Here is a 69682-nt window from a genome sequence, read left to right as displayed (position 1 = left end):
GGAACTTCTCACCATGCAGGTGAAAGGTCAAAATGGATTGATTATTCCAGTGAGGAAAACAAACAGGGGAGAATAGGCACAGTTAATAAAAACTTAGTCACTCAACGGTTGTGTCCCAAATGGCACCCTATTCCCTACATAGGGCACTACTTTTGACCTTTTGGACCCTGGTCAAAAGTAGTGCACTATATAGGGAATAGGGTGCCATTTGGAACGCAGACAATGTCATTGTGAGAGTTGACGAAGCCACGCTCTGTACGGGTTCTTTCAGTTTCCATTTATTTTCATAATCTACTACAGGTATTATTTGAATATGTCCCTGTAATTCTTAAACAAATGTAAAAAAAAAAAGCAAACAAATTCACTTTATAGGCTTTGTGGAATATCATCTTGGCTTTAAATAAGACCACTAACAGAGCCCAGTAAGACCAGTGAGCACATGTTTTCCTTCCCAGTCAGAACCAGTAGTAGTGACTTAGGGATCCATTTGGTGTGACATCATTATAAATGCTCTCATTATTTTGAGTTAATTTGACCTATGCATGACTAAACAGTTGTTGTCTGTGAGTACAGTACCTTACAAATATATACATATAAGTAAACACATATAAAAAAAAAAAAATGTTCTTGAATTTGAGATTTTTTCACTCCTTATGAGAAGACTTTTAAACATTGATTGAGACCTTTTATATTCCAGGTTGTTATTTCATTATATTTTAGGAGTGCAACAGTTAATTGAGACCCCTTTCTGAAAACCCTTGTAGTTTAGTTCCAGTTGTTGAAGAATTGCTTGAAGATGATCGTCTCCCTCCCCTGTGGTAGAATCTCCACCTGTAAGACAATGCAGAGATTTGACTACCCGGCCATAACTGTTTATCTAGTGCATCATATACACATAAACCACCCTACAATATACACACAAAGCATTTATGACACTGGGTTCATGACCTGGTGGTTACACAACACACTGCGCAGTGCAATGTTATAATGGAGGAAGACTTACATGGAATTTGACTTACTGGACTTAAATATGCAAATTCTACTGTTTTCAGGTATAATAAAATCATGACGCTATCACTTGCTGACGTTATGCTGCTGGGTAGACTTAATGGGTGGACAATAAGAAAATAATGTCTGGGTTTTTGTCATTTGTGAGATCATGCTTGACTCACCTGTGTTTTCATCCTGGGGTAGTTCATCTGTTGGATGAAGTCATCTGCCATTTTCAAGGCCTCCCTTTTCTCCTCTGCATTGGCTCCCATACCTGTCAATCATAACAAGTGGGATAACGTCTCACCTCAGTCTAACCCATAGAGGTCTCAGTAAGGTCTCACCATGATAATGTCAATTCACTTTATTCAATACAAACACTGATTAAATTTGTTTTTAATGAGACACTGGATATCTAGTTGGATATCGAAAAACTTATTCTAGGGATACATTTCATGGAGCAGAAATATGTTAGTTGAGGTTCACATGTTTTCCTCACCTTTCCAGACGAAGATCTTTCCATTGGCCCCGTTGTCTAGAATAAAGCAGTCTTCACGCATCAGAAGGTCCTTGGCAAATGGGCATTTTTCAGAGACATTGGTCAGCTTCATCTTACCTGTCGCATCGGACACCTGTGGAGGACAACAACACCAGCCATGACTTTTAGTTCATTTGTGAACTAGTTCACCTTGTTTGCTCTTGGGGAAAAAAGAGACCCAAAGTATAGCTAGCTGTGCTGTTCCAAAATACCTCAAATGGGGTGAGCTATCCATTTACAATAGTACTGTTGTAATGCAATAGAACATTTCATGAGACACACCACTGTTTAATAATAGAATTGTAATGTCCAGCCACCTTGTAGAGGGAGGCGGAGTTGGAGACGTCTGCTTGACTGTCCTCTTCTGGAGTGCTCTCTGCCAGCTCTACCATTGGTCCCAGCACCTGTCAATCACATGGCAGAGTGGAACATGGATTGTGGTGAGGTTTATTTTTTATTTTTTAAGTCAGTTAGATCCTCAACATCATGTCAGCAACCTCAGTCCACAAAACAAAAGTGTTTGTGAGTAGACTAGTTTGTGACAGAATGGAAGAAATTGTAACATGTCTGACTAACTACAGACCCATTACCTTCCTATACCTTAATATCAAAGTCTCTAAATATGCTTAGACATTAGAGGATTGACAAGTCTCTAGGTCTGTGACTTTGTTTTAATTTGCTTTGGGAGGAAAGGACTATGTCGGCCATTTTACCTTGAGCATCTCCGGCGTCTCCTCTCCCTCACTGATGTCAGTGATGCGTGCTTTACCGTGCCTCTCAGTGTCGCGGATCAGGCTAGCGATCTCACGCGACTTCTGCTTCTCAAACATGTTTGCCTGCGAGCCGATCCACGAAAATATGGTCTAAAGACATAAACAGACATGTTTTTTTATTTCATTAGGCCTACTTTATTGATCACTAAATGAGGGGAAATTGGACATTTGGATTTGGCAAGGCAACAATGTCATGTTCTCCCCACCCTTGCTCTCACCCCTCCCCCTCCCCCTCCACCTCCCTGTCACCTCTCCCCCTCTCTCCCCTGCCCCTTCTCTCCCCTTTTACCTCTCCCCCTCTCTCTCTCCCTCTAGCTCACCTCTCCCAGGTCCAGGATGAAGCAGTCTCCCTTGTTGAAGCTCTCCCAGCTCAGCACCACCTCCTTGGCACGGATGTTGCGCTTCCCTTTGATCTGGTACAGCCTGTGGACCGGCCCTGACCCACCCTGGGGCCGCCTGAAACCCGACTCCACACCACCGTCCTACACGTGTGAGTGTGCGTGCGTACGTATGTGTGTTTTTGAGAGAAAGTGAGTAAAAGTAATAGAAGAGAGGAAAAGAAAGAAGAAAAGAGAACGGTAACAATCTGAAAATGTTGTTTATGGTCGATTCTTCTTATCTGTATCTAACCAGGAAGTATTTGGGGTTTTACTGGCTAACGCTTCAAAGAGAGAGATATGGAATGATATGGTAAGAAATCAGCAGCATATGATGAAATTATGCAAAGTAGTGCTTCTACCGGAAAAACACTACATTTACTGGCAATATAGGACTCACTCCTAACACGTTAGGATAAACATGCATTACTCATAGTGGGCCCAAATCTAATGTGGGAAACACACGGATTACAAAGTTCCAGATACAGTAAATCACACATTGATGTCCATGGGAAAGTTTGCACATAAAATCCCATACACATGCATTTCTCAAGATAGGATTGGGACCTTGTGTTGTCAGTAAACATGAACTAGGAGTATCCTCCCTCCTCCTGCCCACCTTGTAGCTGACCCCCCTGGGGAAGAGGTTCATGAACTCTGGGGCCTCGTAGCCCTGGACCTGGCGATGCTGGATGGGGTCACCACCCAGGAAGTTGTCCAGCTGGGTAGCCAGCATGGCACACGCCACCTGCTCGTCACGAGATGACTTCTCACCTGGGAGGAAGAGAGAGAGAGGGGGGGGTTGTGAAGGTAGGGAAAGGGAGAAAAGGGGGAGAGTTACAAAAAAGAGAATGGTCAGGCGGTAAAGGGAGAGAGAGGTTGGGTGAAATGGGGTGCATAGACTAAACAAGTGAGCGAGTGAGTGAGTGAGTGAGTGAGTGAGTGAGTGAGTGAGTGAGTGAGTGAGTGAGTGAGTGAGTGAGTGAGTGAGTGAGTGAGTGAGTGAGTGAGTGAGTGACAGGTAAATAAAGACAAAATAGGGAGGGGTCATGTAAGAGGTGGAGGGAGGGGTCACGAGCGACAGAGAGGCCAGGGAGAGAGGGGAGGGGGTGCTTTTTGAGGGGAGCCCTCTTCCATGCAATGACAATTGGCTTAGTGTCACCTAAGCACCGGATACATGCTGGAAACAACAGCCACATTTGAGTACTATAACAGCCCTACTGCATTTTTTATGAACACACACACAGAACCCAGCCCTTTCCCCTGGGGAGCTCTTCTCCTCTTTTATTCCCCCCCATTCTCTCATCATCCTTCCATCCATCAGTCTTAGTCTCCGTCCTCACATAATCAGTCGTTGGGTCAGCGTCGTGGCGTGTGTGTCATCACTAAACGCATGCGGGTTATTAGCTTTTCAACCGCAAGGAGGTTAATTAGGCGTGTACACAATGGGTTGGCTAGTAGTTTGGATACACAGAGCAGTACTGGATACGAGCTTACGAGGCCCCATCCATGGAAGATAATAGAGGGCTCTTATGCCAAGAGACTGAGGCATCCTTTTCCATCCCACTCTTACATGTATCTACTTTCTAATGTACACAGATAGTCCTCGTCCTCCTTATGGCCTATGATGACTGCAACTCACCCATTCCATAACAGTTAGTTGAGTAGCACACTCAAATGCTCCTACACCTTTTCTATTGAAGTTCTGGCAAATATCCATATAGATCAAAGCATTGTACTTCAATTAAGGGTATGTGTTGGAGTATTTTACTACATTGTTCTGCAGGTTTTTATGCCCAGTACCTTATTAGTGGGGCCTCATGAGTTTCTCATGAACATGTGACTTGACCAGCAAAATCTCCAGACCCTCTCAGAGTAGGAGTGTTGACCTTGTATCAGTTTAGCCTTTTAGATCATAATGAATAAGACAGGGGAACCTGATCCTAGATCAGCACTCCTACTCTGACACGCTATGTGAATACAGATCCTGGTCAGTAGAAACTCTGGACACTACTTATTTGACATATACAGTGCATTCGGAAAGTATTCAGATCCCTTGACTTTTCCCACATTTTGTGACATTACAGCCTTATTCAATAATTTATTAAATAGCTGTTTTCCGTCATCAACACCCTATAATGACAAAGCAAAACCAGGTTTTAATACATTTTTGCTAATTTATTTAAAAATATAAAACTGAAATATCAGATTTACATAAGTATTCAGACCCTTTACTCAGTACTTTGTTGAAGGACCTTTGGCAGCGATTACAGCCTTGAGTCTTCTTGGGTATGACGCTACAAGCTTGGCACACCTATATTTGGGGAGTTTCTCCCATTTTTCTCTGCAGATCCTCTCAAGCTCTGTCAGGATGGATGGGGAGCGTTGCTGCACAGCTATTTTCAGATCTCTCCATAGATGTTCGATCAGGTGCATGTCCGGGCTCTGGCTGGGCCACTCAAGGACATTCAGAGACTTGTCCCGAAGCCACTCCTCCGTTATCTTGGATGTGTGCTTAGGGTCGTTGTCCTGTTGGAAGATGAACCTGATTGGTGGAGTGCTGCAGATATGGTTGTCCTTCTGGAAGGTTCTCCCATCTCCACAGAGGAACTCTGGAGTTCTGTCAGAGTGACCATCGGGTTGTGGTCACCTCCCTGAACAAGGCCCTTCTCCCCCAATTGCTCAGTTTGGCTGAGCGGACAGCTCTAGGAAGAGTCTTGGTGGTTCCAAATTTCTTCCATTTAAGAATTATGGAGGCCACTGTTCTCTTGGGGACCTTCAATGTGGGACCTTATAGACAGGTGTGTGCCTTTCCAAATCCTGACCAATCAATTGAATCTACCACAGGTGCAAAAAATTCTAAAAACCTGTTTTCACGTAGTCATTATGGGATTCTGTGTGTAGATTGCTGAGGATGTTTTTTTATTTCATCAATTTTAGAATAAGGCTGTAATGTAACAAAATGTGGAAAAAGTCAAGGGGTCTGAATACTTTCCGAAGGCACTGTTAACACGCACCCATTTTACGTAACCTCACCTATCCACATGTGCAGGTCTGCCCCCTGGTCCCCCCTGTGCTCCAGCACCAGGTAGGAGTCTCCGTTGAAGAAGGCCCCCACCTCAGCCGGCTCCAGCAGCACCGCCTTCATCTTCTCCACCCGCCACACCTTCAGCCCCGGCTCCCGTGTCTCTGGTCCAAACTGGCCCGGCGCTGCCTGGCAGGGGAACATTCTGCATTGGGAAGAAGCAGAGGAGAGAGTGGGTCAGTGGATGTGATGGTGGTGGGGGATGGATGGATGGTAGGTAGGATGTAGGATTATGGGGGAGGGTGGTTGTCTGGAAAGGGAGCATTCTGCACTGGGTCAGGGGAGGTAAGGGTGGAGGATACATGAATGGTAGAGTTGGGGAAGGGAGAGTTGGAAGAGAAAGGGTGTAAGTGGAGTCTGTTGTATTTTCCGGGCTGTGAGAAAGGGTGTATTTCTTTGCTATGAAATGAAACAAATGGAGATAGGGAGTTGTTGCCGCTGGAGGTGGCAGAAACAGTCAACTAAGGGAAATTGCTTTCACTTGGCAAGAACACCGATTTCCATATTGGAAAACAGACAGAGAATGGAGTGGATGGGTGACAACTCATTTAACCACAGCATGATAACAATCACTATTTCTGCCGGAAGACAGAAACAGGGAGAAAGAGGTGGAAATGAGTAGAAGAGAGGACGCAAAATGAGGGGTCAAGTTGCTTGATGAAGGCCATAGGGGCAGATGGGTTACATCATTGTTGTGTAATACGACAACATAGCAGGCAAACCGACCCATACAACACTTGTGGTTGTACAAAAGAGGGTGTGTCTAGAGGGCGAGTCGTATCAAGTCTCACATGCACACACTGAACTAAATATCTCTCCCTCTCTCGTAGCTCTCTCGGGCTCTCTTCTCTGTCTCTCTCTAGCCACAGTTTCCAAAGCTATAATATACACAGCTTTATCGATTCATAGTACTTCTGCCGTTGCCATTTCCCTGTAGCAATCCGATTCAGTAAGTGATAGAGTCATACTCCAGGGTAAATGAAGGTTGGATGTTGTACAGGCTACACTCAAGTCAACTGGCCTTAGACAGTTGTTCTGACTACACTAAACGTGGCCAATGTCCTTTGGCAGACCTTTGTTTGTGTATAAAATGGAAGGCAGGTGGAATATCACTGGAGACAGGTAGCATCGATGTTTATCGTTTAGAACCTATTCACCCTGAAACAGAGCTCTATGTTGATTGTTTTGTATGGTCTATCCTCATTCAACTGGATGTCCTGTTGTTTGTCTTAAAGGGGCTGCTTCACTGTCAATCCAGTAACGTTACACCTAAAACAAATCAATCAAAGGGCTCTATGGGTAATAAGCAGGTTCGATGGTGTATTATAGTTGTGGTAAGTACACTACGTTACAATAACACTACTCACCAAAGAGTTCACCCAACTCTCACAGAACATGTGTAGTTGCACTATAATTACACTGTAGGTAACTACCAGGTGAAGTGGGAGCCAGACTGGCAAAGACTTGTCATGGTTTCCACTCTATATTTTTAATATTAGCATGAAGGGAAATGGCCTGGGTTTTGAGTAACCTTGAAAGAAACCAGTCCTTAATGGCAATGACACATTTAGGAAAAATATGTCCCAAAGAAACGAAAACGCTCTCTCACAATCCAGTGCATGCACAAAACACGTCTTCATAAAAAAAAATATAAAAAAATATGTTGCTTTTACTAAAGCTGTAAAAACTCTTGGCATGGCATTGAGTTGACATTTTTCAGTTATACAGGCGCCACTGAAAAAACTCAGTACTGATAAAGTGGGATTGAATTGGGTTGGCACGACCATTGCCCATCGTAAAAGGTTACATGACGATGAGAGGTCATGGATCGAGTCAGTGGCTTCGAGCACTCACAAACGTCTTGAGTCTGCAACTTTTTTGAAGTTAAAGCCCCACCCCTGAGACAAAGAACATGGCTGTTTTGATCAGCATCTATGGACACTGCAACTATGACTCACTCTCTCCCTCCAAACAACCACACAGAGCTTACCGTGGTTAACAATCGACTGAGTGTTCTTACTGAGAGAGAGAAAGAGAGAGAGAGAGAGGGAAAAAAAAGAAAGTGGCGCAAACACGCTAAGTACTCGCCGGTCGCCATCCTTGATTCGTCTTTAGATAAAATACATATACACTGATATGGCAACAGCAGCCTTTCGCTCTTTCATAACTTGGTGTGAGCACATAGGTCAACAGGTTCATAATTGCTTCCTCAATTGAGAACGATTTCACATGTGGTTAGACAGTGTTTGAGTGTTTGTGGGCCACAAAGCAGAAGAGGTACACAACACATGCCTAAAGCCTGTTAAAGGATCAGCTAAACCCTTTCCTGATGCTACTAGAGCTGAGTCACTTAATACTGTTGAGACTGTGTCACAAACACAAAATACATGTGAAACTAAACCTGAATCAATAACTTTCTATACATCACAGGTAATGATTTAGGTATAAGGAAGTGCCGGCAAGGAAGTTCATGCACGTCCCTGCTGAAAACAGCAGCATAGACCAGCATAGGGGGGTGCCCTGTTGTGTTTTTGCTGGTGCCTTGGCTGTGTTTTTGCTGGTGACCAGCAAAACCATCAAGTGCTTCATTATTCAAGACAGTGCATTACATAGATCATAAGGCCTTACTTTAAGGGCCTAGTTTTTCCCCAATACAGTGGCCACATCAGGCCTGCAAGTCACATCATGCTGGCTTGCAAAGTGATGTATAATTCCTATTGGAATCCAGCCAGAGTGGGGATATCCAACAATTGTAACTTGTATTCACCCACAAGCTAAATGTAGAATGACTACCAGGGTTAGAAAGTGGAATGAGAGAGACTACCTAAACCATCTAAACTGGAACAACCATTTCAGTAACGGGTGCAATAAATCCAACTAACAGATTGGATTAGTTTAGAAACATGTATGTTATGTATCTTTGTGTAGCATACGACTCATTAATGAATGAATCAATGTACATGCAAAAACACAACAAACAAAACATATATTGAAATAGAGCATGCTGGGAAATATGGAAATCATGGGCATGGTTTTGCCATACCAGTTTGACCATTCTGAACCAGCATAGACCAGCATGGACCAGCTTTTTTTTCAGCAGGGATTGCAGGATCCCAGTGAGGAGGATAGAAGCTAAACTCTCATGCTATCTAGCAGCAAGGCTATTAGGCCCTTGTGAAAACAGAACTGACTGATTAAATCCAGTTAGCAAAGCAGATGAAAAACTAAACCAGAGAATCAAGTCAACAAAACAAAACAAGCTACTAAAAGTAACCTGTCAGAAAAAGAGTAATGGGTAAAAAGAGAGAGAGCGAGAGTAAATATAACACACATGCTAGCCTAGGTAGGACACATACTGCCAAATAGCCACCACCAACCCCCACACACAAGGGCTGCGGGCGGGCGACGGAAGGCGTCAGGGTTACAATGCTTAGACAGAGTCGTGAAGAGGAAAAATCCCCGGTCCACTTAACTGCATGATCCCCTCGGCTAGCTCCGGCACCGCACCTGACTCCAGCTCCATTCTGCCTGATGGCCGCTCGTGACTGTGTGTGTGAGTGGACTCAGGGGGCCTGGGTGAGGAGGAGTGTGTTGGTGCTCCTCACCTGGTTAGCTTATATGAGGAAGGTAATGTGAGCCTGGGGAGTGATCTGAGCGGCCATGGCGAGGGCGCTCTGTGGGGGAAGAGTCGGGTTCCTGACAAACGCTAAACACCACGGTGATAATCGTGACTGCTGGGCCTGCCTACTGTGGCATTCCTCCCCACTCTCTCCCTCTACTGCCTCCCCCATCTCCCCTCTCAACTGCCTAGACACTTTCCGTGGGCCAGGGGAGGAAGGAGGGAGGGAGAGACGAAGGGAGAGGGAAGAGATGTGTCCTAACGCTGACAGATAGCTAATTCTGACGCGACAGGCAATTTGTAGATTGCCCCTGACCATGAACAAATTAACACCCTCCTTTCCTCGTCTCGTCTCTCATGAGCATTGATTAGAATGAACTGGACAAGACAGGACAATTGGTCCCCATTGCATCTCCCATTCAGTCTCTTCCATCCAGATCAGTGATCAAGGAAAGGAAACTAGGGTGCAAGGAAAGGAGGCAATATAAGAGAACTGGGACGTAGCCCAAGAGACAGGGAACCTGTAAGTTGCTCTGGATAAGAGCGTCTGCTAAATGGCGTAAATGTAAATGTTAATGTAGGCCTTTGGCCCTGAGCAGCAGAGCGGCCTATGGCCTCAAGTCAGATGGAGATTGATAGGGATGGCGGGAGAGATAGAGAGAGAAATGGGCGTCAGAGATAGGATACTGGGGTCATTAAGCTAATCAGATCATTCATGCGCTTTTAATCAGAGGTAGAAATATGAGCGGGGACAAAATACAGGCAGACAGAGGGAGTGTCGGAGGGAGATATGAGAGCAATTTGCCACGTGTGTGTGTGTGCGTGATGCTCGTGCGTGCGCGTGTGGGAGAAAGAAATGAGGTGAGAGGAGAGGAGCAGGGAAGTAGAGAGGGATGAAATACAAGGGGAATAATTACATTGAGACAGGTGATAAAGGACTACGTGCAGAGCAGAGTCCATAAACAATCTCGAAACAGAAAGAGAGAAATAGGGAGGAGAATAAAGAGATAGCTAAACATGTTATGATTGATAGAGATATTGAGAGAGGATGGAGGGAAGGAGAGTTAGAGGGAGGGATGGAAAGAGTGAGGCAAGCGAAGTGTGACTAGTTTTATTGTTCCGTCTCAGATTCCTAGTACCTAGGAAAAATTGTGGAGAAAAGAAAGACAATGAAAATAAGGGAAATGGGGAAAAAGTAGTTAAAAGTTAAAGTTATTTTGTAGAGCACTTACCTTGCAACTTTAGGTGAGGAGGAAATGGATCAGGACACCGTCGGTGCAGACAGAGAGAGGAAATGCACTCATGCAAAAAACACATCCATATATATACACACACACACACACACACACACACACACACACACACACACACACACACTCACACATTCATACAGAAACAGACTCTCAGACACAAGCTCTTCCTGTCTCTGTCTCATGCAATCATAGCCCAGCCCTGTGGTTTACAGAACAATGAAACTGCAGAAAAAGTTTTTTTCTAAAAGTAAAGAGAGAGAAACTAGGGAAACAGATAGACCATGAGAGTAGAGATGAACAGAGTATGAATACGTTTTGTGAGAGTGCGAGGGTATGGCATGGAGACAATATTTGCAGAAAAGATTAAGAAAGAGTTGTGAATGACTTTGTGGCATGAGTATGTTTGACCTGAGTCGTTTGTTTATTTTAATGCTACACTATTCAACCATAGGAATTAAACATTGCTTTGCAAGACAGCATAATGTGACTTGCAGGCCTGATGTGGCCACTCTATTAGGGAAAAACTAGGCCCTCAAAGTAAGGCCTTATGATATATATTTTTAGTGCACTTAAATAATAAAGTACTTTGAGGTTGGTTTTGCTGTTCACCAGCAAAAACACAGCGAAGGCACCAGCAAAAACACAGCGAAGGCACCAGCAAAAACACAGTGAAGGCACCAGCAAAAACACAGTGAAGGCACCAGCAAAAACACAGTGAAGGCACCAGCAAAAACACAGTGAAGGCACCAGCAAAAACACAGTGAAGGCACCAGCAAAAACACAGTGAAGGCACCAGCAAAAACACAGTGAAGGCACCAGCAAAAACACAGTGAAGGCACCAGCAAAAACACAGTGAAGGCACCAGCAAAAACACAGTGAAGGCACCAGCAAAAACACAGCGAAGGCACCAGCAAAAACACAGCAGGTCACCAGCAAAAACACAGCGAAGGCACCAGCAAAAACACAGTGAAGGCACCAGCAAAAACACAGTGAAGGCACCAGCAAAAACACAGTGAAGGCACCAGCAAAAACACAGTGAAGGCACCAGCAAAAACACAGTGAAGGCACCAGCAAAAACACAGTGAAGGCACCAGCAAAAACACAGCAGGTCACCAGCAAAAACACAGCGAAGGCACCAGCAAAAACACAGTGAAGGCACCAGCAAAAGCACACTAGGGCACCAGCAAAAACACAGCAGGGCACCAGCAAAAACACGGCAGGGCACCAGCAAAAACACAGCAGGGCAACCGAATCATAGCAACATAACCAAACCAACCAGGGGATTCCCTAAGAGGGTAGGCTGGACCAATGCAAATAATTCTTGAAACTCATGTTTCTATTTTTTATTTGGGGAACTGATTTACAGGAGCAGTGTCCAGCAAACCCCATCATTTAAACCTTCTTTCCCATATTATGTTTGCTTGTAGTCAGTCTGGACAATGGTGTCTCGTCTTTAATGGCCTTATCAGAATACCCATACTTGCGTCCTAAATTGTTGGCCGTTTGAGTATGCGAAAAAATTAAGTTTAATAGTACGTGACATTTCGAAAGTCAAGTATTAAATTCCTGGATGTCATACTATTTTCGGCTTCGACAACAGCTGATGAATTAGATATGGGGATGCGCTACCGAAATCAACGAATAGCGGGAAACAACGCAATCACGCATTATGCATTATCAGTATACGAAAATATAATGTTAATAGTATGCAACGTTTCAAAAATCGAGTATGGTTTAAATGCCAGGATGTTATAGGCCTACTCATTTCGGCTCTTCATCTACTAGAATATGATGCACACTTTTCCACAATGCATTGGAAGAGGTGAGCTGCGAGTGATAGGCCCTAGCTCTTTTCAAGTAGCCAAACAACAAAACTAGGCTACTTGACTGGGAAGATATCCGAAGCTTCTGCGGCGTTCAAATGTATTCTAAGTAGTTTTTGTTATCCTTAAAATGATGACGAGTAAGCCTATTGCATCGTAGGCAACATCTATGAAAACAAAAGCCTTTATTTATATTTTACCCAAAGCGGATTGCTGTATTCTCACAGAAAAGTCTTTATTGTTCTCCTGACCTTCCCCTGAGATTTTAAACCAAATACTAAACCATCTTTTGATTTCAGAATGTGTCCGCACTGGGGTCTCCAGCCTGGTCTCATAGACTAGACATAACATAGTAAACATCAATCCGGGGCACTCAAATTAGTATATGTTACGTTTGGGGACTCGGACGTGGCTGCGTTATTTATGTCATATGACATATCAGGCCTTTTGATTTGAACATATGGATTGTTTTAGTTTTGTAGGCTAACTATTTAATTATTTAAAGATGCACTATGGTGAAATCACTCCGCCATTTCCTGGTTGCTCAAATTCTAATAGTTCGCCTAATTTCAGTTTATGTGATAAAAAAAAGCAAGTATAGTGTGCCATCTAAACCGCTGTGAAATATCTTTCCCGTAACCAAAAATATTTTATTTTCAGCTGTTTGAAGCTGGTGAATCTTAATAACGGGAAGCATAGAAATAGCACATATAGAACAGATCTACTGCTTCTTAGATTTACTTTCAATGAGAATGACAGATCTATACTGAACAAAAATATAAACGCAACATGCAACAATTTCAAAGATTTTACTGAGTTACAGTTCATATAAAGAAATCAGTCAATTTAAATAAATTCATTAGGCCCTAATCTATGGATTTCACATGACTGGGCAGGGGCACCCCATCTCAGACAATCCCGCATGTGAAGAAGCCGGATGTGGAGGTCCTGGGCTGGCGTGATTACACATGATCTGCGGTTGTGAGGCCGGTTGGACGTATTGCCAAATTCTCTAAAATGGCGTTAAATCAAATCAAATCAAATTGATTTATATAGCCCTTCTTACATCAGCTGATATCTCAAAGTGCTGTACAGAAACCCAGCCTAAAACTCCAAACAGCAAGCAATGCAGGTGTAGAAGCACGGTGGTTAGGAAAAACTCCCTAGGAAGAAACCTAGAGAGGAACCAGGCTATGAGGGGTGGCCAGTCCTCTTCTGGCTGTGCCGGGTGGAGATTATAACAGAACATGGCCAAGATGTTCAAATGTTCATTAATGACCAGCATGGTCAAATAATAATAATCACAGTAGTAGTCGAGGGTGCAACAGGTCAGCACCACAGGAGTAAATGTCAGTTGGCTTTCATAGCCGATCATTGAGAGTATCTCTACCGCTCCTGCTGTCTCTAGAGAGTTGAAAACAGCAGGTCTGGGACAGGTAGCATGTTCTGTGAACAGGTCAGGGTTCCATAGCCACAGACAGAACAGTTGAAACTGGAGCAGCAGCACGGCCAGGTGGACTGGGGACAGCAAGGAGTCATCATGCCAGGTAGTCCTGAGGCATGGTCCTAGGGCTCAGGTCCTCCGAGAGAGAGAGAAAGAAAGAAAGAAAGAAAGAAAGAAAGAAAGAAAGAAAGAAAGAAAGAAAGAAAGAAAGAAAGAGAGAGAGAATTAGAGAGAGCATACTTAAATTCAGACAGGACACTGGATAAGACAGGAGAAATACTCCAGATATAACAGACTGACCCTAGCCCCCCGTCACATAAACTACTGCAGCATAAATACTGGAGGCTGAGACAGGAGGGGTCAGGAGACACTGTGGCCCCATCCGAAGATACCCCCGGACAGGGCCAAACAGGCAGGACATAACCCCACCCACTTTGCCAAAGCACAGCCCCCACACCACTAGAGGGATATCGTTAGAGGCTTATTACAGAGAAATTAACATTACATTCTCTGACAACAGCTCTTGTGGACATTCCAGCAGTCAGCATGCCAATTGCACGCTCCCTCAAAACTTTAGACATGTGGCATTGTGTTGTGTGACAAAACTGCACATTTTAAAGTGGCCTGTTGTTGCCCCCAGCACAAGGTGCAACTGTGTAATGATCATACTGTTTAATCAGCTTCTTGATATGTCACACCTGTCAGTCAGGTGGATGGATTATCTTGGCAAAGGAGAAATGCTCACAAACAGGGATGTAAACACATTTGTGCACAAAAATGGAGAGAAATACATTTGGTGTGCATGGAACATTTTTATATTATTTTATTTCAGCTCATGAAACATGGGACCTAAACTTTGCATTTTGCATTTATATTTCTGTTCAGTGTATAACACACATTTCTATGTGAATTAGATGGGGTCGTCCAAAAAGTTACATATTGCAGCTTTTTTTTTATGGATCAAGCCTTAGCAGTCATTCTGATCTAGTTCCCAATAATCAGCGCTTTAGTTTATTATGTTGCTGTCCAGCGGTTCTGAATTCGCAATGCACCCGACTGTTCACATTTTTCTGTGCAATAGCCTTTTGATTTGAACATTTGAAAAGTTTTGGTGTGTGTTCTGGGCTATTTCATTGAATTTATACACGTTACAGCACTTTGGTTTTACTAATAAATATGTATGTTGAATTGGAACCAAATGATCTGTTTCTGTCTTCAGTCCTTATGAAATAGGATTGATGGGCTAGGCAATAGGATCTACTACGGTATAGGTCGATTGTGATCGTCTGTCTATAACCAGCCTGAGCAGGCCTATAACTCCATTCCTATTCTATTCAGAGTAGAGGAATTCATCAAATTGGAAATCATCTATTATCGGGCTGGTTAATGCGATGCATTAACGGCCCCACCTACTCAGCCATTCAGGAGCCGCTACTGTAGTACTCTAGTATGGATATTCGGAGGCGTGTGTAAATCGTTAATTTCACTCGTTTGGTCAATTTTGCTGACTGTTATAGCCTATTGATATTCATTCCTTAACACATTTTGAGGTCTGTCTGCATCCTCAAAACATCCCTGGAACATCCTCTTTTGGTTTCTATAGGGAAGCAGTGTATTTCATCAGGCCTACCAAATACACCAACCACATTGGAAAAAGAGAAGTCAAATGTCTAAATAGGCTTACTTTGTGACTAATTCAGAAGATCAAGTGACTAGCAAATAAAACAATGTTTTATGTTAAATCAGTATTCGGGCCCAATTCCATTTTGACCCCTAACCTCTTCCCTTAGCACCTACACTTTGTGTTCACAGATCTCAAATAAATTGATAGTTATTTGAACCTTCGTTTTTAGTATTGCAACTTTCCCACCAAGCCCTCTCATAGGCTTAATGGGGTGTCTACCATGTTGCTTTCACTTATCTATTATTTTCAGATCTCTTGACACCGAACTTTCTGTTGCTAATGTTTGAAATGGAACAAGGCCCTAACATCTGCAGCCATGCTGACAGCTGGCTCTGTGTAACTAAACCACAGTGGGGATGTGTAAGGAAATGAAGCCTAGTCTCCTGTCATGCAAGTTTGTTTACTAACAAATGTGATTCACATTATTGCAGCAGTCATGATAATCAGTATAGCGATAGCAACTAATTGCCCTTACAGGGATGGAAAATGTTTTATTGCATAGTAATATGGGGACTATTGATCAGTTCGTCAAGGTAAAGCCTCATATCTAGAATCTGTTTACCCTCACCCATATCCTTGTCTTACCCATTAGAATGGAATACTTCATATATCCAATTATGAAGGGATTCATTCAGTTTATTGGTAGGTGACAGCAACTCAAATTAGACACGACCTGTAGTAAAACTTTTATTTTTTTCTCAAGTCAAAAAAAACAAAAGATACAGAGAATGAGATATTGGATTGATATCTATACAGTGGAAACTTATTTTTAATTTAAACATTCCTACTCCCAAGACACCCTGCCCAGTCTTTCAACTCAAGAAATCAAGAAAACCCTCTCTTTTGACGCACACATGGGAGTCGTGGTATGTTGAATTGACTGGACCACACAGGTATATCAATGGGATATGGTGGTAGTGGACAAAGTCACCATGTCATGAGGCGATGATGGAAGAGACCAACTGCATGAATTTCAACAGTGTATTACCAACACTTGTATTCATTGCAGATGGTACAGTCCAGTAAATTCAAAATCACTTCTGTTGAAAACACATTTGGTAGACAGGGCAAGTTGTACCAAACACGTTCCCGACCACGAACCGGATAAAAACCGTGACAAATTCAGAACACATCCAAGTTCCAGTCCCATCATGGAATTCTACAGGGATAGAATTCCCCCCGCCCCGAGATTCCCAATCACAGGTACGCACACTAGTAGAAAAAGGACAAACACCGATTTCAAAAACAATCAGGATCACTTGTGGATGAACAAGGGCAGGGAGGAGACCCAGCTAGTCCAATCAAAAGTCGGGGGGGAACTTGTCGTATTGCTTGGATGGAGTATCCGTGTTCCATAGTCAAACAGGCACGAGAATCAAACACTCATCACCTTTATCAAACTAGGCCTAGTAAAGCGTAAGAGCACCTGGAAGTAAATGCAAAGTGTGTCTATGCTTGGTGAGTTTCATAATCTTCAAGGATTCACTGTCACACTAATGTAGTGGGTAGAGGGTTAGAGGCCAAAAGTGCTCTGAAATGTCTGGTCTCTGTTAAAAATCACTGAACTGAAACTTTGAGAGGTTTGTTAACCCAAACGAGGGCTTAAGTCGCCCTCCAGTGTCCAAGAGCGTAACTGACAAACACTAAACATGAACCTGTCTGTCAACCTGAACTTTGTATTTTCTGCCTGAACCGTAGTATAGCCACTTAGCAGTAACATTTACAGTAGGCTATGAAGCGTCACAAATGGACTGCATGCAACATTTTCCTTTTTACATCTTAAAGCAGCAATCAGCAGTTGAAACAAAGCGTTCTCCCCACCACCGTTGCGGTAAAAAGCTGGGGGATGGGGCTGGAGAAATGTAACCACTCAAATTCCAAGACAGAAATGGATGCAAGGACTGACCATCCATTATATCAAAATGAGTTCTAATCATGTTAAGGCTATAGAGTGTTTACAATGTTAAGTTTTATATTTTGGGTTCTGATGGGGTACGATTGTTGAACTTAGCTAACGCAGCATTTATTTATAAGTTATATTCTTATAGAATCAATGGGTATATATCAATTTATGTATCCAAAAATGGAGGTAGCAACTGCTGATTTCCCCTTTAAATGAGAATGCGGTGGGCCATCTTGGCCCAACTTCGAGCCGGAATGGCAGAAACTGAACAAAGCCATTGGGAAACAGAATGGAAAAGAGATAATGGGGAAACTTAACTTACTCCCCTCCGTCCACTGCCCCTTCATCCAAAGTACCTGAACACAGACCCTCTTTGCAAACAGCTCTTACAAAGTCACCAGAAGCAACAAAAAACAGGAAATAGAAAAACAGAACAATTGAATCTGAATTTCTCCATTCTTATTCACACAGACGAATAGTAGTATTTTTCCCTCTTAAATACATTTTATGAGCGAGTCCAAACAAAGTAAAGTAGAGAACTCATTTACATTTGCTAATTAGAATTATGAAACAAGTATTATTTTAAGGTGGGAGGGATTTCAAATAAGAGATCTTCAACTTAAAACGGGAAGATTAAAATGTATTAACAGGTTGCTACTCATGCATAAAACAATGACAAAAGCAGCGACACCAACCAACTAGCATCCCTCGTCCACCCATAAACACTCCATTCTCTGTTAAAACACAATGATAATTGTCAGATATTATTACTAAGTCTTCCATAAACCCAATTTGACCAGTGTTTTAAAAAAGTGGTTTGCTGAAGAAAAAAAAAATCTGCTTTTTGCTGTTGTACACAACTCATCTAACGGTGAAGGGTACAGGGATGCTGGTGGGTGTTTTGACATCTTTCAGGCATGACTTTAGGTGGGGGAGGGTTGAGGGGAGAAAGGGTTATGTGGAACGTCGTGGAGAGCTTACACAAATGGCAATAACATCTCCACGGAAAGCATATTTTGCCCTGTACACCAGTCTCTCTCTCAGCATCCATGACCTGACCCTCTCCCGTCCTAGGCGATCTTAATTTGCAGCCCTGTACTAAGTGCTGCAAGGAATACGACTACTCCTTTTCACCTGCAGTATTCAGGGAACCCATTCCAGTACTACTTGAATTCCACTGTTCTGAACTGCAGATTAGTAATAGTGTTTCAATTCTGTTCAATCCAATTCCGGTCAACTCATCTCCTTCAACTCTGGCCTGTCTTCTGATATAAAAAAAAATCTGCTCAACTTTTTTCTCCCAACCAAAATTGGCAACAACTTTACATTTAGAAAAAAAAAATCTACTAAAGATTATGTACGTTTTAGTAAAATATGCAATAAAGAATCAGCTCAAGTCCTCTAGTTTCTCTTTTTTTTGGGAAGCTTAAAAGCTTTTTTAAGGAGATAAATACAATCCACTGGTAGCTTTTTAAAGGCTTTTGGCAATACTCGCGCTCCCCCGTACAACTACACATCCAACACTGAAGAGTTCAGAGAGAGAAAGACTGGGTGCAGGTAAACAGGGGGGGTGGGGGTGAAAAGAGGGACGTTTTTGTCAATGTGGTAACCACATCGCTCTCCCTCTGCTTTCTCCTAGGTTCTTAACTCTGCTTCAACACCCACGTGAACATTAAAAACCAAAACAAAATGTGTAGTTCAAAAGGCAGCCTTTTCCCCGTGCTAAACAGTTCAAGTCTATCAAATACATAGTAGTAAATATTTTAGGGGGCCCTCCCCCGAGATGGAAGAGGCTGGGGTACAGTGGTCTGAGGGAGGGTCCCCAAAATAAAAGAAATTCACAAGTGGGACCCCCAGGGTTTTTTCTTTGTCATGACTCTCCAGGCCACACCACCGGCACTACCAGTAGAGGGGCTATCCTTCAGTATTACAGCCCCAGTCCAGGGGCTTTGAGTAGGGCAGGGAGAGGCTCCTCAGCCCCCTCTCTTCCTCAGTTGTTCTCCTCGTCACTGTCATCTGGGCTGATGGCCGGGCTGGTGAGGGTGAAGCTGGGCGAGGGGTTGCTGTAGCCTGGTGACAGGGGGCTGTAGGTGGACCCTTTGGGGCTAGTGGGCGAGTAGGTGGGGGAGGTGGGAGAGTATTTGGGTGAGGTTGGGGAATAGGTTGGGGAGGTGGGGGAGTACTTGGGGCTGGTGGGGGTGTAGGTGGGCGAGGTGGGGGAGTAGGTGGGCGACGTGGGGCTGTACTTGGGGGTCGTCGGGGAGTAAGTCGGGGAGGTGGGGGAGTATTTGGGAGAGGTCGGGGAGTACTTGGGCGAGGTGGGGGAGTATTTGGGGGAGGTGGGGGTGTACTCTGGAGAGCTGGGGGAGTAAGAGGGGGACGTAGGTGTGTATTTGGGGGAGGTGGGCGAGTAGGAAGGAGAGCTGGGGCTGTAGGAGGGAGAGCTGGGGGTGTAGTTAGGAGACTGGGGGGTGAAGCGCGGGCTAGAGGGAGAGTAGGATGGAGAGGTGGGAGAATAAGAGGGGGAGGTGGGGGAGTAGTTGGGGCTGGTGGGGGTGTAATTGGGGGAGGTGGGGGAGTAGGAGGGGGAGGTGGGGGAGTAGGAGGGGGAGGTGGGGGAGTAACTGGGCGATGTTGGGGTGTAGTTGGGTGAAGAGGGGCTGTAGCTTGGAGAGGTGGGGGAGTAAGAGGGGGAGGTAGGGGAATAGGAGGGGGAGGTAGGAGAGTAGGAGGGTGAAGTGGGTGAATATGAGGGGGAGGTGGGGGAGTAAGAGGGGGAGGTGGGGGAGTAGCTAGGCGATGTGGGGCTGTAGCTTGGAGACGTGGGGCTGTAGCTGGGGGAGGTAGGGGAGTAGGAGGGAGATGTGGGGGAGTAAGAGGGTGAGGTGGGGGAGTAAGAGGGTGAGGTAGGGGAGTAACTGGGGGACGTAGGAGAGTATGAGGGGGAGGTCGGGGAGTAGCTGGGGGAGGTGGGTGAATAGGAGGGTGAGGTGGGGCTGTAGTTGGGGCTGGTGGGGGAGTAAGAGGGGGAGGTTGGGGAGTAGGAGGGGGACGTTGGGGAGTAGCCCGGGCTTTGTGGGGTGTATCCCCCAGGAGAGCGGGGCTCGTAGGCCGGGGAGGTGGGGGAGTAGTTGGGAGACATGGCACCTCCTGGAAAAGTAAACAAGGAATTCATTCATTAATTCCAAAAAGGTCCTGTGTCAGTTGATATTTCAAACCAAACTGGGTGTTTTGTATGGTGACTAACCTGGAGAGGGGATATAGGGGCTGGCTGGTCCAGGGGACCCAGGAGATCCAGGGGTAGGGGACCAGGCCGGGGAGTAGCCCGGAGAGAAGCCACTGGCGTCGGACGCTGCGCTAGGAGAAAAGCCTGCAGCTCCAGGGGTCATCCCACTGCCTGGAGGTCAAAGAGTCAGAGTATGAGTTAATGGAACAGTACAGTAGAAGGTGGTATGGAATACGCTGTACTACCAGGATATTGTCAAAGTCAACCCAGTTTGGGGCTTACCGATGCTGGGGGACCAGGCACCGTAGGCGGGGGTGGCTCCAGTGTTCCAGGGGGTCATGGCTGGAGACATGCCACTCATGGGGCTGGGCGCAGCGCCAAAGAACATTCCGGTGGCTAACAAGAGGAAATAGAGAAGTACCGACATCTCATTATCTAAAAGTCTGGATACTTTGTGTATATATTTTGCTTAGAATGTAGGCATTTTCCAACATAGTTACACCTAATCTTAGACAAATTGGTCTACACCAGACCATTTCTGACTTTACATTGTCTGAATTCAAACATTGGGAGTTGATATGGTGATGGGAACAGCCACATCGCGTGAACAACTACGTTTAAAGTCACACTGTGCGGAAAACAATTTCTCCATGATATTCTCGGCCACTCACGTCCAGCCACGCTAATGCCAGGGATGTTGGTTGGGATCTCCATGCCGTATTTGCACTTCTCAGCGTCCAGCAGCAGGTCGAAGCAGCCCGTCCCGCAGGGGGCCAGCTGGCCCAGCATGATGTTCTCAGACACACCCTTCATGGGGTCACTCTCCCCGTGGGACGACGCCTCCATCAGCACATCCACCTGGGACAGGGAGGATGTTGACAGTGAGTGGTGGAGTATACAGGGTGCTGACTGATCTACACTATCATTTTCATTTCATTGTTTAACCTTTGTTTATACAGATTTTTTTTTTAAAGTCGCTTTGTCATCAGAGGTGTGTTGGTCTAGTCAAGGTTGGTAACTAGAACGCTCCTATGAAGTTCTCAAAGGAAGTAGCTTTATGGATACTGTAGCTAGTGGAAGAGCCAACTGACGACTGTCGTAAAACGGTAAGTACGACCGACTAACACAATACTGGACCACAAAACCACCAAGTCCCATCGTCCCCTTCCCTCCCTCCACTTTCCCCTGTCCGAACACTCACAGTCTCCTCAAAGGAGCACTTCATGAGGGGTCCCGTGTCCTGTCTGTTGATGCCGTGACGCGTGATGGCCATCAGGTGACCGCGGCACGTCATGGTGTCGCAAAGCAACGACAAGTGGCGGTAGTTGACGTAGGAACCGTCAAAGGAGATGACGTGGTTCAACTCCCTCTCCAGAGCCTTGCGCACCGCCTCGATACCCAGCACCTAGAAAGGAGGGGACCGGAATGAGTAATGATACCCCCCCCCAAAAATACTGACATGTTTTGGCTATGCTGTTATTCATGTACTTCAGGTTTAGCAGTAAAGTAGCGATGAATAGGTTTAACAATGTCAAGTTGGAATTCCTTGTTTAACTCCCAAAAGTGCTTTAGTGAATATAAACTTGAAAGCATAGCCAAAATTAACGGACATTTAAACTGGTCCCTTACGACAGACAATACCAATCAGAAATCATAGGGGGAAAAAAAATAATCAGTCGTAACCGTCGGTAACTACAATAGTAACCTAAACTACTGTAGCTAGCTAGTGTAACTATCACAGCCACTTGTAATGATCGTAGCTATCTGTAACCATCGGTGACCCTCGTCTAATCAGTACTATTATAATCGATCGGCTACTATCATAACTTGCGCAGCTATCCAACTACGGTATCTAACCGTACCGTGAAGATCTCCACGATGTCGTTGGAGGTGGTTCTGACGGGGTCCACGTCCTTCTCGCTGAGGACCCTCATCAGTCCTACGCCGTCTGTCTCCAGGATCCACTCCTGCAGGGCCTTGAACTCTCCCTCCTCCGTAATGATGATCTTCTTCTTGTTGTCCGTCTGGGGCAAGTGCATGTACACCTAGGGGAGAGGAGACGGGGAAGTACTGTAGATCAATAGTATTACAGTCATTCATGATCTGGGTAGGTTACTGCCATGTTGTTTAGGTCAATCAGTGTGTATGAGATATCGAAGACTATTGGGTGCGGAGATGTTAAAATGGTGCCACGGCGCAGTTTTAAAAAAAGGAACAAAAGTACGCGTTTGTGTGACCCCTCCGTTACCTTGCTGATCTGCTCGATGCCCTGCAGCGTCATGTCCGTCAGCATGTTGGATTCGATGCACCTCAGGAACACGTCGTCGTCCATCTTGTCCACCACCTCCTCATCCTCGTGGAATTTGTTCTCGTCGCTGTTCATGATGCGGATTCGCAGAACCAGCTTCTCGGCGTTGTCGTCGTTGAAGATACAGTTCAGGTCGTCTCCGAAACCTTCAGGGAGAGAGGTCGCGTTTAGCAATAAGGTGCGTGTGGGTCCTTTCTACCAGAATGCTTCATTATATATCCAAATGAAGTATTGGAAGTGTGCGTGTGTCTGTGTGCATCCCCACCTGCATTGATCTTCTCAGCGATCTGCTCCATGGTCAGCTTGCGGTCAGTCATGTGTTTGCGGTCGAGCTCAATGCGGAGCAGCCAGGGGGAGATGCGGGTCACGTCGAAGTCGGGCATCTCATAGTAGACGTTCACCCACTCCTGGTCCTCCGTCACCACCGTGCTCTGGGGGTTAGGGTCGTAGTAGATGGCCGTGTTGGCCGTCACCTGGTAGGGAGGGAGGATGGTTGGTTAATTATCGTAAAAATCAGTATGCAACCTATAAAAGCAGATATTGTAATAACTTCATTTATTAAGAACATTTAATCATTTCTTAAAGTAAAACGAGGCTTGAGAAATAAATGTCGGTCTGACAAACCACTGATGAGGAACTGCCTTCAAGAATATAACGCTATTAACTGTGGAAACCTTCACATAGCCCGTCTATGCCCCCCCCCTCCCACATATTCTCCACTGTTCACCTTTCTGAGGGTAGTGTGTTCCAGGCGACAGAGGATATCCTTGGCCCTCTCGGCGTCGCGGGCCGCCTGGCCCAGCAGGAACACGGTGAGGGACGGGGTCTTGGGCCGCTTGGAGATGTTGATCAACTCCTTGAGACGCGGCACGCCCAGGGTGACGTTCTTGGCCGACACGCCGGCGTAGTGGAAGGTGTTCAGGGTCATCTGGGTGGCGGGCTCTCCCAGCGACTGGGCAGCTAACGCCCCCACCATCTCGCCCGGATGGGCCTAGAGGATGGAGAAGAAGTGTTCAGATTAAAATTACGGAATTAGATTAGTTTAATGACGGAAAAGCCAAGCATGGATACTTTCCTAAATTATGCTGTAAAAAATATCCTACATCATGCTCTAGGCTTGGTTTTCTACATTGTCCATGTACATCTAATCCCATCTCTTTAGTTCATAGCAATCAGTTTAGGTGTTGACACTCGATCTCCCCCAGCACACTGTGTGTGTGTGTGTGTGTGTGAAAGCGAAAGAGATTCAACTCACGATGGATTGGTTGAACTTGGACTCAATCTCCCCCAGCAGCCAGTCATAGGCCTCGGTGCTCAGTCTGAACTCGTCCGTCATGCGTCGGGAGCTCAACGTGGAGCGCAGGTGGATGTTGAAGAGCAGCGTGGCGTTCTGCTGGGCCTGTCTGCTCAGGTGGTCCTCGCCGTTCACAATCACCAACTTCTTACTCAGCTCCTGGACACCTGCGGCGTGCAGACAAGAGCAGGGAGACGTTTAAGAAGGTCATACGGGTCATTGTATATGTTATTTAGCCTGGCTAGTGGTCCAGAGAAAATTGCTTCGAGAGATTTTGATTTGGTACCAAGACTGCAGAAATGTCAACGAGATTTACTTGGTTACTGAACAAAAAAGTGTTGCAAATTCTTGTCTTTCGTAGCTAGAGATGCGGTTTACGCCAAAAAGTGTAATCAACCAAGACGATATGGCACATCTTTAGGGGGTTTCTTCAAATATGAGTCAATGGTGGCTGCAAAGTGTACGAGTGTGGTAGATACCTACCCTGTACGACCCGTAGGGGGTTGAGGTCTGTGGGGGTGCGGGGGTTGATCCTGAAGATCTTCTGGGCGTTCCAGATCATCCTGGCCAGGTTGCACGGCAGCACCACCTAGTGGGGAGCAGAGACATAACGCCTTTAGTGTTAGACATCCCTGTTGCATTGGTCTGAATCAGTGGGATATGCTAGCAGTGGTGACGTGTGAAGTGTAGGAGAGTTCCCGGGAGTACATGGAAGTGAATGAGTTATGCATGTGTGCGCGTGGAGAACCTGGAGATGTACGCCATGTGTATGCGCAGATATGCCTGTGTGCGAATGAGCCAGGATGTGTACACATGTGCAAGGGTGTCCAGAACTGTGTTTATTCATTTTTCCTGTTTTATTCCCCCCACGTCTCAATATTACTATGAAACGTCAAGAAAAAAATATTAAAAATAGATGTTCTGTCCATGTCAATGCTTAAAGGCCCAGTGTAGTCAAAAATGTGACCGTTGATTGAAATCAACCATAATTATTTGATGAGAAGAATAACGGCTGCACTGTGCCTTTAAGGCTTGCAATTTACCCGTTGGAGACGCCCTGCGCTAGTGTGTGTGTGTCTCTCTCTCGTCCTCACCTTACTGTCCCCAGTGGGGAAGATGGCCCTCAGAATCTCCCTGTCCTCCTTCATCTTCTCATACTCCCTCTCCAGGGCACTCTGCACCTGGGCGTTGGTCATCACGTCCTTCACCACGTCCTCCTGCAGGGTGCGCCTCAGAGCCCGCTCGTTGGTGCAGTCATATCTGAACCTAGTGGCCGAGGGTGGATTAGGGAAGGATGAGATAAGACACAGACGGTTAAGCCAGTTGACCGTGGACAGTGAGCTGCTGCTTTTAAGACCGTCATATAGTAGTGACTGGACAGAGGGTTTAGCGTTAGGGCATGGGGTGATTAAGGTCGTGGTGAGGTCAAGTCTATGATATCCAATGTCACACTGTCAACCAATAGGAGAGGAAAGCTTGTACTAGTTAAAATAAAAATAAAAAAACGAGTACAATCAATCATCGAATGACTAAGATGAAATACGGCATTAAACCACTTTCATAGACCTCAGTGAGTGCACAAGCCTGGTGTCAGATCAGTTTTTCCTGTATAGCCAACTCGTATGGTCGTTGGCATGACAGTGACCAGCTTTGGGAATTGGCCCGACAGCTCCAACGAATCTAGTACCCTTATCCACAACCAAAGCTCTAGCCATCATTGTACTTCCCCGCCCCTTTCTCTCTCTCCACTCACTTCTTCTCGAAGGCCTTGTTGGAGGGTTTGAGCGTGGCCATGTTCTGGAACTCCACAGCCTCCCCGGCCAGGCCGTCCTCTCCGTAGCGCAGCTGCACCACCTGGTTGATGGAGTTCCTCACCGTGGCGTCGTACTTCACCATCACAGACTCCATGGACTTGATCAGACGACGTTGGATGTAACCTGAAGGACATCAGATAACGACTGAGGTTAGAAGAGTATTTAAACCTGGGACAAATCCATCTACCTAGTGAACTATCACTGCGGTCATGCGTCTCCTCTCCCTAATCGTGCAGGGGTCGTAACAGTCACCCCTTCATTAACAAGTGCTTCTAATCAGCTTGTAGCCTGACCCTAACCTCTACCCCTTCAATCACCAGTCGCTGTCCACAACATCTTCCTCCTCTTCCCCCCCTCTGACCTTCAGCATGTTTTGTCAGTACAGGATCTTATTTTAAATGTGTGTAGTCCTTCAGCTGTTCTTGTCAATTAATGTTCTGTATTATGTCATGTTTCATGTTGTGTGGACCCCAGGAAGAGTAGCTGCTGCTTTCGCAACAGCTAATGGGGCTCCTTAATAAAAATAAACTCTCTTGCTTCCCCCCTTCACTCACCAGTCTCGGCGGTCTTCACAGCCGTGTCGATAAGCCCCTCCCTGCCTCCCATGGCGTGGAAGAAGAACTCTGTGGGCGTGAGGCCGGCCAGGTACGAGTTCTCCACGAAGCCTCTGCTCTCAGGGCCGTAGTCATCCTTGATGAAGTGGGGGAGCGTGCGGTGCTTGAAGCCGAAGGGGATACGCTTACCCTCCACGTTCTGCTGCCCCACCACCGCAATAACCTGAGGGCCAGAGAGAGAGACAGATGGTAGAGAAAGAAAAAGTGTGGGAGGTTAAGGGGTGTAAATCGAAGCCCCTGTCATCCCTAGAGGAACACCGTGTGCCATTTGAAAATCCATCGACGGCTGAAACAATCCTAGACCGTGTTCAGTAGGGTACACCGTAGTGTAGCATTTTAAAACACTTGTAACGGAAAAATGTGCATTTATTTTACTATATATATATATATATATATATCTTTTTGGGGGGGGATCCTTGGTCGTACCTGAGAGATGTTAATCTTGGAGCCTTTGGAGCCGGCCACCACCATGGACTTGAAGTTGTTGTATTCAGACAGGGACTTCTGGGCGGAGGAACCCGTTTTGTCACGGGCGTCGTTTAGGATGCGATTCACCTGGTTCTCAAAGGTCTGCCTCAGCGTGTTGCCAGGGGTGGGCTCCAACTCGTTGTTGTGGGCCTTCTCAATGACCTGGAGAGGAATACGGGAAGAAAATTAAGGGAGTTCGAGACAGAGGGGCTCACATCTTTTATTCCATTCTATATCTCAAAAGGAATTTCCAGAGGATGTCCCCACCGTGAATACAAGATTATTTATTTTCAAGGAATGTTCTGGAAGTTTGAAGGTATATTTTAGAGTCACCATGAGAGAAGACACTTACCTCTATTACATCCTGTTTGGCCTTCTTGATGGTGTTCTGGATGTCCAGGTACGTCTTTGCATCAGCAATGGAGTCACCAATACCGATAGAGGCACCTACAGAGAGAAAATATGAATATTAAGAAAAACGGGCAACAGTGACTAAAATATCTGCTTTTAGAGGAATTTAACCCCTAACCCCAAAATAGAACAGATTCATTTATGACTTCAAGTGGATTTCAAAGGAGTTGCCTTTCTAGCCACTGATGCCCTCTTAGCCCAGGTCCTTACCCTCAATGAGCAGCCAGTTGTTGACCACCGTCTGGATGTTGGAGTAAAAGAGGCGGGTGACGTCGTGGCCCATCTCCAGGAAACAGATGTGGACCAGGGAGCCAGCAGAGGTACCCAGTGACTTCTTACACAGGATGCCCATGATCAGCTCCCCGTTCTCCACAATCACCTGGGGAAACAGACATGACATTAGATCATAGTATTTTACGCACATTGGGTTAGGATTCATTCATGGTTCTGTGTTAGGTGTGGCTAGCGTTCTGGCACAAAATGGCTGCCTTTTTACACATTTGTAGTAAAGTGCTAGCATTCTAAGATGGGAACTTATAAACCACAATGTAACTAAAGAACGTACACAATAAAAGCCTGTATCCTGCACACACTATCACCACAACATTGGTTATACAAATCCTCCCTGTCACTTGAGAATCGCAGGGTGTTTCACCAGTTTAGTGTTCCGTGTTCCTACCTTGGTGTCCCCAGGAGAGATGTGCTTGTAGGGCCCACTGTCCTCCTCGTCTGGGTGGGTGCTGTGTGTTCGGATGGCGTTGATGTGGCCCGGGATGATAAGGCTGAAGATCTGCTTGCCAGTCCAGAGTGGCCGGGGCTTCAGGATGGCTGGCTGGGGCACCTTGCCGTCCCAAGTGGACAGGAACATCAGGAGGTTCATCACGTCGCCCTGAGGGACAGATCATATTAGCGAATAAGTGGAGGAAAGACGTGTGCGTTTGGGGCTGATCTATCCCTTTAAAAACGTTCCCCTCCTTACCCTCTCTAGGAAGACGTCCCTTTTGGTGAACTTGCGCACGGCGGTGAGGGTGTCCTGCACGATGCCCATGACGGGCCTGTTGGACTGGGGGGTGACGATCATACGAGGCACCATGGCAAGCTCCTGGATCTCAGCTCTCGTCTCCAGGGACTGAGGGAGATGCAGGTTCATCTCATCCCCGTCGAAGTCAGCATTGTACGGAGTGGTTACACTGTGGAACATGGGCAGAGTCGTTAACGTCACCATCCTGGATCCGTTTTGTGTCATACGGTCAATGTGTGCAATGTGTTCGCATTTGCTTTTAATTTTTTTTTTGGGGGGGGGGGGGAATTGAGCCGAGAAAAATCATCCGATACTATATGAACACTAGTCCCAATCCTGAAATGATATTTGTTCTGTATCAACTCTCTACCCAACATTCTTGTCAGTGTTAACGCCAACAAACACCTTCTCAGGTATCTGGGTGTAATCTGAAACTGGGCCAGTCTGACAGACTTGAAGGGATAATTCAAGACTTGATAGATGTACCTGAGGTTCATTCGGAAGGTGGACCAGGGAAGGATTCGGACTCTGTGCCCCATCATAGACATTTTATGTAAAGTGGGCTGTCTGTTGAAGATGATGATGTCACCGTCGCACATATGTCTTTCCACCTGATGGGGACAAAAATGAGTTCATAAAAGTGACATTGCATTACATCAAGTCCAAGTCACTCGGTAAACATTCCACAAATAAATGACGACCATCTTGTCTTTTGAGGGTCACCTTGTAGCCGATCTGGAGGTGAAGGTCACTTGGTTTGGGGTGGAACCGCAGGTCGATTCTGTCCCCGTTGTCTCGGATGATATATTTGGCTCCTGGATACTGGCTGTTGCCTCTGCGCACCAGCTCCTGTAACCTGGTGACATATAGGACCGTCAACATTAGAACCAATACACTGTCAGTTTAAACAGTAAACAATTGGTTTAGTCTCTCTGCCGTACCTGTCAATGTTAAAGGGTGTGACGATTTCTGGGAAAGTCATGTTGGCGGCGATGGAGCGCGGGACGCCCACTTGGTCGATCTGCAGGTTGGGGTCGGGGGTGATGACGGTTCGGGCAGAGAAGTCCACACGTTTCCCCATCAGGTTACCTCGGACTCGCCCCTCCTTCCCCTTCAGACGCTGTTTTAAGGATTTGAGCGGGCGGCCCGATTTTTGCATTGCCTGGGAGTTAAGAGAAAGTTCAATATCAGCACAAGCAGATTCAGAACAGAGCTGACGATCCTTCACAACTATCAGCAATCATTGAAAATGAAATAAACCCAGATATTATGGGTTGAATAAGTGGTCTTATGGGTCTAACAAAGGAGCACTTTTAATAGTATTCTTTAGTCTTACTTCTAATGTATTTTGACAGTATTCAATTCAAACAAAGACAGTAAGTACATCTCTATAGTAACAATCCACATTGGCATGGGTAAGAAGTACAGTAATGTTGTGCCAACTGGTGCCCTCAAGCGTCACTGCTACTGTGCGTACCCTGGGCAGGCCTGGCAGCTCGTTGTCCACCATGGTGGCCACGTGGAACTGCAGCAGCTTCACGTCCTCAGCGATGACGTGGGCCGCCGCGCCGCTCTGCTCGTTCCGCCGCAGCTGGTTGTTGATCTTGACTATGTCGGCCAGCTTGTGTGTCAAGTCGTCCTGGGTGACAGGAAAAAAAGACACCACGCGGTTAAACGACGACGGTAAAACAAACGAGTTTCCTTCAATTCTTGACATTTCGGTGAAAACTCTTCAACAGTTAGTAATTCTTCCTCACCTGGTTACGGGCGGAGCCCTGCATGACGACGGCGGGCCGGACAGCTAGCGGCGGCACAGGGAGTACCGTGACAATCATCCACTCGGGCCGGGAGAACTTGGGATCAAGGCCCAGGATGACGTCCTCCTCGTCCGAGATGCGTTTGAAGATCTCGTAGACACGCTCGGGGCTCAGCAGGATCTTCTTCTCCTGCGAGTCCTCATTCACGTGCTTCCACTCGGCGTACAGCTCCAGGCCCGACCGGCGGATACGCGGCTGGTAGCGCCCGCAGCCACCATGGCCCTGGGAGAGTGAAGGAGAGTGTGTGTTACAAGAGGACCATGAAGAAATAAAAGCTGTTACTACATGAGATGAGAGCACACAAAGAAAATAAAAATATGCGTTAAGTATTGATGGCCTACAAATAACAAGCATCCCTGCTGACAGTACCTTTTCCTTAGTGATGTCCTCACTGTCGTGCTCCACTCCAAACTTGTTATCCATCTCCTCTCCACCCTCGCAGATGTTCTTGCCTTTACACAAGTCATACACGTGGGTCAGACGCTTCCTGGGCTGCCCCTTGGACTTCTGCAGGATGTCTTTGATCTTTGGATTATTCTAGAAGGAAGGAGACACCAGGGCCATTCTTTAACTTTGCAGATAGAAATACCACAAATAGAGACGACATGATTCCTTATTCTACATGTCAGAGATGCATGTTCGTTCTACATAGCATATTTATATCTGAACGTTTCAAAGCGGTACGTTCTGCTGAACACACCCCATCACATCAACAAGTCAATGGAATATGTGTAATGTAATTCCATGTAAGGACTAACATGTAATCATTAGTATGCCTTGATCCATAATTCTTATACCCATCAAATAAAAATCAATTAGATATATCAGGAGTATATGCCGTACGGCGTGGAAGTAGGGGTATTGTTTTTTTGCCTGGAGTGTGCCATGTTGTGAGCATCACAAGTATTGAATACGGGAGCAGATTGGTACATGTTACATATAGGTTGTGTAGCGGTAGTGTGGGGAAGGAAGAAATGGAGGGTTACGGACCGTGTCGACCAGCAGCTTGGAACAGGAGTAGCAGACACACCGGAGGACCTTCATAATCTTGTTGACGAAACCCACGTGGAACACAGGCTTCGCCAGCTCTATGTGGCCGAAGTGGCCTGGGCATTCTGTCATGTTACCTGAACAGCAAAAAATGTTTTTTTTTACGACATTACAGCACAGTAGTGGTGACCTAACCACAAAATTACAACAACATCCTGGTAACTTCCTGTACCTGCACATGTTTGACACCTTCCGGATCGTTCGATGACCCCTTGTCTGGGGTCCATCAGCCCACCGAGTTTAGGACGCCCTCCTTCTGTGGTCTCGGGGTACTTAATTCCCCCTTCTGTGACAGACATCCGTTTCTAGAGGGAGAACCATGGTCAACATTAAATCCAGTACCAAAAAAATGAATAGCCTAAGTAAATACACATAGAACAGTAAAGCAGTCACAAGTTTACAATGGAAAATGGCTTACGTATTTCTCAAACCAATTTTTAAGGTCACGTGAAACTATTTCAAAACAAATAACCCCTGCGAAATCAGTGTTTGAATCAAGATATGACAGCCGTACAGACGCCTCAATAAGAACAGTGGTACACTTTGATCAAAGTTGCATTTCTAAAACAGTATTGATACTCTGACAAATCAATTGAGGTCCAACTAATTGGATAAAATCAATTGAGGTGAACAAATTGACTACAGGATTATGTAAACAATGTATTCTATTGCCAAGACACCATTATTCTAAACTAATAATAAAACATAACGTAAAGAAAACATGCATAGCTTTGACTTTAATGACGTTACCTTTTATTATGATATACCACATATAGATTACAACAAGAGGGAACATCTAGTGTTTGTGAATGTAACTTTCTGGGAACAGAACAAAATATCCAAGTTCAGTAAAAGTAGCTAAATGTATTTGTTTACATGTATTTTCAAAATAAAAAGGGAGTTTGATTCATGACATATATGGTTTAGCTCAGATGGAAAATACTGTGTGTGCTGAAAGTTTGTCGAACTTCCTACAACATGCTGTTGCTAGCTAGCTAGCTCAAGCTCCAACATGGCTTAGCTAGCTAACGTTAGCTAGGCTAGTTGTAAGCTACTTCCTTTGTAGCACATCCATTGTCATCAATGATACATTCTAGGTATAGTCATGTAAAAGTAAGATCAATGTGAGAACGTTAAGAAAGTAAACGAATCCCCCCACCCCAAAGCAAAACCTACAAGCTCATCTGGGCTGATGATGCCGAATTGCACTCTCTTGATGAGGCGCAATGGGCATGCGCTGTCGCCGGAGGGCGGTCCGTGCATCCTGTCTATTCAAAGAGACGCGTCCTCCCTCGGCACGCCGCTTTTGTAAGAAGGAATAGCTTTAAATTGTCACCAGGACTCTGGCCAGACCGCCAACGGTGACCGGAATGTCTCCGAAAGCGATATCCTGAGAACCCACGTTGTTTACTGCCTTAGGAGTCTATTTATTTACACTTTACTCCTATCCGCTATGACTACCAGCTGTCCCCCTTTCTTTTCCTGATCTACACTCCAGCGCGCTCTAAGCGCATCTGAGCTTGAAAACGGCCAACGCGTGTTTATATAGACTGGAGACTTTGGTACAGGTTGACACACTCAACGAAGCAGGGGCTGAACAGTCAGGAGGCGGGTTATGGATCTGTGTAGTAAAACGTTAATTGGCTACACAGGATCACAACATGAATAATGCATTTCATAAGACGCATGACCAATGGCAGCTTACGTTTTCTCCTTTAACCAATTGAAACATAAGGCGGGCACTAAATTGGCTGACATGTTCACCATTGGGCAGAGCAGAGCAGAGGAGGGGCTACAATGTATATTTGGTTGTAGTTCTATTAATATTCAATAAGATGTCGTGTGGTTGGTCAATTATAACTTTAATGCACATTAGTACATAAAGATTGACCAATGGCTCTAGAGATATGATGGCGTTGGGATAACTTTCGTTAAACCCGCCTTGTTCCCGATCTTTGCCGAACTTTACCGATTCGTAATTTTTCCCTCTAAGCAAAACTAAAAAAAATCTGTCTTGTCTCGTTCGTCTCGCTCTGGATCAGCTACGACTCTGGAAAAAGAAGCTTGCGCATGAGGCCTACCTCGACCTTTCGTAAATCAAAGGCATATTTAACTAGTTTGTTCTTTGTTTTGTATTTAAAACCAGTTTATTGTAGTTCGTTTTCGACCTTTTTTAAGAATATGTCGAAATTACTGTTATTTTATGACAACATTTTGGTTTTTACGGGACTATGCAAGGATCCTCGGTCTCAAGTATCAAGCGATCAGTGTTCTTTTCAGTACTTCAACTGGGAAAGTCTGGGAAAAGCCTGCGGTGTTAAATTACAATATCCGTGAAATACTTTACCATAATTCTAACGGAAAAGCTTGAAATACACGTTTTTAGAACAAACGTCACTATAATTTGTAATGTAAATGGGTGATTTTTCTGAATTAGGGGCGAGATTGGAAGGCCACGTTTAACGCAGTGACACAGCCTGGCTTTGGCGGTAAGAAGTGTCTTGTTAGCTAACAAAAGTCAATGTAAAATTCTAATTTTATAGTTATGAATTAGTTACATCAACTAGTAAACTAACATTTGGTTGGTGTTAAGTCAATGGTTCATGTTTTATTATCATCAAGAGTTAGATAATAGCCCAAGAAGACTTAGTAGGTAACGTTGGCTTGTTAGAGATGCGGCCAGCTAGTAGCGTTACCCCTTTGTGGGAGCAAGCGAGCTAAACAGTGAAACCCGCCTGTTGGATACGGTAACTAGTTAACGGTGGTAAATTAGCAACTTGTTTTAGATAACATTATTAGCTCTGATTGATTTGTTACAATGTCACCGAGGCCAATATAGATGTATCTGATGGCTTTAATATGTTGTTTAGTTGGCAAACAAAAATGGCCACCGGGACTCCTGAGAGACCGGGTCGCTAACTAGCAAGCCAACCTCAAACACTATGTGCCATGTTGTTCAAAGGCATAACTTGGCTTGTAAATTCATAAGAAATACAGGGTGGCATTTAATTTTCGTTTTGAAAATTTAGTTAACTACCTGACTCAGTTATTTATCCACATGTTGCGTGGTCTGTTAGCTGGCTAGCTAACCGAGTTGTAGACATGGTCAAACCACTATGGCCATGGTTTTGTCTGTCACTGTCAGAGCAGATAACAACTCATGACATTTCCTGTTAATATCTTCAATATATGTACAAATATTTAATAGGATACTTGACTATTTACACGAATATTTGTTTCCCTGTCAGTATTGCTTGCTAGTAACAATAGTTACCAAATTGCTAACTTTGTACATTCGTTGGAACCTCGTCTCAACATGGCGGTGTTGTGACTGGTGCTTCTTGTTGGCAAGAAAAATGGAGTCTTGTTAAGTACCAGCTAACTTGAAAGTTTGCCTTCACCAGAATGTAATGAGCATGCCTTGAAAAGAGTTGAAGATCGATTGTGTAACGTTCGATTGCTTCATGTTGGCTAGTCAGGTAATGTATACATTGAGTTTAATCAAGTAAAGTGCTTGATTTTCTCAGTTTCACAAATTGCCTGTTTCCACAGTGCATATAGTTAGCTTCTTGTTATCCTGTCTTGTCAACAAGCTTGCATGCCAATTTTGTTTGTTCTACATGTTGCAAAAGTTAGGCTATATTTCAACTATAAGTTCCAGACTAATCAACAAGTAGCCTACTTCACTAGGCACCAGAGGTGTTTTCACTATAGCCTGTTACACAATATAATAATCTTGTTAGATCTGGAGTTGGACCAAGGACAGCTACAGTAGACATTGTTCACACAACTCGAGCTACAGCACATTTCCCCAATGCCAAGAGGGCTTTATCAAAAAATACAGTTTATACCCTACAGCGCCTAAATATATTTTAGAATGTTCTCCCTTTGCTTTAACCAGTTTTTGGTGTGTTCTTGCTTAAATATGTAGCCTTACATGGATGCAGGAGGGTTTTTAGAGAAGAGAAAGTATGTTTAAAAGGGCAGTACTACAGATACGATAACATTGCGCTATACTTGTTTATTTTTATTAAACTTGGCAAGTCAGTTAAGAACAAATGGTTATTTACAATGACGGCCTAACCCGGACGAAGCTGGGCCAATTGTGCACCGACCTATGGGACTCCCGATCACGGCCAGTTGTGATACAGCCCGGGATCGAACCCAGGGTCTGTAGTGATGCCTCTTGCACTGCAACGCAGTGCTTTAGACCGCTGCGCCACTTTGGAGGCCCGGAAACTTTAAACTGCATGTCAATTGGCAAATACATTTCTAAGGGACTTAGAAACTACAGCTCCTTAAGTGTTAATGGTGGTTGCTAATGTACCCCTCATAGTTATTGTTTAGATGACATTAACTGATTGTAGCTATTTTCTTGTTTAAAGTAATAAAGAAATTGAAGTTACTTCTTGACTCTGTTTATGTATTTGGGAAACTGAATGGTTTTCGCCATTATGAACATGCCTCTTTGCCCTCATCTTTTCTTTGGCAGACTAGCCACGACAGAGGAACACAGTTCTCAAGTTCCCACTGGGAAGCTGTTGTAGATCAGCTGTATCCATATTACTCCCAAGCACTTGGGTTAGGATGTTGCTTTTGATTTCTTCTATGTTATCCACATATTAGAGATTCCTGTTGGCCATATCATTGTGATCTGTTTATTTACAAGTCAATGTTTGTTAAACAAAGGCTTCTACATGGTGCTGTCATACAAAAGCACTTATCAGCTTTTTGGCTCCCGCTTGTGGTCTACAATGCAAATGGCATGCTTTTTTTGCTCAACAGTTCAAGTGCACAAATGTCCCCTACCTGCTCTCAGCCCCCTCTACTGGCAACAAGACAAGTGACATGGTGGGAAATGGCAGCAATAACAGCTGTACGTCAGCAGCTTAGCATAATATGTATCATTCGATGCCTAGTTTGCCTACATTCAAAACCGTTTACCTGGTCATTATACTGTACATTAATGTTGATTCATCAGCACCATCCCTCTTGAATGGAGGTTATAAAGCATTTCTCTGTCAATGGATTTTAATGTCTTTGGTTGTCATTGGATATAAGCCCATCTTAGTTCAAATTTGATGTTTAGCCATATAGAAGGGCCCACACCAATCTACCATGTGAAGACTGATCTGTGAGTATGGGTGACAACATGTTTAATACCTCTCCCATCACATGTTATTTGTGTGTCTAACACTACATTTGAGTGGGGCATAGTGTTCTCAGTGGGATGTACATGGGTCTACCTGTTTTTGTCTTTGTGAGTTTGGTTTATGTGGAGATAGATGCCCTTATTCAGAGGGAGCTCTCGTTTGGTGATGTCAGTGTATGCCTGGCAGTGCATGTTTTGTGTGAGCAAGTGATTATTATTTTTTTAACAAGGTGGTTCTGCGGAGTATGGCCGAGGGAGCCCAGGAGGACTATTTTAGATTTTTTTTAAACTCCTTTAACTTCCATTTCTTGCAATCTAGAGCAAACAAATATTGCCTTCTATGATGACAAAGTAAAAAAAAACTATGGCATAGCCAGTCCACAAGATGGCGTAACGCCTCTTACGTTGTTTACATTTTAGTGGGGGCATTTTTTTTTTTTTACATTTGGTGCGTCCTAGTGGCGCAGCGGTCTAAGGCACTGCATCGATTCCGGGCTGTATCACAACCGACCGTGATCTGGAGTCCCCATTGGGCGGCGCACAATTGGCCAAGCGTCGTCTGGGTTAGGGGAGGGTTTGGCCGGGGTAGGTCGCCAGTGTAAATAATATATTATCATTAACTTACTTGCCTATTTAAATAAAGGTTAAATTTAAAAAAAAATGTGCGAGGGAGAACCCTGGAGCTGAGCGTGTCCTCCATAGCACAGTAAGAGCCTATTTATGCTTTATCCAAAACGTGTTCGGAGGCACGGTATGGATGGTGTGACGCAATTGCGAAGTCTCTGGAGGCAGGCAGAGGCCAAATTGAGCTCTGTAATGTTCGCCGTGCGCTTCTCAAATGTTGTAACGATGCGGAGGGCTCTGTACAGCAACGCATTGACATGATTGGTTAACGGTAAGTGGGGGCGGGAGGTCCTGTATAAACACAAACTCACTTCCTTGACAACTTCCTTCACAACAGCTCAACAGAAAAACAGCTCTGCGAAGCGCAATAATTATAAATGCCCAGACTTCTGCAGTGGCCATATCACGGTAAATGCTGCACGACCAATTGCAGACGTCAGAATGACCACGCAGCCCCTTTAATGGGGGAGGGAGCCGTTACTCCACTTTGACACAGAGATTCTGGACCCTTATTTAAACATCCTTCCTGTCTGCGACGGAAGGTAAGAGACATTGGAGATGTGCTAGATTATGTGGCTTTTCTCACCGCCTTGGCCACTGATGTCCCAGCTACAAATGCACCTGTAATGCAGGCCTATAATTCGTGGACTTGGTTTGCTGTGTTTATCCTTGTCTGTAACACTTTAAAGGTACGCATAAAGCATCCCGCCTAAAAACAAAATTACATGCTTTGTGTATACCATGCTAAGGTTGTTCCATCAGACCACTGAGTAAAATATGGATAAACAAATAAAATATCAGTCCTGTTGCGTGTGTCTGATTTCTCAGCCAGGTTTCTAAATCAAGCGCGAATTCACGACAAAGCAGTAAAATCAAATGTATTTATATAGCCCTTCATACATCGGCTGATATCTCAAAGTGCTGTACAGAAACCCAGCCTAAAACCCCAAACAGCAAGCAATGCATGTGAAAGAAGCACGGTGGCTAGGAAAAACTCCCTAGGAAAAACTCCCTAGAAAGGCCAAAAACCTAGAGAGGAACCAGGCTATGAGGGGTGGCCAGTCCTCTTCTGGCTGTGCCGGGTGGATATTATAACAGAACATGGTCAAGATGTTAAAATGTTCATAAATGACCAGCATGGTCAAATAATAATAATCATAGTAGTTGTCGAGGGTGCAACAAGCACATCCGGTGAACAGGTCAGGGTTCCATAGCCGCAGGCAGAACAGTTGAAACTGGAGCAGCAGCACGGCCAGGTGGACTGGGGACAGCAAGGAGTCATCATGCCAGGTAGTCCTGAGGCATGGTCCTAGGGCTCAGGTCCTCCGAGAGAAAGACAGAAAGAGAGAATTAGAGAGAGCATATTTAAATACACACAGGACACCGGATAAGACAAGAGAAATACTCCAGATGTAACAGACTGACCCTAGCCCCCCGACACATAAACTATTGCAGCATAAATACTGGAGGCTGAGACAGGAGGGATCAGGAGACACTGTGGCCCCATCCGATGAAACCCCCGGACAGGGCCAAACAGGCAGGATATAACCCCACCCACTTTGCCAAAGCACAGCCCCCACACCACTAGAGGGATGTCTCCAACCACCAACTTACCGTCCTAAGACAAGGCCGAGTATAGCCCACAAAGATCTCCGCCACGGCACAACCCAAGGGGGGGGCGCCAACCCAGACAGGAAGACCCCGTCAGTGACTTAGCCCACTCAAGTGACGCACCCCTCCCATGGACGGCATGGAAGAACACCAGTACGCCAGTGACTCAGCCCCTGTAATAGGGTTAGAGGCAGAGAATCCCAGTGGAGAGAGGGGAACCGGCAAGGCAGAGACAGCAAGGGCGGTTCGTTGCTCCAGCCTTTCCGTTCACCTTCACACTCCTGGGCCAGACTATACTTAATCATAGGACTTACTGAAGAGATAAGTCTTCAGTAAAGACTTAAAGGTTGAGACTGAGTCTGCGTCTCTCACATGGGTAGGCAGACCATTCCATAAAAATGGAGCTCTATAGGAGAAAGCCCTACCTCCAGCCGTTTGCTTAGAAATTCTAGGGACAATTAGGAGGCCTGCGTCTTGTGACCGTAGCGTACGTGTAGGTATGTACGGCAGGACCAAATCGGAAAGATAGGTAGGAGCAAGCCCATGTAATGCTTTGTAGGTTAGCAGTAAAACCTTGAAATCAGCCCTTGCCTTAACAGGAAGCCAGTGTAGGGAGGCTAGCACTGGAGTAATATGATCAAATTTTTTGGTTCTAGTCAGGATTCTAGCAGCCGTATTTAGCACTAACTGAAGTTTATTTAGTGCTTTATCCGGGTAGCCGGAAAGTAGAGCATTGCAGTAGTCCAGCCTAGCAGTAACAAAAGCATGGATAAATTTTTCTGCGTCATTTTTGGACAGAAAGTTTCATTATTATTTTTTTTTTTACCTGCAAGGATTCAATTGCGATTACATGATCCCCAAAAATTCAGCCCGCTCTGATAATATCAGTACCTAACAGAGCAAGTGGTCAAGCATAAATGTTTAGCTTCCAACTCAATTAAAAAAGACCCTGCGGTCTTAAGTGTATATACACTGGCCCTGCTGTTTCGTAATAAAATGCATCATGACGTTGGCTAAGAGGCACGCTCTCGCTTGTTAAAAAAATATCAGCGGAACAAGTGAGCACTTTTCTTGAAAGGCATTCCAGTGGGAGAGCAGGGAATGTCCTGTTCCCTTTACTGTTTGTTTTGATGATGTTGCCAAGTGGCTCCATCTTTTATGCGTCCCTTTTTATCATCCATCTATCCCTCCAGCTCAAACCTCTGTCTCATGTGGGCATATTTTTCTAGGGATGTTGGCGTCCTTTGGCAAACTAATCTAATAATCTAAGACGCTTCGATATTTAACGGTCCAAGTCTGACATACTTTTTAGAGGACGCACAGATAGCTTTTGGAGGAGATTCACACACATGATCGAACTTTGTGTGAAGGCTTTAGGAGCCTCTTCCTCTCCCAGAACTATCTGAGGTGCTAAATTAATTACACTGGATCCCACCTCCCGTCGCAATCGGTTTAGTTTTAATCTGGGTTCCGCTCGGCGCCAGCCAAATCTGGCCCCAGCAGCACCACCGAGTCCTACTATCCTCCCCCAGAGGACTGGCTCTGGCCATCTCTCCCTCTCTCGGGTCTGTCTATCCTTCACGCCCTGCCCTTTCCCTAATTCTCTTGACCTCCCTTTTTTTGTTTTGCTTCCTCACTCCCTTACCTCCTCCCCTCTCCCTAATTCTCCCTCCCTCATTGCCTCTTTCTCATGTCCTCTGCCCTCTCACTCGCCCCCTTACCACCTCCATTCACCCCTATTCTCCCCCTCTCTTCTCTGCCCCCCTCTCTCATACTGATCTGTAGAGACTACCACATGCTGGCTGCAGGCTCTCCCCTTGCCCCACCACTGTTCCAATTTTTTTTTTTGAATCTTTCTCTTTTAGTTTCTTTGCTCTGCCTCTGTAGTGTTTTCCCTGGCACGGTGCCGAAGCCTCTGACCATCTGCCTCTCTTTCTTTCTCACTTTTCCTTTCTCGTTCCCTTTCTTTTCCCTCTCTCCCGAGTCAACGGTATTATCATAGTGCTTTTTGTCCTTTATTACTGGGGAATGATTTGATTTTGTCTCACCCTCCGTGTTCCTCCCTCACACGCTCCCTCTTTTTTATCGCTGTCCCTTACGGCCATTCTCGCTCTCTCTGCCATAGCTCTCTTAAAGAGACATGGTGGAAGAGAAGGGATGTTGACACCACTCTGAAAAACAATGCCATCTTAGGAACAGGAAGTATCATACGCCCGGAGTGCAGCGCTACCGGCACGCCTGCTACACAGTCAACATACAGCCACTTCCTCCGCACCACTGAACACCAGTAAAACAACCCTCTCTGAAAAATATGACCTCCTCCCTCACCACTAACCCTCCTCCCAGCTATCCTGAACCTACACAACAGGCTAGTCATCCCTTCACCAAATTCTCTCTTGTGTACACTCTTTCTCCCTACTTCCCCCTCCCTCCAACTCTCTTTGCCATTACGGCATGCCTGGGTAGCTGCCTAGAGATGAAGAAGCTAATTAATTTGATTTAGCAGTTCTTTCCCTGGCAGTGGAAAAACCAACCCCCTCCCCAACACCAACACCACCACCACCCCAAACCGTATCAGGCACCCCTCCCAGATGATTTTCCACCCATCTTATCCAGTCTCTTTTGGCAGCATTTCCTTTCCTTTTTCCCTCGAAGCAAGCAAGCGTGCATGCATTTTAGGTTTGCTCTTGGTTGCATATTCAACTAAAGCTAGTCACTATCCTCTAGTAACCTCCATTCAGTGTTGTTCAGCTCTAATTTTCCAGATTTCACTGGCGCAGGTTGTGTTACTTAACGCTAGCTGTGTTGGCGCAGACACAAGGCCTGCTCAGCGCTCACACAAGCGTGCTGGCTCTGGCCCTATTCATTCACCGTGGGGATATGAATCACTTAGTAGCCATTTAGTGCTAAAACTCCATTTCCGTCATCTGATATTCTAATGTATCCACCCGCCACAGTCACCCGCTGTGACACACTGCTGCTTCTGGGGCATCTGCCGAGCATACGCAGTTAATCATGTGACAGACATCATGTGCGCAGTTAATCATGTGCATTTGTACAAGACTATGTATTTGTGTGTTTAATAGTTCCAGAATGTGTCTGCATGTGGTGCACAGGAGTGTGTCTGCAAGTTTGCTTGTATGCAGTTGTGGATGTGCAAGTATAGCAATTGATTTTCTTATAACGTTTTCCTGTCTGCAGGCCAGAGCGAATGGCCGGCCACCTGACCCCTTCGTGGAGCGACTCCACTTCCTGTTCCCCTGACCTTTAAACCTGAGGTCAACACCTCTGGACTTACCACTTAAGCAGGTCAGTCTCTCTAGGTTTTTTTTGATTATATTCCTTCTCTAGGCTTCAGTAAACTTGGAATTCAAGGCTGCAAGTTAAATTATTGTATATGCAGCAGCACCCGCTTAGGTATCAGTATCTGGACCAGTATCGGTTATGGCGGTTTCAAGCAGGACTCTGATGAGACCAAGTTCTATTTAATACATTGTCAAGCGCTGGTGAATGAATGAGGCCCGCTCACTGTTGAAATCAATTACACTGTTGAAAGTATTCAATAGTTTTCAGGTCCCTATTTTTCAGTCTTACCGTCAAACTCAATAACCATTTAACAATTAAGAGAAAATATATTTTTGTTGTTGTTTTATAGATTGTAAACCGAAACACCCAACATTTCTTTGTTCTCGCGCTGTTATCAATACATTTACTTTCAAGACTTGTTTGTCAAGTGTTTCTAAAACAATGCTTTTCCCTATTAACGGTAAATGGTTTTGAATGTAGCACTCCGTAATGCCTCTGATTTCCCAGCAAGATGGCTTCCTTGGCGCTTCCATCGTTGCGCATTCAGATGTGTGTGTCGCTTGGTAGCACAGCATGAAAAGCTATGATCACGTTTGGGCAAACGCCCATGAATAGGGACGGCTGGACGACGGGACTCCCTCTGAATACAGAGTTGGGGGGGCTGGCCGCCACTGCCACGGGACACTGCACACATGTGTGGGACTGGTTGGCCACACTCCAGTTACGTGAGTGTGTGTGCGCGCACACACCCCTCACTGTTATGACGGCCAATATTACCCACCCCTCCCAACTCTCATACACACATGCACTTTATGTGCCACATACACATGTTCCCTGTCACAAGCACACTCACACTCTGTCCCCCACACACTCGCTCTCTTTCTCTCTCTCCGTTGGTGAAAAAGTGCATTGGAGGGGAGGAAAAAAAGCAACAAAGTTCCTGCAGAGCCGGAGAGGTCACAGCAACAACACCCAATCCCAGCTCTGTTCCCATGGAGACAAGTGTGCTAGTATACAATGGGGGAGGAGCAGGAGGGAGTGGAGGGGAGGGGAGGGAGTGGTGGCAAGGGGGGGGGGGGGGTTGCTGCTGTGTATGTGTCAGCAGTGTAAGAGGATGGGGAAGTAGGTTATGTGTGATGGCTGTAAAGTTCTGAACATTCTTCTCTCCCCCCACCCCCACTCTCCTGCCCCTCTCTCTTTCTACTGAACCCCCCCCCCCCCTCCCCCTGTTGAGAAGCAGAGCAGTCTGGGGTAGTTAGTTAGAGATGTGGGGTATGTGGAATGCCATTGATTTTTGTCTCATGTGGAATTGTAAGAAGTTAGTCAGGGCCAAGATGGCGGTGGTATCCCGTCTAACAAGTAACGTTTCCAGAACATAAGATTCGTGCTGTTTTTGACTGGTTCCCATTTGGTTGTGAGATAACATTTGTCAAGTCAGGGGTGTATTCAATATGTCTTGCAACGGAAACCATTTACCGTTTTAAGAACCAAATGGATGCAATCATAATGAAACTGGGAGGGACCTCTCTGAATTTGTCAAATAGGAACTCGTTTTTGTTGCAGAACGTTTTCCGATTGGAGTAAACGGTTTCTGTTGCAAAACGTTTTCCAGCAGACAAAACGTTTTGCAGCAGAATCAGCGTAATAAATACACCCCTGCGTTGTATTCACTAATGCACACTAGCAAAACATTTGCAGTGGAAATGATAGGTTCTTGTTGTAGAATTTAGCTTTTGAAAGTATCCCAAAGTGGGATTCAAATTAATTTAATTGTCATTTTTTTGTCAACGATCTTTGTCCACTACTGCCAAAGTGGAAGATAAATTCTAACATTTTGTAAAAAAGTATGAAAAATAAAATACATCTTGATAAATATTCACACCGCTGAGTCAATACATGTTAGAATCACCTTTGGCAGCGATTACAGCTGTGAGTCTTTCTGGGTAAGTTTCTAAGAGCTTTCCACACCTGGCTGTGTAGCATTTGCCCATTTATTCTTAAATTCTGCAGGCTCTGTCAAATTGGTTGCTGATCATTGCTAGACAAACATTTTCAGGTCTTGCCATAGATTTTCAAGCAGATTTAAGTCAAAACTGTTACTCGGCCACTCAGGAACATTCACTGTCTTCTTGGTAAGCAACTACAGTGTAGATTTGGCCTTGTGCTTTAGGTTATTGTCTGGTGGAAAGCAGACAACCAAGTTTTCCTTTAGGATTTTGCCTGTGCTTAGCTCCAATCCGTTTCTTTTTTATCCTGAAAAACTTCCCAGTCCTTTACGATTACAAGCATACCCATAACATTATGCAGCCACCACTATGCTTGAAAATATGGAGAGTGGTACTCAGTAATGTATTGTGTATTTGCCCCAAATATAACACTGTTTTCAGGACAAACTTAATTGCTTTGCCATATTTTTTTGCGGTATTACTTTAGTGCCTTGTTATAAACAGGATGCATGTTTTGGAATATTTTTTTATTCTGTACAGGCTTCCTTTTCACTCCATCAATTAGGTTAGTATTGTGGAGTAACTACAATGTTGTTGATCCATCCTCAGTTTTCTCCTATCAGAGCCATTCAACTCAAACTATTTTTTAAAGTCACCATTGGCCTCATGATTTCCTTCCTCTCCGGCAACTGAGTTAGGAAGGACGCCTGTATCTTTGTAGTGACTGGGTGTATTGACACAACATCCAAAGTGCAATTAATAACTTCACCATGCTCAAAGGGATATTACATTTTTGCTTATTTTTTTTTACTCATCTACCAATAGGTGCCGCCCTTTGCTAGCCATTGGAAACATCCCTGGTCTTTGTGGTTGAATCTGTGTTAGAAATTCACTGCTCGACTGAGGGACCTTACAGATAATTGTATGTGTGGGGTACAGCGATCAAATCACATTTTATTTTTCACTTGCGCCGAATACAACAGGCTTACAACACCTTACAGTGAAATGCTGACTTACAAGCTTTTAACCAACAATGTTTTAAGAAAAATAAGTATTAAGTAGAAAATAAAAGTAACAAATAATTAAACAGCAGTAGTAAAATAACAAGCAAGGCTATATACAGGGGGTACCGGTACAGAGTCAATGTGCGGGGGCACCGGTTAGTTGAGGTAATATGTAGAGTTAAAGTGACTATGCATAGATAATAAACAGAGAGTAGCAGCAGAGTAAAAAAGGGGTCTGGGTAGCCCTTTGATTAGCTGTTCAGGGGTCTTATGGCTTGAGGGTAGAAGCTGTTAAGAAGACTTTTGGATCTAGGCTTGGCGCTCCGGTACCGCTTGCCGTGCGGTAGCAGAGAGAACAGTCTGACTAGGTTGCGGTAGTCATTCAAAAATCATGTTAAACTGTTATTGCACACAGTGAGTCCATGCAACTTATTATGTGACTTGTTAAGCAAATATTTATTCCTGAACTTATTTAGCCTTTCCATAACAAAGGGGTTGAATACTTATTGACTCAAGACATTTCAGCTTTGCGTTTTTAATTCATTTGTAAAAAAAATAAAATAAATAAATACAATGACATAGTTCTCTGGGCCTCTGTAGCTTAGTTGGTAGAGCACGATGCTTGCAAGGCCAAGATAGGGGGGCGGCAGGTAGCCTAGTGGTTAGAGCATTGGACTAGAAACCGAAAGGTCAGCTCGGGGAGTCGATCTTGCAACAAGGTAAAAATCTGTCATTCTGCCCCAGAACAAGGCAGTTAACCCACTGTTCCTAGTTCGTCATTGAAAATAAGAATTTGTTCTTAACTGACTTGCCTAGTTAAATAAAGGTAAAAAATATATATATCAATTGTGGGTTCAATTCCCGGGACTACCCTTACTTAAAAAAATGTACGCAAGCATGACTAAGTCGCTTTGGATAAAAGCATCTGTTATATATTATCATTCCACTTTGGAATTATGAGGTATTGTGTGTTGGCCAGTCCCCAAAAAATCTAAATTAAACAATTTTAAAATTCAGGATGGAAAAACAGCAAACTGTGGAAGAAGTCAAGGGGTGTAAATACTTTCTGAAGGCCCTGCATACCCTCCCCGCTTCGGTCTCTTTTCTTCCATTTGGTTCCTAGTAAATTATTTATTTATTTATTTTACCAGGTAAGTTGACTGATCTTTTTGACATAAACAAACACGGCAAGGCCAAGCCGGTTTCTGTTGGCTGTCAATCAATCAATCAATCAATCAATCAATCAATCAATCAATCAATCAATCAGTCGTACAGCAGGGTCGAGTTGGCCTTAGGGTCATACACACACACTAGCAGTGAACCCGAAACACACACCTGATTTTTGTCGCCATCGCTCGCTCCCCATAAACTTGAAACCTTTTAAAAGAGGCAATAAAAATAGAAGGCAGTGCGTCCCTGCCCTAATCTCTCTCTTTCTCTCTCTTTGATCTTTGCTTCTTCCTTTTCTTCAGTTAAGAGTACTTCCATCAGACTATTGTCTGTACCCCCCCTCCCCCCAATTCTCTATCTATCCTAGTTCCCAGGTTTGTTCTTTAGTTGGCATTGGTCCTGTTTGTTTTCAGCCATTTTGGGGACTGGCAGTGCTCGTAACTAACTGCTTAAATGGCGTCCTCTGCCTTGCTCTCCCTCTCTCCCTATCTCGCCAGGCTTTGTGTATATAAAGTAGTGTGCGTGTTTGTGTGTCTGTGTGTGCGCACGTGTGTGTGTGTGTGTGTGTGTGTGTGTGTGTGTGTGGCTGGAGAACAACACTTCCAAATAAAAAGAGGATTGGATTCAGAGGGGGTGGGGGAGGAGGTGGAGAGAGAATAGAAGAGATGGGGGGGTGAAAAAATTCACTTGCTGAAAAAAAAAAAGACAAAAACACTGAGAATCATGTGTCAGAGGCAAAACTGAAGTGAGCGAGCGAGAGAGAGAGAGAGAGAGAGAGAGAGAGAGAGAGAGAGAGGGAGAAGGCGAGGGAGAGCGAGAGCCAGAGTGCGAGAGTCGCTCCTGCCCTCTTGTCTTTACACACTGCTGCCTGTGTGTGCCCCGTCTCTCACAGACGCGCACACACACACACACACACACACACACACACACACACACAGCGGCGCGCTCACACAGACCGAGGGAGAGAGAGAGCCCGAGAGAGCGAGCGAGAGAGAGAGGGGAGAGGGAGAACACATCACAGCAGAGGTGCAGCAGGAGGTTTCCCGAGGTACGTTGTCTCGTTGTGTGCTTGCCTAGCAGTGAGAGGCTGACATGTTGCTCTCTTTTCTTTTTTTTCTTCCCTGCCTGTTTTTCTCAGTCTCCATCGCCGGGGTTGTTGTTGTTTTTGTATGTCAGGAGAAATGGAAGATTTTATTAAGTGTGTGTGTGTGTGCCTGTGCACTGTGTGTGTACTGTGTGGCGCCAATAAGAGGCCTCGTCTCCCTCATCCTCCCCTGTCTCGCTGGCGCACCACGCACTTCTTCTTCAGGAGCGATGACTCGTTCAGGGATTGTGATGAAACTTCACATTTCTCGGCGTCTTTTGCATCCGCGTGAATCAGTCCAGATCAAAGGGTCTGAGCTAGCGCTCGTCTGATCCAGGCGATAGACATTGACATGACATGGTCTTTTTGTATTTTAGGGAAACCTTTTCTCGCTGTGACCGGTCGGACGATCTTCCTCCATGAACTTAACTCCCAAAAGGACACAGAGAGTTGGGGAATAACTTGAACATGCATGTCCCTGATATATAATCTAGTGCAGAGATTATGCTGTTCTCGTCTCTCCTGTTCCCTGGTTCTTTGGTGTGTCATAATATCCTCCTTATGCCAGGTTATTTTGGAAGCGGAAGGCGGTTCTTGCTAAACCTTGGAGGGCATTTTGACATCACAGCCCTATTGTTTCCTTAACTAACTAAACCCTCCTTTTATTTAAACAAACAAAAAAGGGTCTGTCTCAAATATTTCCTCATGGGTCACCATGTCTGCCATGCCAAGCCTTTGGCTTCACTGTATGGGATATATGACCCACAAAACCACGAGGCTTTAGGGGTCATGAGTTATAGGGGCCTTGTTGCTTTGTGGCAGTTGTTCGTTTTCAGGTAGAGGTTTTCTTTTTGACTTGTTTGTATATTGGCTAGACTCTCTGCCACTGGTATCCACTGGAAGACTTGACTAACCAATGCTGTTTTTACGTGCAATTTCCCTTTAAGCCATTCCAATTGTCCAATTTTTGAAGTTGAGATTGCGACGTTTGGCATAAATCTCTCGTTGATAGGAGTGAATTTTAAGCAGAAGCGAGTGTCTATGAAGTCATGATTTGGCCCTTTTGCTGGGTGATGCACTCTGGTTGAACGGTGTTGTACTGTGTTGTAGCAACGGTGCTACGGCCACAGCAGCAGCCCTCTGGGGACGTTGGAGCAGCGTTCCATGTTATCAGAGTCGTCCCCTCGTTTACGTGGCCTCGTGCTATCAATGCCGATTTTAGTGTCTGGTAGCTGCTTATCTCCAACAATCCTGAGCCTTTTTACGCTGTACATGACTGACAGGCCTGCGTTGTGTGTGTGTGTACGCGGTGTATTAAGAGGGACTGTGTGCAAAATTGAAAAATGATTAGGGGGAAATTACCTCAAAGGTCAGTGGTGTAGTGTTTCCACTCTTACGACTCAAGGTACCTTTTTTGGGGGGGGCCATCCCCTTTTCCTCCTTAATGGTTCCCGTGATTCAATTACAGGGGTCAGAATTCCAGGAATTACGTGCTGGGTTCGGAGCTAACAGGCCATGGAGAGGGTGGTGTTTTAACCTGGGGCAGGTTAGCTGGTGTGTGGAGTGGCATGCAATATCGTAGAGATACTACAGTTTACACTGAGTGATGGGGGGGGGGGGGGGGGGGGGCGCATGTTGACACGTCCGCCCTCCACTCCTTTTCACCGCCTCGTTCTACTCCCTCTGCCCCATCTGGCTGGCTCCACCATGTTTTCTGGGCTGGGGGGGGGGGGGGGGGGGTTTGTGGCGAGTTCAGTCTCTGTCTCCAGCGACAGCCCCCTTTTCACAGCCCAACTGGTGCCCCCCTGGCTGGCCGTTCCACACTAGGGAGAGCCCAACCGACACCTTCCTATTTCCACAACCCCACTCCACTCGCTCACGGTGCGGAACAGGCATACTAACTCCCACTCCAGCGTGAACCACACACACACACACACACACACACACACACACACACACACACACACACACACACACACACACATTTCTCCGTTGCATGCTAGCTGAAACCCACCCACCAGTCTCTTGCAGTAACTAATCTATGGATTGGCTCTACACGTGAAGGAGATGGGGTCGGAGCCATTGCGTACTAACTGATTAGGACTCAAGTTACTTTAATAGTAACGTGGTCATTGTGACCCTGGAGTGTAGCATTGAAGGTTTTCTTTGACCAACTTCCTGTCGCTGATGTGATTCTGGCTAATGTTCTTCTACCTATCACAGTGAGTCATTTGTCCCACAAGTGTACCTGCACGTTCATATATATATATTTTTTGTGGTTCAGTTTTTTCGCAGCACGGTGAGCGCAGATGGACACATTCCTTCAGCGAACGTGTCTGTTTGAGCAGAACACCATACTTCAGAAAGGACACGTTATTTTTAGGGGGCGAGGCTGGGTCCTTGGCACTCTGGGGGTCAGACGCTTGCTTGTGTGTGGGGGGAGGGTGTGTACTCCTGTGTGTGGGGGGAGGGTGTGTACTCCTGTGTGTGGGGGGAGGGTGTGTACTCCTGTGTGTGCGAAGCCCCCCCCCCCCCCCCCCCCCCCCCCCATGTCACGCATGGCCGGTTTGTTGTTCAAGGCCCTGGTTGTGGCGATGCAGTTGTGTGCGTCACAGCGAGGTGAAGAAAGAGAGAGCGAGGGGGCGGCAGATTAATTTCCCCTTCGCGGCGCACCAGATGAAATCGTGACGTCTTTAGTCCTCATGTCGTTTCACGCTGTGTTGGCCTGTGAGTAGCTGGTGTTTAATAACAGGGGTTTCCCGCATGACAATACTTTATCACAGCACACTGCACAGTAAACATCCAGGTATCTACGTTTAGCTATGTGCACACTTCCTGCTAATCCGCGTAGTCACCGTGTTCGTCTGTGTATCTGGGTAAATAAAGAGCAGTGGTGCGTAGCTGTGCGACTTTATCTGTTTTGTTGCGTATCATGTGGACTGATTTTAGTGTGTGTCCCTTTCCTGCTTTTCTTTCTTTTAATCCACTTAATTCAAAGCTCTGCTTATTCTGTCCTGTAATTCAGTTCATTCCACCTATACAGACTCTCTGTTGCGGGGTACTCCTCTGCCTCACCCCATTGTTTTGCATGTGTTTTTACAAGCAAGGCCATCCGCGACATCAGTAGTTTGTTTTTGTGGCTGTGTGTGTGCTTGCTGGTGCCTGTATGTATGGTTGCGTGCATTTGTGCCCATGGGGGTGTGTCTGTGTTTGTCTGCCTGTCTGTACTGCTGTGTGTGTGTGTGTGTGTGTGTGTGTGTGTGTGTGTGTGTGTGTGTGTACTGTGCGTTTCTGTGTTTCTGTTTCCAGCCTGGCCATTTTTCTCTCTCCCCTTCTCTCTCTCCCTCCTCTTCCCTCTGCAATAACAGTGCTGACCTAGTTCCTGCCTGTTCAGGGCTGCCTGTGGAATTTTACAGAGGCCTGCCTGCCTTGCTGCTTGAAAACACGGGCAGAAAAGCATGACTGAGGGTTTTTCTTCTTGCCTCACCATTAGGCCTCAACAGCCATCTTCCACAATCTGTAGAGTCCATAGAACGGCCTGTACTAAATATGTAATAACAAAATAATTGCCTATTGCGAATCTGCGAGCTGAATATGAATAGATGGCAGGCGAGTGGATCCGCCGCAATCGGCGTTTCAAATTAGAATTGAAATGGGAAGCGCACCGTTGCTCGTCTTCTCGAGCTTAACTGCGACAGAACCGGATGCAGTGGGCGGAAGGAAAAAAACCTCCCGCTCCCACTTTCCCTCCCCTCCCTCTGCCTTCACAGATAATGGTTGGAGTCATGGCCAGCAAATTCTGACCACTGCCAGGAATGGGCCAGCAGGCTGGGATGGGAATCACCCCCCCCCCCCCCCCCCCCCACCAAATGGGAACCTATTTTAAGTTAGCAGGGCTATGGGATGTAAGTCAACACTCTATTTCGGGGATTCTTGATTAAATCTGAATGCCTTCCAATTAGGCGACGAGAATGTTGTGGTACAGCCGAGATGGATCCTTGGAATGCCTTTCCCGTCTCTGCGTGCTGAAATCTAAACCAGCATTGCCACACAGTCCTCCCTCTAGCTCTCTTTCCCTCCTCTCGCCATTCCCTTTTTTAAATTTGTATTTGTATTTATTATGGATCCCCATTAGCTGCTGCCAAGGCAGCATCTACTCTTCCTGGGGTCCAGCTAAATTAAGGCAGCTTATACAATTTTTTTAAATGAGTAAATTTACATGCATTCACAGATTTCACAACACACTGTGTGCCCTCAGGCCCCTACTCCACAACTACCACATATCTACAGTACAAAATGCATGTGTACGTGTGTGTGTGCATGTGTCTGTGCCTATGTGTGTGTCGCTTCACAGTCCCCGCTGTTCCATAAAATGTGTTTATCTGTTTTTTTAAATGTAATTTTACTGCTTGCATCAGTTACTTGATGTGGAATAGAGTTCCATGTACTCATGGCTCTATGTAGTACTATACACCTCCCATAGTCTGTTCTGGACTGGGGACTGTGACGAGACCTCTTGTGGCATGTTTTGTGGGGTATGCATGGATGTCCGAGCTGTTTGCTAAGTAGTTCAAACAGACAGCTCGACGCATTCAACATTGTGTTTTGATGTTTTATTGCGTTTCTTATGCTACTTCTAGTATTTTCTTAGCGTGGCGGAATATTTGAAGTAGAATCTAGTTTTTCTGGTATTATACATTCAACTGTAGCGGTTATCTACAGCATTTTACCAAAAAAATGCCTGCAGGGATCCATTCTAGCTGTAACACTCATCTCTTGTCGTTTCTCAGGTTTTGAGGGCTGGTCATGGTGCCTCAGCCGGAGGTGTGCGACCTTCTCCACGAGAGCCTCTTCCTGCTGCACCTGAACAAGCAGCACCTGCCCGCCGGGCCCACCCTCTTCTGTGACGTCGACCTCGTCGCCGCCAGCGACGCCGAGTTCACCGCCTGCAGCCAGTACTTCCGCCAGCTGCTGCTGTCGACGTCTTCCCCACCGCCTTCGGATCCGGTATTGGACACCCGTCATCAACCCCCTCTTCTGGGGGGCTGAGCGAGTCCTGAAGCTGTCTCACCTCCAGTCCAGAGTGCTGTCCAACCTGCTCGACTTCATCTACACCTCCCGCGTCCCCCGCCGGGACTACAAGGGGAAAAGGCCTCTCTCAGAGGCGGGCCTCAGCCTCGGGGTGCCCTTCTTGACCCACCTGGTTAAAGAAGAGGAGGAGGAACCAGGGGAGATGAAGGGTAAAAGCAGGCAGGGCCGAGGAGGGGTGGCCATGATGGAGGACGGGGCAGACGGCCCAGAGAACGCTAAGATCACCCTCAGCTTCCCCCTCAGTGCCGCCCTGCCCGCCGCCCTCACCGTTCACAACCACTGCCCCTCCTCGGCCATGTCCTCCCCCCGCTGCCGACACTCCTCCTCGGGCTCCAAGGGGTCCAATGAGGGGTCGTCATGGAAACTGGCCGCCACCACAGACAGACGGCGGCCGTTTAAACAGCCCCGACATGACAGCGCTCCGTCCTCTTCCTCCTCCTCCCATTCCTCTTCTTCCTCTCCCATGGATCTTACCGCACTGGTCAAAAAGGACACAAAATCCACCCCGCCTCTTTTCAAAGCCGGTCTGGATTCCCAGTTCCACAGGTTCACCCCCAGGTCCTCCAATGGGCCTATAGGGGTTTACCCAGGGGAGGGTCACAGACTGACCAATGGCACAGCCTCCCCCTCAGACACTGCACAGATCCTGTTCAACCTGAGCGCCGTGGCCTATCAGAGCCAGGGGAGGCAGGGCACAGAGAGAAAGGAGAAAACAGGAAAACAAGGAGGGAGGGTGGGCAGCCCACAAGTTGGACCAAACCTCCACCCGCCCACCCTCCACCTTCCTCCTCTTCCTCACCCCTCTGACTCTTTCATCCCACCCCCTCTTCCTCCTCACTCCTCCTCCACCCCCCCAGATGGCCCCAAGGCGGAGCTGATATGTGGGGTGTGCCACCGCCTCTTCAGCTCCGCCTCGTCTCTCACGGCCCACATGCGGCTGCACCGTGGCGGCCGGGCCCTCAGCTGCCAGCACTGTGGCAAAGCCTTCATCCACAACAAGAGACTGCAGTCCCACGAGGCCTCCTGCAGGCACGCTCTGACCCCAGCCATCCCCTCTAGCCTCCCCCTTCTCCCAATCCAGCCAAAAGAGGAGCCCCTGGAGGAAGGGGAGGTTAGGGTGGAGGGTGGACAGATTCTGGGGGCAGGCGAGGAAGATATGAAGCCTGGCAAAGGGAAGAAAGGGCGAGGTCTCCTGGTTCGACACGAAGGCGACGTGTCCGAGCTGGTGGGGGACGAGGACCACTTCGTCAAGGTGGTGGACGGCCACGTCATCTACTTCTGCTCGGTGTGCGAGCGCTCCTACATGACCCTGTCCAGCCTCAAGCGCCACTCCAACGTGCACTCGTGGCGCCGCAAGTACCCCTGCCACTTCTGCGACAAGGTGTTCGCCCTGGCCGAGTACCGCACCAAGCACGAGGTGTGGCACACGGGCGAGCGACGCTACCAGTGCATCTTCTGCTGGGAGGCCTTCGCCACATACTACAACCTGAAGACCCACCAGAAGGCTTTCCACGGCATCAGCCCGGGCCTCATCTCCAGCGAGAAGACGGCTAACGGCGGCTACAAGCAGAAGGTCAACGCGCTCAAGTTCTACCGCCTGCTCCCCATGCGTTCCCAGAAGAGACCCTACAAGACCTACAGTGACTCCCTGGGCAATGGCCTGCAGCTGCCCCCTTCTGACCCCTCTTCCGTCCCTCTGCCCCTGGACTGCAGCCTGCCTGACTCCCTGGACCCTGGTGACCTGCGCAGCCTCATCAGTGGCTCTCTACCCAAGGGTGTGAAGCCTGACCCTGAAGAGTTCCCTGCCGGCTTACCCCTCACAGTAGCTCTAGAGCAGGGAGAGATCCGGCTCCCTTCCCTAACAGGTATGGCCCTAGGGAGAGTAGCTGACCGAGAGGCAGCGTCCAAGAAGGTAGGTAGTCGTGGCAGCAGCTCCAAGGTATCCGTTGGCAACCGAGTTAAAACTCCCAAGGTCAGCGGTAGCCCAGAGTTGGGTTTGTCATCCGTGATCACGTACGGCCACCCCAAGCCCTCAGTCATAGTGCACGGCACAGCAGTGTCATCCGTCATTGTCCATAGCAACCAGGTCACCTCCGGGGGTGGGAAAAGCCCCCTGAGCAGTCCCTCCCCTGAACCTAGCAACAGCCAGACACTCCCCAAGAGCAGTGCAAAGCCTGTTAAAAAGCATAGGGAAAGTACGGAGAGCCATAGGAAGAGAGCTAAATTAGTGGACAATTCAGACGCCACAGAGGAGTCAGAGAGGAGATCAGAGACGGGTAGATCCCATCATAAGTCCAGCAAGAGTGACGGCTCCTCAGCCAAACAGTCGTCCACGGGGTCAGAGGGCAAAGGAGCCGGGCCGCTGTGTCAGATCACGGTGCGGATAGGCGAGGAGGCCATGGTCAAGCGCAGTATCTCCGAGACGGACCTCAAGAGGGACAGGAGCCCTCCTCCTTCCAAAAGGACAAACCCCTCCCCACAGGAGACCAAGGAACCTCGCCACTCTCACCACCACCACCATCACCACAAACACCGCTCCCATCGCAGCTCGAGCATCGGAGCCGAGGGGGAGAGAGGAGGAGATGGGGAGAGCAGGAAGAAAAGTCCCATAGCCCCGGGCAAGGTCAGAGAGTACTACTTCCGCCAGGAGGTGCGCAAGCAGGGGGAGAGTGAGGACGATGAGGACAACCTCTGGAGGCCCTACTACTCCTACAAACCCAAGAGGAAGGCCCCGCACGTCCACAAAGCAAAGAACTGGCAGGCCAAACTGCACTACAAACGCTCCCTCCGGCAAATGAAGAGGGCGGAGGGAATCGTGGACCATGTAAATAAGGAGGCAGAGGAGCAAGACGAGGAGGATGAAACGATGGATGAGGTGGAGGGGGAGGTGAAAGGTCACATAGAGCAAGAGAAGGGTGAGGTACCTGAATCCCTCAGTATTTCCCCGATACCTTCAAAAGATAAAGAGGGGGAGGAAGAAATCCAGGAGGCCCACCTTCAGCCCACTGATCCTCCCCTGGCTTCTCCCCAACCCCCTCTGGCTACCTCAGTCTCCCCTATGGACACAAAACGCCGGCCCTGGTCCGATGGGAGCGCGTCGCAGTGCGATACGTGTGGCCGCTGGTTCTCCAGCTCCAGGAAGCGGGATAAACACGAGCTCAGCCACCTGCTGGAGTTTGTGTGCCTCCTTTGTAGGGCCCCTTTCCCTTCCAGGGACCAGCTGGAGGATCACCAGAGAACTCGGCACCCCAAAGCCCCCGACCCCCTGTCCGTGCCACCCCGAGCGGGACCTCAGTCCAGAGATGAGGGCGTGGAGTGGGAGACTAAGCTGGCAGAAGTAGACAGGGAGAGGGTTATACTAGGGAAGGGAAGTCCAAGTCGCCTAAGCAGGAGGTCGTTGGCGAGACACACCTGTCCGCAGTGCCATAAGGTATGCAAGACATCCTCGGCGCTAAACCGCCACGTGAGGCGCCACGAGTTAAGCAGCTCCCCGGAGAGAGAAAGGGAGGAGACCCAGCCAGAGCCAAAAGCAGCAGCAGAGACTACAGTTAGCACTGCTAGCAAAGACCTAGACACCATGAGTGGCCATGTTCCCGTTGTTCAGTCTGTCCCAGAACCACAGCATAGTAGCGAGGCCATAGAGGCACAGCAGTGCGCGAGCCAGCCTAGCAAAGTGAAAGCAGAGCACCATATTCCAACACTGTGCAGCAGCCCTGAACTCAATGAACTCACAACTCCTGTTCCTGACAGAGAGCCCAGTCCACTGATTATTCAGCCCCCTTCAGAGATCCCCATGGCCGATATCCCCAGTTCCAACAGGCCCACACCCTCTCCCTCCTCCTGCACCTCGGCCCTCCAGGGTGTGCTGGTCATGAGCAGTGGAGCTGAATGTCTGGACTACCGGACCCCCAGGAAGAGGAGTCTGGAGGGGCAGAGCCACAGGAGGACCAGCGCCGCACCTGTCACGGGACCACCCACCACTTCTCCGAACATTCCCCTGACCTCGCAGATGAGAATCAACCACACTGCTGCTCTTCCGTCCGTTGCTATGACAACAGTGCCCCTCCGAGGGGTCTGTGGCGTGAAGCGGGAGGAAGATAGTGTGGAGAAAGGACTGAGGCAGGGATGTGGGATGGGCCTCCTCCATCATGCTGGTTTTAAGGACTCACCAGTGGCCCAAGATGTCAGGGTCCCGCCCTTGTCCAGGAGCCCCAGTCCCAACCAAGCACAAGACCTGACCATGTCCTCAATCCTAGCCAGGGAGGTGGAGAGGGAAAGGCAGAGAGAATGGGAGAGGGATATGGAGAGAGAGCTGGAAAGGAGGAAACAGAGGGAGAGGAATATGGACAGAGTGCTGGAAAGGGAGAGGCAGAGAGAAAGGGAGATGGAGCGGGCTCAGCAGACTAGGGGGGCATCTCACCCCCCACAGGAGCAACTCCGAGACAAGGAGGTGATCCTCCTGGTACCCAAAGAGGAGCCAATTAGTCCCGCACCGTCCCCTATACACACACCCATTCAAACCACTATTAACAACCCTCCCTTGCAGAGGCGGCCCACCATGTCCCCATGCCTCTCCCCCACTGCCATGGACCTGCTGATGCAGGCCAACCGCCAAGTTTCCCAGTCCATGTGTGGCACACGGGGCCCCGAGAGGCTTCAGTTGCCCACTGGGTCGGTCGGTGGCATCGACCGCCCCTCGGCCCACGCCCTACTGCTCCCACGGGACCCCCCACCGTCCGAGGCAGAGCCCCAGGACCACTCCCCAGTGCCATCCAGAGACCCTCACAGAGGGGAGGTTACTGCCAGGGGATACCCCATGCAGGACTACCCTCTGCCCCTCATCGTCCAGAGCGGCTACTGCTCTGGCAAGAAGCAGGAGGACAACCTGCTCATGTCTTACCCAACCGGGCCTCTTGCCTTCGGGCCGTTGGGGAAGATGATGCCTACCGGGGACCTAGGCAAACTGCCCTTCTACCCCGACCCGTACCATCTGCTCTACAGGCCACAGCTGCTGGCCTACCCCTACAACCTGGCTTCCCTGCCCATGGCTCTGAACATGATGGCCCCTGGGGACGACAAGGTGGCGCCGCTGCCCTTCCTCCCTGCCCTCTTCAACTACGCTGCTGCAGCTGGTCCCTACACTGGCATGGTGCCACACCACCTAGTGGCAAACCCCAGCCTCTACAACAGCGGTGGCGGCAGCAGCAAAAAACAGCGGGACAGCAGCAACGGCAAGCCGTAGAAGTTGTAAAGAGAAGTGACACTTTTATTTTATTTTATAAGTGGATGACCAGGCCTGTGGTTGAAGAAGGGGTGGAATCATCTCCTTCGGTTACTGAGTACACTTGCACAGTCCCCGGCCTCTCTTTTGTAAAGTAGCAATCAGAGCCTAAGCGTTGAATCGGCAGAGAGGATGATGGGAGGAGGATGAGTGAGGAAAGAAAGGACACATTCATCATTACAGACGGATATCCCCCCCTCTCCTTTCCTCTGGCTTCTGTTCTCATGACTTTCTGTCGTACTAGTTCTACACTAGCGCTTGGTTAATTGTCTTCTCCGACTCGTTATGATAATATCTATAATAATAATAATAACAGCTAACAGGGTGTGAAAATGTTTGACTCTGCTTCCCTTTTATAGTGACTGCATAATACTGATCATGAACACACCGCTCTAGGTGGACGCTTTTTAGGGAAGGAAAGGGATCAGCTTGAAATGACATCAAATGAGTGTGTGGCGCGTGATTTGCTTTTGTGAACGTGTGCTCCAGGTGTTTGTGGGAGCTGCACGTGACCTGTATGTAGGAGTTATTCAGTTGTGCACGCTGGGGTTGGCTTCTGTTCGTTTGGTGTGTCTGAATGCGAGTGGCTGTACGGCTGCAGTCTGCCATCTGAGTGCTGATCATTCCATGGGGGTTCGGAGGTGTTAGCAGCATTCCAACACTAGACTAGCCCTTTTATATGTCAGTGCATAGTTCAGTAGAAGGAGTTCTTCTATTACTAGTTTCCAAAGTAGCAACGCTAGCTAACCGTATGGATGGAGTAGAGTCTGTACTTGAGACAATGGCAGATCTTGTGGGCTTATGTTACTTTAGTGGCCAGATGAGTCTGCTTAGGGGTTCATGTTAGCTTTTACCTTGTGCAAAACAGCTGCAAAAAGTTCCTATAAAAAAGGGGGGGGGGGACTTGACAAGTCTTGTAGCTGATTTGTAAATGTACTTTAGCTGTAGCTGACCACTGGGGGAGAAACACAGGTTCGTGTAGACCACGCACTTCCTGTTCTCCTTGTACTCATCTCATTTCTTCCAAGGATTGAAAAAAAATAATAAGAATAGGTCGATCTTTTAATCTTCGGTGGCCTTTTCCCTCCCCCTGATGCCTCCTGGTGTCCAACAAAGACACAGTCCGTCTACTAGGCCGGGTTGAAGTGAGGGGGAGTGTGGAAGGGAAAACACAGAGGGATGGAATCAGGGCAGGGCAATTCCTGTGATATCTGGAAAGAGCGAGCGAGCGAGGGAGATTTAAATGAGAACCACAGAGGCCAGGCGCACCTAGGTCAGGGTACCCTCGACGAAGCTTCCGGGTCAAATCAAAATGACCCCTCCCCTCTTACTGAAAGGGCATAGAAAAGGACAACGGAAATCGAGTCAGATGGCGCCACAGTGGGGCCCGTTTGTGTAAAACAGCTTTTCGTCTCCCAATAGCTCCTCTCTTCTTCTGGGGCAGAGAAGAGAAGGGTGACGGCTCGGAGTTTCCCAGATGTCGTGTGGGACTTTTTCTGTAATGTCTTTCTCTGTACGTTACATTTACATTTTGTTTTGTTTGACTTTTATATCACCTTTTGCTAGCGAGACAGAAGTAGCTTCAGCAAATTAAAGGGGTTTTGAGTACACTTATGAATATGAATGTCATTTTAGTCAAGAGGTAAAGTGCATAAAGTTCGATGGATTTCAGTTTTTCCGACTTGAAAAATAACACGTGGAGAGCCGTTATTGAGTCTGGTATGCATATTTACAGTAGTCCTAGAAACATGTCAAGAAACTTAGGTTCTGTATCCACAAAAGCATGAGCAACACTCGCTTCCTAACAGTTTGTATTATTCTCGATATCCAAAATCTCTCACGTTTTCCTTCCCGTGGCTCCTCATCCTCTGTCGTTTTTTCCCCCCACTATCTCAGCTCACCATCTCTGTTTTGTCTTGGTTTGTATTTGTTCTGCAGCATAACTCCCTGAAAAAAGAGCAGCTGCCACGTTTATTTCTCACAATCCGTATGGGAGCTGTCCAATTATCCCCTTTCCTCCCCAAACGCACACACTTTACACAGCCTCTTTTTGGAGTGTGTATAGTGTGTGTGTGTGTGTGCTGAAACTGCTGCACTGTTCGTTTCGGGCAGGAGGACGAAAACACTGAGTGACCAACTGCAGGGGCTCACGGCCTCGACTTGGTTGTGGTTACAAGCCTTTTGTGTGTATTTCTGTGTGTGTGTCTCTATGCGTGTGTCTGTATGTAGCACAGGAGGTTGGTGGCACCTTAATTGGGGAGGACAGGCTCGTGTTAACGGCTGGCGCGGAATAAGTGGAATGGTATCAAATACATCGAGCACATGGGTTCCATGTGTTTAAAGCCATGCCAACAGCTCCTTTCCAGCCATTGTTATGAGCCGTCCTCCCCTCAGCAGCCTCCACTGGTATGTGTGTGTGTGTGTGTGTGTGTGTGTGTGTATGGGGGGAAAAAGGAAAACCAGAACGCATCTGCCTCTTAGCAGCATATCCCTCGAGGTACTGTATATGGACAGCCTGGGTTTTTTGTTTGTTGTTTTTTTCAGTGGTTTCCTTCCAGAGCCCGCCCCCGTCCCTACCCAGCTGTAAAGACTCACCATACTGTACCCATCGAGGCCATTTCACTAGATAGACATGTTTTTGTGTTTCGTAAAAAAAAAAAAATCTTCTAACATATTTTTGCCGTCATGGTGATCAGTCACTGACCAAACGCCTGCAAATAGACATAGTGAATTCTGCTGACTATATACATATTTCCATTATGTCGAGTAAGTTCAAATGAATTGTGCCTCCGCTTCAGTATATTTAAACGTAGCTGTATTCAAATGGTTTGGATCTTCCAGAATTCAGACAAGGTGCCTTTTTTATGGCTTAAGAAATGGAAATGATACATGGGTGAATTTATCAAAATGTCAAATAACCGGGAGAAAGGTTGTGGCTTTAATGTGCTATGAAGCTGGTCATAGTTCTAGGGGTGTGGCTAAACGGTTTGGTAATGTGTCTGTTTAGGTAAATACTGTGTCATAGTTTTTAGAGTCCACCAATACGTTATTGTTTTGTTTCTTCTTCTTCAAATATATGAAATGTTTTAATGTTGCCTGATAACTTTGTCTGGATTTGATACAAAGGCTTGTAGCCACAGCTCTCCCAAAGTCCCTTGTTTGTTTCTTTAACACTTTCCTCTTGTTCACCTCTTTCCCGCTCTTTCTCCTCGCTACAATCAAACAAATAAAGTATTAACCTGATGACCCAACAGGAAGTCTCATGTCTGATTTGAATATCTCCTTTTATTTATTTATTGATAGCCAGGGGCACACTCCAACATGCAGACATCATTTACAAATGAAGCATTTGTGTTTAGTGAGTTCTCCAGATCAGAGGCAGTAGGGTTGACCAGGGATGTTGTCAAAAATATTGAATTAGTAAAGTAAAGATACCCCCCCCCAAAAAACGACTTAAGTACTTTACACCACTGCATATGCATGACTTCTCCCCCTACAACAGGGGAGCCCAACCCTCTTCCTGGAGATCTACTGTCCTGTAGGTTTACAGTCCAACCCTCTTCCTGGAGATCTACTGTCCTGTAGGTTTACAGTCCAACCCTATTCCTGGAGATCTACTGTCCTGTAGGTTTACAGTCCAACCCTCTTCCTGGAGATCTACTGTCCTGTAGGTTTACAGTCCAACCCTCTTCCTGGAGATCCACTGTCCTGTAGGTTTTCAGTCCAACCCTCTTCCTGGAGATCTACTGTCCTGTAGGTTTACAGTCCAACCCTCTTCCTGGAGATCTACTGTCCTGTAGGTTTACAGTCCAACCCTCTTCCTGGAGATCTACTGTCCTGTAGGTTTACAGTCCAACCCTCTTCCTGGAGATCTACTGTCCTGTAGGTTTACAGTCCAACCCTCTTCCTGGAGATCTACTGTCCTGTAGGTTTTCAGTCCAACCCTAATTTAACACACCTGATTCTGCTAATTAGCTGCTCAACAAGACCAAAAGCTGAATCAGATATGTTAAATTAGGGTTGGACTGAAAACCTACAGGACAGTGGATCTCCAGGAAGAGGGTTGGACTGAAAACCTACAGGACAGTAGATCTCCAGGAAGAGGGTTGGACTGAAAACCTACAGGACAGTAGATCTCCAGGAAGAGGGTTGGACTGTAAACCTACAGGACAGTAGATCTCCAGGAAGAGGGTTGGACTGAAAACCTACAGGACAGTGGATCTCCAGGAAGAGGGTTGGACTGAAAACCTACAGGACAGTGGATCTCCAGGAAGAGGGTTGGACAGCCCTGCCCTACAAGCTCATCATAATTATGCATAGTTTTCCACTAGAGGGAGATATTGGGTTAAATCCAAGAAAGGAAAGGGTTTCTAGCTGGTTAGTGAAAGGTTTTGCTTGAGGTCAGAAGTGAATTTCCAGAACATTTTCTTGTTTGAATCCGCTCTGACGAGTGACACTCGGTGGCACAAGAAGGAACTGCTACATATTCTATCCCTGTAGTGTTAAACCCTTGGACATAAGGTGACTGGCGCAAAATGTTAATCAGAGCATTTGATTTGCACTGCAGGAATAGAACAGTGCTGATCTGGAAGTGGTCTCAACTGCTAATCACTAAAGAAACTTCAATCAATCAAATGTATTTTATAAAGCCCTTTTTACATCAGCAGTTGTCATAAAGTGCTATACAGAGAGAGAGTTAAAACAGCAGGTCTGGGAGAGAGAGAGAGTTGAAACAGCAGGTCCGGGACAGAGAGAGTTAAAACAGCAGGTCTGGGAGAGAGAGAGAGTTGAAACAGCAGGTCCGGGACAGAGAGAGTTAAAACAACAGGTCTGGGAGAGCGAGAGAGTTGAAACAGCAGGTCCAGGACAGAGAGAGTTAAAACAGCAGGTCTGGGAGAGAGAGAGAGTTGAAACAGCAGGTCCGGGACAGAGAGAGTTAAAACAGCAGGTCTGGGAGAGAGAGAGAGTTGAAACAGCAGGTCCGGGACAGAGAGAGTTAAAACAGCAGGTCTGGGAGAGAGAGAGAGTTGAAACAGCAGGTCCGGGACAGAGAGAGTTGAAACAGGTCTCTCGCTTTCTTTTGCCTCCGCACCTCTATTTCTCCATTTCTGCATTGCACTTTCCTCCCTCTCTTTCTCCCAAACACCCAAACAGTTTGACACAAACAAGCAACAACTTTCCAGGAAATCAATCACTGCTGACGATGTCGACATGTTTGCCCTCTGGTCTCTGGCGGGCTCACGTAGCTCAGGCTCACTCCAAAACAGGCGTCAGAGTGTCAAAGTAGACCATTAGCCCCACCACTAGTACCTCAGGGCTAGTTCAGAGTGAGTGGACCAACCGCTGTGAGGTTCTGGACACTGGTAAGCCTACTGAGGGTCAGGGGTCTGAAGAATGGGCTCGTTAAAGACCATGTCAGGTGGACTGCTGCTGGGTTTTTGTCTCACCTTGCTGGGATGGGGAGCTGAGGGACAATGGAACGGACGCCCCAAGGTACGTCAAAATTCTTTCACTCTGAAAATGTACAGGTTTATTATGTAACCAAGGTGTTTTTCTCATGAAATTGATTTTCGTGGTTCATTTAGGGGCGGCAGGTAGCCTAGTGGTTATAGCGTTGGGCCAGTAACCGAAAGGTTGCTAGATCAAATCCCCGAGCTGACGAAGTAAAGATCTGTCGTTCTGCTCCTGAACAAGGCAGTTGTTCCCCGGTAGGCCGTCATTGTAAATAAGAATTTGTTCTTAACTGACTTGCCTAGTTAAATAAAGGTTAAATAAAACATAAAAATGATCATTAGATTGGCCCAAGGGAAAATATACAATATTGGTCGTAGTATTGCCTTAATCTCTCAAGGACAGACTATGTAAACATCTGACCTGGATTACCTTGACAGTAACACAGAAAACTTGAATTGCGCAGTGAAAGAGAGGGGACTTTGCTCAGTAGTCTGTGGGCGGAAAACAGTGTGCCAGGTCACCCTAAGTCTACTCCACTGATTTGAGCTCACCCACATTTTGCTGTATCACTTTACTAACATATTTATGACTCATTGTACAAAGGAAAATACCATATGTTCAAATTTCAATTTTTTCCATACATTTGGCATCATGTTCATAGATGCACAAGCATAAGAGTGTCGGTGTGCTGTGCGTATTCCCTGCCTATAAGAAGACAACATTGAAACTTAGGGGTGTGTATGTGAATGAATGAGCAGTATATTGAGCATACTGTAACATGTATTGTACTGTACATACTGTAACATGTGTTGTACTGTTCATACTGTAACGTGTTGTACTGTTCATACTGTAACATGTGTTGCACTGTACATACTGTAACATGTGTCATGTTTTCACACACAGAAGGAGATATCGGGCAGTAGCCCTATCAACCTTGGCCAACAACAACGAGGCACCTGGTGGCCCCTGATGCAGACCAGAGAAAACCTGACAGAGGTCAAAAGGTCAGTCTGCTTTACATGACCATGATAGGGGGGAAAAAAAAGCACTAGGCCCCATTCCAATACTTTTAACATGCACCCTTCCTTCCTTTATTAAAGTTGAAAGACGATTGGATAGGTGTAAGCATGGGTTACATGCATACATAACATCTGAATGTTATACTTACTCAAAGAGAGCCCAACTTTCCTTTCCTTAAATTATACTTCCTACATCTCTGTGCTCTATCATACAAACTATCCATTTTGCTAACCATCCATTTTACTAACCATCCATTTTGCTAACCATCCATTTTTACTAAGCATCTATTTTGCTAACCATCCATTTTGATAAGGAGAAACAACCAAAACATTCACTCTAAGCAACGATCAGGCAAAGTAGCAATTAGGAAGACACATGAATGACTACTGATCGTTTTTTCCCATGTCTTTGGTCTACAGCATCAAGTCCATGTTCCAGTTCCGGACGTTTGACCCCGAGGGGGTGGTGTTCTATGGGGACACCAAGGAGGGAGAGGACTGGTTTGTCCTGATCCTCAGGAACGGCATCCCTGAGATGCAGATCGGGAAAGCAGACATCCTCGTCAGTGTTCAAGGGGGACCCAAACTCAACGACGGCAAGTGGCATCTGGTAAGCCAGGTGACATTCACTCTGCATTATGGGTAACCTATAGAAGCCTGGCACGCAAGTCTAGGTGTCAAATCAGGTGTGTACCAGTCACCTCTAATAGACCTGTGTGTAATGCATTATGAATTCATTTATAGAGGCTGTTATGAGGAGCAATGAGCTGTTATAAAGGCCTATAGCAATGTGAAGGAAAGCACTTTCAATTCGTTATACACAAGTGCATCAAATGTATTTGAGGCTTATTCACAGCTGACATGATACATTTCTATTCTGTGATATACATGCTATAATGTACTGTTTCTGGTTCTTCATGCATACTATAGGTGGAGATCAGTAGCCAGGGGGATTTTGTGGTGCTGGAGGTGGACGGCCAGAAGGGGTTGGTGGTGGGACTGAAGTCCAAAGAGACCATGGAGGTTCTGACAGGCCAGATCCGCCTCGCCCTCGGGGGAATCCTGGTCAGCCTGGACAAGCTGCTCCTCCCGGTATGCTGGAGCTATCTGTCTGTCGTTTGGTGTAGATGGGATTGATTAACTGAACTTGGAAATGGACTGGTCTCGTTTATAAATGGGTGTGTGTGAGAGCATGTGTGCTTGTGAATGAGTCTAATTGCAGCTTTAAAGTTTGTGTGTGCTAAGTGTGCTAAGTGTGTGTGTGGTGGGGGGGTCTCTGTGTGTGTGTAAGCGTGTGTGTATAAACGGTCCTAATACTGTACTTGTGTGTCTGGGTGGTCTCCAGTTCCAGCCAGAGATGGATGGATGTATCCGGAAGGGGAACTGGCTAAACCTGAGCACCCCCTGGGAGACAGAGTTGATTGGGGAGCCCTGGCCCTGCTACCAGAACATCCAGCCAGGGAGCTATTTCCCCGGAGCTGGGCTGGCTGCATTCAACACCACAGGTACATATATATTGAAACTAATGTGGGGCACACACAATAAAGACTGGTGACTGTCTAAGAACAAATTAGCAAACAAAATCAGTAGCCAACAACAAAACGCTACTCACCTTGGATCCAATCAGCATCCTTTTATAATTTTAACTGAAGCGAAACAGCTGATCCCTATTCTATCTTCTGTAAAGACAGGCACTATATACCAAAGGAGATCTGATAGTGTAGTGAACAGGTTGTGAAGCCACACATAGCCTGAACAGTACTGGGTCTACCCAATTTACCTGTATATGTCCATATACAGATGCAGGATCTTAATTGGATCACCCTGTTGCAGGAGAACTTTCCCGCAATGCAGGAAATGTTAAACGTGTAGTGTATTTGAGGTTTAAAAAGGCTTCTGAAGTTTGTCATTTTCGCTTTTAAATTTCACTTGATTTTCCCTTGCAAAAAATATATTAACCCCTACAAAATGCCTATTAATTATAATCCACATAATAATTAATATTTCCTGTTGCTGCAGGATTATTTTCCTGCTGTAGCAAACTGGCTCAAATTAAGATCCTACATCTGTATATTCAAATATTGGGATTGATTTATTCATATCTGTCCCCCTGTAGACCTCCCTGGCCACCAGACAGAGGAGGGTGGGGTTACTATTGACATCCATGGAGACTCCACTAAGATGGAAGGAACAGTTCTGAGCTTGAAGACCCCTGGGCAGGAATTGCCCACCGTAACAGTGAAAATCAACAATAACCCAAAGGTACCAATCCCACCATTCTAATTTCAGGACAATATGAATGTTGGATTTCAGCATGTAAACAGTCACAATCGTAGTTCATAATCATGGTTCTATGACCAGTGCAATACAAATTTGATACAAATGTACAACCATGCTTTCCAACTTTTGTGTGGCAGAAAGTCATACTGACCATCCTCAAGCGTGACACCATCACCGAACAGAGTTTCGGCAAACTGTCCCTAACCCTGTTGAAGAATCAAGTGAACATGGACATCGATGACACGCACCTAACATTTGAGATCGACAGTATACCTGACTTTCCTAGACACTGGAAAGAGGGGATGATCCTTGCATTTGGGGGGCTTCCAGGTGAATTTGTGAGGAGATACTTGAAGTGTTTTGAGGATACACATGTACCAGAGGAGGCTGGTGGGAGGATCTATAGGAGGACAGGTTCATTGTAATGGCTGGAATGGAATAAATGGAATAGTATCAAAGACATCAAACACATGGAAACCACATGCTTGACTCCGTCCAATTGATTCCATTCCAGCCATTACAATGAGCCCATCCTCCTATTGCTCCTCCCACCAGCCTCCTCTGACAGGTGCCAGATTTATCCTAAGTTACAGCTACCAGGCGTCTATACTCTTATTGATGCTGTAGAATCTTGAAATGTTGTTTATTTTTCCCCTCTCTCCATCCCCCCGTCCCCCTTTCTGTGGTTCCTCCCGCTCTCAGGTGATGGAGTGTCCTACAGTAGCATCGAGTACCTGAAGGGCTGTCTGGAGAAGATCCAGGTCCAGGGACAGGATGTGGATCTGGACCGGGCGCTGTACAAGGACCTCTCCGTTTCCTCCCATAGTTGCCCCTCAGAAGTCTGAACCAAGGCTATCCTGACAGATCAGATCTGTGATGACTGTATAGATAATGTCATTTATCTCCATCAATCGCCCTTCCCTGGTCGCATAAGCCTAATTACAAATCCCCCCTCCCCCGTCTGCATTTTAACTGGCTCAGTCAGTATTCCTTTACACACAGTCCTAATTTTAACAATGGCTAAGAGAGGTTTGACCATAGAATTAGGAATTAGAATACTAGAATGGAAAATAACCTTCTTATGATGGTCCAAAGGTCAGCCATGTTGGTGAGGGAGTTGGTCAACCATGGTTTACCAGTGCTGTGGTAAGATATTGTGTATAATAATGAATGTGATGAATTTATCTGCACAGTATGTGTGTTAGCTAGCTAGCCAGCCAGTTTTAGAGGAATGATTCCATGAAGTGTTCTAATTAACTGCCAGTATGGCCACATTCCATTCAAACAATACAGTCAATCCACAGTCATACACTGGCTTAAATCAGTTGATGATAGGACTTAGACAAGTTGTAAATGCAACAAGTACTGTTATTGCATCATATAACGGCACTCACAGCTTTCTGTTTACATATATTTTAGAGGCTATTTATACAGAAAATTGGTATAAAATCCATATAAACTTTATTTATAATTATATGACAATATTGTAGGTTGACTATAATTTCATTTCACAATTTATGACACATCACATGGCTTACTTTTATTTTCCTACATAAGTAAAAGCAGGAAATGCATCACCATTCATTCCAATTAGACTGGTTTTGGATTTATTCCTGACCAAGATAGCTGCCATTTTGCCCCATTATGGAACTTTGAGGGTTTATGACATAGTCCCTCTAGTAATTGAATAGGATCTCTATGGGTTTGACAGTCATTGTTTGCCTTTGACCAGGTTATGGGGTGTAAAATGAGCAGATGAGATGGGCCATTGCTTTCTGAATTTTCTGTCAATAAAGATACATTGAGCTTGTAGTAGATGATCCTGTTGGCGCATCAGTCTCATTATTGTGCAATATTGAATAGGACTAAATCTAAAACTTTATTTAAAGTGTAGTTTGATTTTATTGTATTTAGTTCTATTCTTTAACTTAGATTTTTGGTTGAGATGGAGATGTGAATCCAACATATCAATGATTCATTTGTGGACAAACTGGATATTGAATTGTTTGCTTGTCAACGCAACCAAATATCAACATTTAAAGGATGTATCTTCTGCTTGGATAGTTCCATCTGTGCCACTGACTTAGTCTGGCTTTAATTCCAGTTTGTCTACAAATGAATAATTGATATGTTGGATTCATACCTCCGTCTCAACCAAACATCTAAGTTAAAGAATAGATCTAAGTCAAATCAAACTTTAAATGTACTTTAAATAAAGTCTGATTTGATTTAGTTCTATTCTTTAAATGTTGATATCTGGTTGAGTTGTCAACCAAACACAATTCATTACTTTTCTAATACAGTAAATAGCCTAAAGGTATGGCTGTATTGCAAACTAGTCTGACAGTATTTATTCAACCTCAAAATGATTAACACATCCATGGTCACTTTGAGGTTACTATAATTTACGGATAGCCAGAGGCACAGTTCAACACTCAGACACAATTTACAAACTAAGCATTTGTGTTTAGTGAATCTGCCAGATCAAAGGCAGTAAGGATGACCAGGGATGTTGTTCTCTTGATAAGTGTGTGAATTAGACCATTTTCCTGCCCTGCTAAGCATTCTAAATGTAAGGAGTACTTTTGGGTGTCGGTTAAATGTATGGAGTAAAAAGTACATTATTTTCTTTAGGAACATAGTGGAGTAAAAGTAAAAGCTGTCAAAAATATAAATAGTAAAGTAAAGTACAGATACCCAAAAAAACGACTTAATTAGTATTTAAAATATTTTTATTTAAGTACTTTACACCAGTGGTTACTATAACTATAAATGTCTTCTTATGTAATCATAGAAAGTGTGCATGTTCAAAGATACAATTGTAACGCCCTGGCCATAGAGAGGGGTTTTTGTTCTTTATTTTGGTTAGGCCAGGGTGTTACATTGAGTGGGCGTTCTATGTGCATTTTTCTATGTTGGTTTGTTTCATTGATTTTGGCCGTGTGGCTTCCAATCAGGCACAGCTGTAGAGTGTTGTTACTGATTGGGAGTCACACATAAGTGCCTGTTTTTCTTTTGGGGTTTTGTGGGTAATTGTTTCTGTTTAGTGTTTGCACCTGACAGGACTGATTGGCTGTCGGTTTTCTTGTTTTGTTTTGTGTAGTGTTCTTTAGTAAATTAAACTTCAATGATGAACACTAACTCCGCT

At 46.1% G+C, this 69682-nt stretch overlaps 4 protein-coding genes and 1 long non-coding RNA gene across 10 annotated transcripts; 2 read left to right on the top strand and 3 right to left on the bottom strand.

Moving 5' to 3' along the window:
• Window positions 1-256: 256 nt before the first annotated feature.
• On the bottom strand, window positions 257-10748 carry LOC106577552 (macrophage-capping protein). 2 transcript variants are annotated; one of them, XM_014155680.3, is made up of 9 exons: window positions 10615-10748; window positions 5715-5908; window positions 3298-3452; window positions 2622-2783; window positions 2242-2391; window positions 1846-1932; window positions 1490-1622; window positions 1173-1264; window positions 257-831 (listed from the first exon to the last, which is right to left on the bottom strand). In XM_014155680.3, exons 2-9 carry the CDS (start codon window positions 5905-5907, stop codon window positions 766-768), a joined length of 1038 nt encoding a protein of 345 aa, XP_014011155.1. In that variant the 5' UTR covers window position 5908; window positions 10615-10748; the 3' UTR covers window positions 257-765. The 2 variants fall into 2 exon arrangements, with proteins under 2 accessions (XP_014011155.1, XP_014011154.1); XM_014155679.3 differs by lacking the exon at window positions 10615-10748 and adding an exon at window positions 9237-9368.
• Window positions 10749-16260: 5512 nt separating this feature from the next.
• polr2a (RNA polymerase II subunit A) lies at window positions 16261-33042 on the bottom strand. The gene is made up of 28 exons (XM_014155668.3): window positions 32689-33042; window positions 31685-31817; window positions 31453-31589; window positions 30832-30999; window positions 30403-30684; window positions 30123-30284; window positions 29587-29807; window positions 29369-29501; window positions 29132-29256; window positions 28604-28814; window positions 28304-28513; window positions 27835-28003; window positions 27566-27660; window positions 27172-27375; window positions 26686-26908; window positions 26071-26254; window positions 25412-25583; window positions 24801-24906; window positions 24279-24484; window positions 23751-24014; window positions 23289-23496; window positions 22964-23169; window positions 22578-22760; window positions 21917-22120; window positions 21387-21573; window positions 20998-21111; window positions 20737-20886; window positions 16261-20639 (listed from the first exon to the last, which is right to left on the bottom strand). The coding sequence occupies exons 1-28, from the start codon at window positions 32773-32775 to the stop codon at window positions 19480-19482; spliced, it is 5904 nt and encodes a 1967-aa protein (XP_014011143.3). The 5' UTR covers window positions 32776-33042; the 3' UTR covers window positions 16261-19479.
• A 376-nt stretch (window positions 33043-33418) lies between these two features.
• zbtb4 (zinc finger and BTB domain containing 4) lies at window positions 33419-61032 on the top strand. Of its 5 annotated transcripts, none has more exons than XM_082965098.1 (3): window positions 33419-34001; window positions 42101-42208; window positions 52200-61032. In XM_082965098.1, the coding sequence occupies exon 3, from the start codon at window positions 52643-52645 to the stop codon at window positions 57740-57742; it is 5100 nt and encodes a 1699-aa protein (XP_082821224.1). In that variant the 5' UTR covers window positions 33419-34001; window positions 42101-42208; window positions 52200-52642; the 3' UTR covers window positions 57743-61032. The 5 variants fall into 5 exon arrangements, with proteins under 5 accessions (XP_082821224.1, XP_082821222.1, XP_082821223.1 ...); XM_082965096.1 differs by having other exon boundaries at window positions 33419-37830; XM_082965097.1 differs by lacking the exons at window positions 33419-34001; window positions 42101-42208 and adding an exon at window positions 46981-47373.
• On the bottom strand, window positions 38156-42105 carry LOC145861754 (uncharacterized). Its single transcript, XR_014381390.1, has 2 exons — window positions 40948-42105; window positions 38156-38611 (listed from the first exon to the last, which is right to left on the bottom strand). It is a non-coding gene; the product is annotated as an uncharacterized LOC145861754 (long non-coding RNA).
• A 1796-nt stretch (window positions 61033-62828) lies between the features above and the next one.
• shbg (sex hormone-binding globulin) lies at window positions 62829-68354 on the top strand. The gene is made up of 8 exons (XM_014155667.3): window positions 62829-63274; window positions 64139-64239; window positions 64675-64864; window positions 65185-65346; window positions 65600-65759; window positions 66371-66516; window positions 66672-66864; window positions 67237-68354. Exons 1-8 carry the CDS (start codon window positions 63176-63178, stop codon window positions 67377-67379), a joined length of 1194 nt encoding a protein of 397 aa, XP_014011142.1. The 5' UTR covers window positions 62829-63175; the 3' UTR covers window positions 67380-68354.
• The last annotated feature ends 1328 nt before the right edge of the window (window positions 68355-69682 follow it).

Source organism: Salmo salar, chromosome 18, assembly GCF_965601325.2.
Source record: "Salmo salar chromosome 18, fSalSal1, whole genome shotgun sequence".
NCBI lineage: Eukaryota > Metazoa > Chordata > Actinopteri > Salmoniformes > Salmonidae > Salmo > Salmo salar.
Note: the sequence above shows the minus strand (reverse complement) of the source record. Positions and strands in the feature narration are given on the sequence as shown.

What these genes read in the sequence shown, in the direction of transcription:
- LOC106577552 (XM_014155679.3), bottom strand. Translation starts at nt 9,286, where the DNA reads ATGGAGCTGGAGTCAGGTGCGGTGCCGGAGCTAGCCGAGGGGATCATG. An exon ending in ACTCCGCCTCCCTCTACAAG is followed by an intron (nt 1,623 to 1,845) that starts GTGGCTGGACAT and finishes TGTCCTCCACAG; the next exon opens with GTGTCCGATGCGACAGGTAA. An exon ending in ACCCCAGGATGAAAACACAG is followed by an intron (nt 832 to 1,172) that starts GTGAGTCAAGCA and finishes ATTGTCTTACAG; the next exon opens with GTGGAGATTCTACCACAGGG.
- polr2a (XM_014155668.3), bottom strand. Translation starts at nt 32,775, where the DNA reads ATGCACGGACCGCCCTCCGGCGACAGCGCATGCCCATTGCGCCTCATC. An exon ending in AAGGTGTCAAACATGTGCAG is followed by an intron (nt 31,590 to 31,684) that starts GTACAGGAAGTT and finishes TTTGCTGTTCAG; the next exon opens with GTAACATGACAGAATGCCCA. An exon ending in CCAAGTTCAACCAATCCATC is followed by an intron (nt 24,015 to 24,278) that starts GTGAGTTGAATC and finishes TCCATCCTCTAG; the next exon opens with GCCCATCCGGGCGAGATGGT.
- zbtb4 (XM_082965098.1), top strand. Translation starts at nt 52,643, where the DNA reads ATGAAGGGTAAAAGCAGGCAGGGCCGAGGAGGGGTGGCCATGATGGAG.
- shbg (XM_014155667.3), top strand. Translation starts at nt 63,176, where the DNA reads ATGGGCTCGTTAAAGACCATGTCAGGTGGACTGCTGCTGGGTTTTTGT. An exon ending in ACGACGGCAAGTGGCATCTG is followed by an intron (nt 64,865 to 65,184) that starts GTAAGCCAGGTG and finishes TGCATACTATAG; the next exon opens with GTGGAGATCAGTAGCCAGGG. An exon ending in TGGACAAGCTGCTCCTCCCG is followed by an intron (nt 65,347 to 65,599) that starts GTATGCTGGAGC and finishes GGTGGTCTCCAG; the next exon opens with TTCCAGCCAGAGATGGATGG.